This window comes from Hevea brasiliensis, chromosome 5, assembly GCF_030052815.1.
Source record: "Hevea brasiliensis isolate MT/VB/25A 57/8 chromosome 5, ASM3005281v1, whole genome shotgun sequence".
NCBI classification, from domain to species: domain Eukaryota; kingdom Viridiplantae; phylum Streptophyta; class Magnoliopsida; order Malpighiales; family Euphorbiaceae; genus Hevea; species Hevea brasiliensis.
In genome coordinates this window covers 30,250,342-30,322,430 of record NC_079497.1, presented here as the reverse complement: position 1 = coordinate 30,322,430, position 72,089 = coordinate 30,250,342, and the positions used below count along the sequence as shown (strand labels likewise).

Genomic DNA, 72,089 nt, shown 5'->3' with positions numbered 1-72,089 from the left:
AATTGAACTTTAATGATTTAATTCATTAAACCCTAATTAAAAGAGGGATAATTGAATTCTAACCTCTAAGGTGAAGAATCAAACTATCTTACTCCCTTAGGGTGCTCCTAGGGCTCTAAGAGTTGCCCCTCTAGCTTGTCCATCAAGAACTTCACCAAGTCTCACCAAAGATTGCCTAAGTCCTCTCTTTTGAAGATTCCCAACCACTAATGGTTAGGGTTTATTATTTGGTAAAGGTAATTGGATGTGGCTTTTTAGTAAAATTAATTCAAAGAAAATCAACAATTTCCTTTTGAATTGATGAAAAGAAATTGAGAAGGGAGAAGAACCCAATCTTGTCGGCCAAATGAGAGAGGAGGAAGAAGATGAACATTTCTTCTTCTTTCTTCATTTATATGCATAAAACAAAATTGACTAAAGATGTGCCACATGTCACTATAGGATTCAATCTTGCTTTCTTTGACTTAATCCTATCAAGCCAAGTGTCAAGATCCAATTATATCATAAAAAGGTAGTCTTCCATCATGGGAAGACAAATGGCACACTCATATAGGTGACACTTGTCACCATCTCATGGTGCCATGTGTCACCATGTGAAAAGACTATTTTACCCTTATTTGTAATTTTGAGTTCTCAATCCAAAATTATAATTTCTCCCATAAATTAATTTATATCAAATATAAATTAATTAATTAATTAATTTTCATTAATTAATCTCATAATTAAATTCATATTTAAACACTTTAAACATAAATTTAATTTATACTATATATCCAATAACCTAGATTTGGTTTCAAGTCATGCTAGGAACTTTGCAATCTTATTGCAAACCAAACCTAATTAATTAATTAATTAATCAATTAAATCATAAAATACTTAGTGAATTGCTTGTGTAAATGTGTGACTTACTAGGCTCACTACTAATTGACAATGAGAAATGATATTAACTCTTAATATCATTAGAACTATTTCTTCCCGTAAATGATTTCTCTAAATTATTTTAGGTATCTCATAGACCATGGTTGACACCTAGCATTGCATGCCATAGCCACTCAATCAGTAATAAGAAATACTTTAAATGAACCTTTTAATCATATGTTACAATGCACTAAAATCTCTCTGTTACAAAATCCCAATTCTAAATGGAGTCATGGTTAATGTCAAACTCTATATGCTATGAATATTATGTTCTCTTTTAATTCTAATTCTTAATTAATCAGACTTTCTTGTCAGAAACTCTTTTCCGACTAAGTCTATCTGTCCTGGCCAGGAACTTGAATCATCAAGAATAATTAAATAAACATAGGATTTTATCCCTATTTACTTAGGGTAACAGATTCCATCTTGATCAACACTTATCTCCATATATAACTAGTGGGAGCCAACACATGCCCATATACCCATACACAGTATGAATATGAAAGCAGTATCAAACTCAAACTACCTATATACAAGATAATTGTGTTATCTCAGGTCTAAAGATTATATGCACTCATATGATATATGATAATGCATTGACAAGAGTAAACTCCAAGTGCTTGTCATAAGCATCACTGGTTTGGCCTACTTATCATATATAAGTGCCTATCATGTTTGTTATGTGGCATGAAACTCACCACTCCAACTTATTTATATCTCATATTAATGCTTTGGAAACAAACATGATTATAATATTTCTGAATAAGTCATGTCCTTTTGTGAAGTATCCTCGATTGTGAACCAATTTATAATACTTTATGCTAGAAATATTGTCACTCAAATTCTTAACAACTTAAGAATAGAATTTCTAACAAAATATTAATAGACCTTTTCAATTACACATAAACAAATTACGTAAACAGAAAAATGCAATTGCCTTTTATTAATTAAATATATACAAGATACATACAAAATGATATGCTCTAGGGCATACTACTAACAATCTCCCACAAGCACTAGAGCCATTTATTACAGTATCTTAGACCCATCTTGTCAAGATGTCAGTCTAACTAAGCTTGTGATATAGCCTTCATGAATGGATCAGCTGGATTATCGGCTGATGTTATTTTCTGCATGGCTACATCGCCTTACCCAACTATCTCTTTGATAATGTGGTAGCGCCTTTTTATATGTTTGGATTTCTAGTGAGACCGGGGTTCCTTAGCCTGTATGACCGCTCCATTATTGTCACAGTAGAGAGGAACTGCTGACTCAATGGAAGGAACTACTGCAAGTTCTGTCACGAACTTTTTTATCCAAAAGGCCTCTTTTGCAGCATCTAATGCAGCAATATATTTGGCCTTTATAGTGGAATCAATAGTCGTACTCTGTTTGGAACTCTTCCAACTAATAACACCTCCATTACAAATGAACATAAAGCCAGAGATAGACTTTCTATCATCAATATCTGATTGAAAATCAGAATCAGTATAACCATCCAATTGCAGGTCGCTACCTCCATAGATCAAGAATAAATCCTTAGTTCTTCTCAAGTACTTAAGGATATTCTTGACAGCTATCCAGTGTTCCAAACCTGGATTGGATTGAAACCTGCTAGTCAAACTAACAGCATACGTGATATCCGGCCTAGTACACAACATTGTATACATTAAACTTCCAATAGCCAAAGCATATGGAATCTTAGCCATTTTGTCTCTTTTTTCAGGTATCTTTGGAGACATCTCCTTAGAAAGATGGATACCATGTCTTACTGGTAACAATCTTCTCTTGGAATCAAGCATGTTAAACCTTTTTAACACCTTTTCCAATTATAGACTTTGGGATAAACCAATTATTCTTTTCGCTCTATCTTTATAGATGCGAATTCCAAGAATATAAGTTGCTTCCTCTAAGTCTTTCATGAAGAATGTATTTGACAATCATACCTTAACAGTTGTTAGCATACGTATGTCATTGCCTATTAATAAAATGTCATCTATATATAAGACAAGGAAAGTGACAGCACTCCCACTAACCTTCTTATATACACATGGCTCATCCACATTTTTTATAAAACCAAATGATTTAATGGACTCATCAAAATGGATGTTCCAACTCCTCAAAGCTTGTTTTAACCCATAAATAGATCGTTTTAGCTTGCATACTTTGGAACTATCTTGGGATTCAAAACCCCTAGGTTGTTCCATGAAAATGTTTTCTTCAATGTTTCCATTGAGAGAAGCCGTTTTGACATCCATTTGCCAAATTTCATAATCATAGTATGTAGCTATTGCTAACAAAATCCTAATGGATTTACGCATGGCAACATGTGAGAAAGTCTCCTCATAGTCGATTCCTTGCCTTTGGCGAAACCCTTTCGCAACTAGCCTTGCTTTATAGGTCTCCACCTTTCTATCAGAACCAATTTTCCTCTTGAAAACCCATTTATTACCTATAGGTACAATACCTTTAGGTGGGTCAACAAGATCCCAAACTTCGTTCTTATGTCACACCTTACCCCTCTGTAAGGCATGACATGATCCCGTAGTATACCTAATGAATTACCGACTTCATCTACTGATAACCCATTAAATACACTACAAAGGATTTTAAAACAATTTTCTTACTTTTTAAAAGTGGTGAGCATTTTACAGCAAGTATTAAAAAACATTTAATTGAGTTTGAAAACTAGTTAAAATTTTTGTCCATTTTTATTTTTATGCAAATTTTGAAAAAATTTCGGTAGAGTGCCATCTATATTTGGGAAAAATAGTTCTTCAAATACCTATAAAAACACTTCCAATAATAATTTCATCAAAATCAACCATTACCATAATAAACATCAACATCATTTCTCCTAACTCCATAAGTTAAAACAATTCTCAATTCAATTGTATTAAAAAATAATACTAAATAACTTCATTCATATTTCATTAAAGAAAAATCAATTTACATTCATCATCCCAAAATTTACATTAGAAAATCCAAAATAATATTATTACAAAATCTATACAACTACTCATGACCGGTTTATACATGTACATACGGTTACATACACAAATATAAATATTACAATCAGGGTATAAAATTATACCCTACAAAATCTCAGGGATGTAGCTCCAAGATTCTCAGCAGCTCACTCTGCTGCTCCTCTAGTCTTTCTATCTGTGACAACAATAACAGCCATCGCTGAGTACTATGACTCAGTGGTGCACAACATACTAAAATAACAGTTTATGCATAATTCAAATCACATTTATTCAAATATTGAACTGAATATAGAAAACAGATACAAAACACAATTTACAATTTTAGTCAAATAGTCTCATTTCGGAAGTCTCAAAACAATTTCATAAAAATACACAGTTATATCATGCCATTCAGAATAATATTCATCTCAATAGCCAGAGGCTTATGAGAAATTACAATGCTAGATAGCTCAATCTATGAGTACCCATTCAATTTCTTCCTCTACTGGCACACACCTCAACACTTCAGCCAGAGAGGGAATCAAAATTCAAAACTAATTCCTCCCACTAGTCATGCTAGTGAGGCATTCAAATATATGGTCATGATACTGTGGTTTCAAAACTGTCTTAGCAATTTACTAAACATTTATTGCTAATTTAAACACATACAATTAAACTTTCAACAATTTAAGTCAAAAGCATAATATACATTTCAATCACCATTTTGCAATATAAGTAAATCACAATTCATTTCATGCACTTTGCAAATGAATTTTAAAGAATATTTATATTGTGCACAAACCTTGTGTGAGTCGCCTCTAGGCCTTGACTAGACGTCTCGGGTTCTTTCCCGGTATTCTTTTCAACTAAAACACACAGTTTTACAGTGTTTCAGTATCGTAATTTATCATAAGTCCAAAAATGAATTCAAATCTATTTATATCTAGCTTTAATGTGCTTAACTTGACGTTCGTTAAAATTTGTATTTTGGGGTTACTATTCACGATACTATTCAAGTTAAATTATTGACTTTCTCATGTTTAATAGGTATAAGGATTTCAATTTCACCCACATACCATATTTTGGTTACCTAATTTATGGTTTTGGTTTTTTTCTCAAACTTTAAGTCTCTTAGGTGAAATTTCCAAATTTCAAATTTGGTGTCCTGTTTTGCACTGTTCCATTGGTCATGTTGCTGTGGTAATTTGGCTAAGTTTTCTTCATAGAAGTTGTTCCTTATTATCTTAACTTTATTTTCCTTTTTGAATAACTCCATTTGGAGTTTTTAGCCCAAGTTATGACTATTTAAATGGGGCTGGCCAGATTTGGTGTTACCCAGAATTCTGGGCAATTTCTGGATATTGGCATTTTTTTTATGTTGACTGCAGGTGATTTTTCAGATAGGTTATGGTCAAAATTTGTTTTCTTCATGAAAGTTGTAGGGCTATGTCTCAGCTTGCCATCGATATAAACTTCAAGTCATTTGGACCTTCCTAGACCAAGTTATTGGTCATTTAAGTAACTACTGTTCATTTGGTCATTTTTGTACAGGGCAGTATACCCTAATCTAGATTTGGCCTAATTGTTCACTAAGTTATGGTCATTTTCTGGGCATGATTCCTAAATGAAAAATGGTCCATTTTGTGTCTATTTTCATTCCCAATTGGCCTCACACCAATTAGGTTGGTAAATTTTCAGTTTTGGTCCTTGAAAGGGACCTAGGTCAAGCTGTCTGCATATTGACCCTAACCAATCCGAATTGAAACTTGGTTCTATCAATTCACACACACCAAAAATGGTCCCATTTGACCATTTCTAACCCTCATTAAGATCATTTGCATCCATTGACCATTTTCTATCATTTTTCTTTTCCAAACCCTAAGTCAAGAACCCTAATTTTCTAAATTCCTCAATTCATGCAATTTAAACATACCAATCACCTATACAACATCAATTCACCAAGATTTCATGTTTAATCTAACTAAGCACCATCAAAACCCTAGGGTACCGTGGCTGTCGAAATTTCTTTATTCCCATACAAGCATGAATTCTTCACTTTTCTAAGTAATTTTCACTTGTTCAATGTTAATACTATAAGCATAAATCAATTTAAATTAGGAGATATATTTACCTCAATTTGAGTTCTTCCAAACTTTATATTCTTCTTCTCTTTCTTGTCTTTCTTCCTTCAATTCTCCAAATAAATGCTTAACTTAGAGTTTTCTACTAATTTAGGGAAGAGTTTATGAAGAAAAGATGAGAGTTCAAACTTGAAGTTTGAGTAACAATGGAGGATTGTTGAGAGAAAATGGTGAGAGAAAGAGTGTGAGAGAGGGACGGCTGATTATGGGGAAGAAGAAAGTGTATTTTCTTTTTGAATTTTTATCTTTATTAATGTGTAATTATCCTTATATTTCATAATTTAAAATTATAGTTTTAATGAGATCATGCTTATGTCATGCATGATGTAATAAACTTTTTTATTTTTTATTTTTCACTTCTTTTTCATTTCTTTTTCATTTACCTCTTCAATTTAAATCTATATTTCAAAATTTTCATTTCTCAAATTTTATTGGACAGTTAGGTCAGGAGTCAGCTCTAGGGGTAAATTGACCAAATTGCCCCTAGCTGGTTCAATCCGGTTTGCAACTTATTTGATATTTCTTCCGGATCCCTGACCTAATTATTTGACCTGCTTAACAACTCTTTTTCGTGATTTTTTCTTTTCCACTGTGTTCGCAATAGTCCTAAGGACCGCAGCATCACATTTTTTGGTTCAAAATTTGAGTTAAAACTGACCTCGCAGTTATTTCCTGGGAAGGTCACCCATCGCTGTGACTCCCGACTCATTTAACTTTTTATGCTTTGTTTTTCATCTTTATACTTAACTATTTGGCAATTACTAATTATTTGCGCTCAGGGCTTATCTAGTTGTCTTAGATGTGATTCTAATCCCTTTAATTGTCTGGACCGATACCAATCACCGGAACAGTAAAATATACCAAGCTATGCAAATAGGGGTGTTTCATCTTATGCATGGAATCCATTTCGGATTTCATAGCTTCAATCCATTTAGAAGAATCTATATCTGATATAGCTTCTTCATAGGTTAAAGGATCATTTCCATGATCTGTTTCATCATGAGCAAAAAACTCTTGTTCATCTTCATGAAGAAAACCATATCTCTCTGGTGAGTGAGATATTCTGGTTGATCTACGAGGAATTATTGTAGATGTTTCATCAACAGGCATAGGCTGACTAGATGGATCTATATCCATCTGATTTATTGGTTGGTCAGAATTCTCTAATTCTAACTCTATTTGCCTTCTTTTGCCATCTTCTTGAATAAACTGTTGTTCAAGAAATATGGCATCTTTGCTTACCACAACCTTTTGTGATGTAGGCAAATAAAAATAACATCCAAAACTTTCTTTTGGATATCCAATAAATTGACCCTTTTTTGATTTGGTTTCCAATTTATCAGTCTTTAGCTTTTTAATGTAAGCTGGACAACCCCAAATCTTTGAAAGAACGGAAGCGTGAAAAACACAAGTTTATACCATTGAATTCAAAAATTTTCACCTAGGGTCACATGCATCATGCAAGATTTATTTTTATCTATTTGATTTCAATGATAAACAACATATTAAAACTCTTTTAATATGTTTTTTGGATCTGTATTTGCCATTTAAGATTTTAAAATTAATCAGATTAATTTTAGAACCCTAGATTAAATCAAGAACGATTACACTAACCTCTTGATGCACTGCAGCGTGTCTGCGCCTTTGAGATTCATCTTCAGGACACCAGATTTTGTCCCTCTAGCTTGTCCACACCAAGAACACCTATGGCAGCCCTTGAACAGCTTCTAAAGCCTTTTCTATTAATTAGAAATTCAAGTTCTGCCTTTTAAGAGATTAGAGATGTAAACAGGACACTAGAAACAATTTCTAGTGTTCTTAATTCAACAGATTGATGGCTAATCTCTTTGAATTGATGAGAGATGAAGAAGAATAGATGAAAAACCTCAAAGTGGCGTGACAAAGGAGAGGAGTGGCTGCTGGTTATTTTTCTTTTCATAACCACACTTAAATAGCTAGGTTAACACATTAAACCCTTGCCACATGTCACCCTTTGATTAGCTCTAGGTTTAATGACCCAATCACATTGTGCCAAGTGTCAAACCTATATTTAATCTTGATTTTAATCATCTTACATGATTAAAAAACATTTGGCAAGTTTATGTGTAATCCCATGTGTCACCATCTCATGGTGCCACGTGTCACACTGTGAAATGACCAAAATGCCCCTGTGTCTTAATTTTGAGTTCTTAACCCAAAATAATTATTTTTCTTCTTCTAATTAATTTATATCAAATATAAATTAATTAATTAATCTCTATTAATTAATTTCTCATTAATTAAATTCATATTTAAACACTTTAAATATAAATTTAATTTATACTACACATCCAATAATCTAGATTTGGTTTCAAGTCATGCTAGGGACTTTGCAATTTAATTACAAACCAAACCTATTTAATTAATCAATTAAAAACTTTAATTAATTAATTAAATTATATTTAAATAGGTGATAACTTGTGTATGTGTGTGACTTACTAGGCTCATCACTAATTGACAATGAGACATGATATCAACTCTTAATATCATCAGAACTCTTTTTTACCATAAATGATTTCTCTAAATCATTTTATGAACCTCATAGACCATGGTTAACACCTATCATAGCATGCCATGGCCACCCAATTAGTAATAACGTTTACCTTAAATGAACCTATAATCATATGTTACCATGCACTAGAATCTCTCTATTACAAAATCCCAACTCAAGCTGGAGTCATGGTTTATGTCAAACTCCATTTGCTATGAATATTATGTCCTCTTTTAATTCTAGTTCTTGATTAAAAAGATTTTCTCATCAAAAAATCTTTTCTGAATAAATCTATCTGTCCTGGCCAGGAACTTGAAACATCAAGAACAATTAAATGAACATAGGATTTTATCTCTATTTACTTAGAGGAACAGATTCCATCTTGATCAACACCTACCTCCATATATAACTAGTAGGAGCCAACACATGCCCATATACCCATACATAGTACAAGTATGAAAGCAGTATCAAACTCAAACTACCTATATACAAGATAACTGTGCTATCTCAGGTCTAAAGATTATATGCACTGATATGATTTATGACAAAACATTGACAAGAGTAAACTCCATGTGCTTGTCATAAGTGTCACTGGTTCGGCCTACTTATCATTTATAAGTGCCTATCATGTTTGTTATATGGCATGAGACTCACCATTCCATCTTATTTATATCTCATATAAATAACTTGGGAACAAATATGAATACAATCTTTCTGGATAAGTCATGTCCTTATTATGAAGTATCCTCGATTGTGAACCTATTTATGATACTTTGTGCTAGAAATATTGTCACTCATATTCTTAACAACTTAAGAATAATATTTCTAACAAAATATCAATGGCCCTTTTCTATTACACATAAATATATTATGTAAACAGAAAAGTGGAAATGTCTTTTATTAATAAAAATATGTACAAGATACATACTAAATGATATGCTCTAGGGCATACTACTAACAATTTTAACATGCTTAAGACTTGGTTTTCTTCCATGCCATATCTCATAAGATGTGGAAGAGAGCGATTTAGATGAAGTCCTATTCAGAATATGCAAAGCCAATTCTAATGCAAATCCCCAAAAAGAGATTGGCATGTCAGTATAGCTCATCATACTACTTACCATATCTAATAGGGTATAATTTCTCCTTTCAGATACACCATTTAATTGTGGCGTTCTTGGAGGAGTCAGCTATGAAATAATGCCATGCACTTTCAGGTATTCATCAAATTCAGTACTTAAGTATTCACCTCCACAATCTGATCGAAGAGTTTTAATAGTTTTTCCCGTTTGATTTTCTACTTCAGATTTAAATTCTTTAAACTTTTCAAAGGATTCATGTTTGTATTTCATCAAATACAAATACCCAAACCTTGATTTATCATCAGTAAAGGTAATAAAGTAATGAAAACCGCCTCTAGCCATTTCCTTAAATGGACCACATATATCACTATGTATTAGTTCCAAAATATTTTCAGCTCTTAATCCTTGTCCAACAAAAGGTGATCTAGTCATTTTGCCTTGAAGGCATGATTCACAAGTTGGAGTAGATTCAGAACCCAATGAAGATAAAATCTCCATTTTCTCCAGCTTTGTAATCCTATCTTCTATAATGTGACCTAATGTTAAGTGCCAAAGATGTTTTAGACTGGAATTGATTTTCATTGTGGCATTACATTCATTTAGATTGCTTGCATTCAATTTGTATTTATCATTATTATTCAAATAATAAAGTCCATCATGCATATAACCCAAGCCAACATATTCATTTCCAAAATAAATATTACAAACATCATTTGTGAACTAAAATTCATAACCATTTCTAGTCAAACTAGATATAAAAATGATGTTCTTAAAAGCATCAGGTATATACAAAATAATATTTAAATACAAAACATGTCTATTCATGTACAAAGATTTAGATCCTATGGCTAAAGCTTTAGCAGTTGAGCCTTTGCCAATTCGGAGTCTAACATCTCGTGCTTACAAGCTGCTATTGCTTGCCAGTTCCTGCATATCAAAGGAAATGTGAGAACTTGTACCAGTATCTAAAACCCAAGCTGTAGATGAACTATGAGCATCATCAGAATCTAAATAACAAGATATAGACATACCTTCTGAAAGTTTATCTTTCTTGTCCTTCAGAGAAGCAAGATACTCTGGGCAATTCCTTTTCCAGTGCCCATCCTTCTGGCAGTGGAAACACTTTCCTTTGCCATTGTTAGCTTTGGTCTTGGCTTTCTATTTGGTTATTTTCTTGGAAGGTCTAGGAACTTGAGGTTTCTTTTTCTTATTGCTCTTCTTCTTCTTGGACTTTCTAACAGAAGAAAAAGATGCAACCAAAGCTACCTCTTTTCCTTTATTGCCCAACATATTCTTTTGGGCAATAACCAGCATGTTAAGCAAGCTAGCCAGAGTGCATTCTTGCTTAGTCATATAAAAATTTGTCACAAAATTCCCAAATGACGTTGGTAGGGACTGAAGGATCAAATCCATCTGCAGTTGGAAATCCATATGAAAATCAAGATGTTCCAGCTGCTCTATAAGCTGAATCATCTTGTGGACATGATCTTCTACATTCTGTCCCTCTGACATCCTCATTCGGAATAACTGTCTAGATATCTCATACCTAGCATTCCTACTATGTTCATCATATAACTATTGCAGGTGAAGAAGGATCTCATTTGCACTTTGCATGTTTTCATGCTGTTTATGTAACTCATTAGTCATAGAAGCAAGCATATAACATCTGGCTTTCATATCATGTTCCTTCCACTTGTCCAAAGTCTCTAATTCCTCTAGAGTAGCCCCTGGAGGTAAGGGACCAGGAATCTTTGAATCTAGAACATATCCAATATGCTCTAAATTCAAGACAAGTTTCAAATTTCTGAGCCAATCAGAAAGATTAGGTCCTGTCAACCTATTATGATCAAGTATGCCCGCAAGGATATTAGATGGTGGTGGTTGCTGTGTGCTCATTTTTATCAGAATATAAGCTGCAGAAAATAACAAGATTAATTAGTAAATGTATCAAGTAATTAACCAAAATGATTATGGTCTTTTAATCAAATTGGTCCTCCCACTAACTTGGCGAATCCTATACTTCCAAAGTAGGAAACAAAAATCCCAGTTGGATGGATTTCTAGTGGGTGATTGAATTCTTATAGTCTTATTGATCACCCTCAGGCACATCCATTATTGGAATCACAATAAACTATAAGTGAGTAACTCTTTGCCCATCACATCTCATGTGAGATTCAATCATTTATTTGGCCCCTAATGGTCAAAATCTCAGGCACATTCATTATTGATTTATCTTGTATTAGTTAAGTTGATCCCATTGAGCTAGCAAACATGCAAATAACTTTAATGACCTCAGACACATCCATTATTGGCCATCAAGCATTTACATACTTGCAACATCTTATGCTTAACAATTATTCTTAAGAAAATCTCTTAAACAAATGCATTATTCCCATGTTTTTCATAGCTAATAATGCACGTGTTTAAAATTTCTTAAATAATTACCTCAATAGAGAGCCATGATATAATTACCATAATTGTACCTTTACCAACTTAATTATTTATTTGGAAGATTTCATGGTCAACTTAATTACTATTATGGTCTCACTTTGTAAATTATCCAGTTGGCATGCATATATCTCATATTTGCATACATTTATACACATCTCATGCATACATGGATAAACAAATAATATGGTATGATCATGGACTTTCTAAGGGATTCAATTCTGAGCCACCAAGAATTGAATTAAGGACATTCTTAGGTGTATTTCATTTATTCATTTTACAAGAATTTTTGAAGGAGTACATAATCAACATCTTGATCTTGATCTCCTCCCTCTGATCCCACTAATGCTCTTAACCTTCTTGTTCTTCTTATTATCCAATTACATTGTAACCCTTGGCATACCAAGGTGAATATACAAGAATATGGACTTTAAAGTCCTTAAATAAATGAAAATATATCCTAACTTATCACAACATTTATGATACATGCCACTAAAATAAAATTAATTATTTTACATCCCAAAGAAAAATAAAAGAAATAAATCCAATCACATTGGTCTTTTATTATCTATGATCATCCATCATGCATATTAAAATTTAACAATTAAATAAAATATACATGTTAAAAAATTAAACTAAATATCATATATTCATTTAATATTAAATTTGAATCTTATTCAAATAGAGGATAAATTTAGAAAATTTTTCCAAATTTAATTTTATCAAAATAATTTTCAAAAATTATTTGTGTGATTGAAAATCCCAATTAAACCATTTAATTAGGTTTAAGCTTAATTATGGGTCCAAAATTATACAATAATTACATAAAATACCCAAAAACAAGCCAAACACGCCCTTAAGGAGAAAACATGGTTCGTGTAACTATTACACGGTCTGAGGCGTGCCCAAACACGGGCTAGGCTGTGTAAATGTTGTCAGCGACACGGGCTGAGGCGCAAGGAGGAACATGGGCCGTGTCGTTCAATGACATGCCCCTAGGCGTGTGTTAACATGACCATGCGCACATAAAACACACCCTGGGCCGTGTAAAAGCCCAGAACATGGTCCAGGCAGTGTTTCTTGCAATAGTTTGGTATTTCCTAGGGTTTTTTATCTCAACCAACTTCAAATCAACCCAAACTTGATCTAATCACACAATTAAGCCTCAAAATCAATCCTAATGGCATATATAGTGGCTCTGAAACCAATTGAAGGCATGGAAGCATGGATTAGAGGGCATTAGATCATTGAATTTTAATATTTTCTCTAAGGTTACATGCACCATACCAAGTGTGTTATGTGCCTAATCAGTTTAGCCCAAAAGCATACCAAAACACATTTTAGCATGCATTAAGGATTCATTTGCCATCAAGAATTAAACTTTACTGATTTAATTCATTAAACCCTAATTAAAAGAGGGATAATTGAATTCTAACCTCCAAGGTGAAGAATCAAACTATCTTACTCCCTTAGGGTTCTTCTAGGGCTCCAAGAGTTGCCTCTCTAGCTTGTCCACCAAGAACTTCACCAAGTCTCACCAAAGATTGCCTAAGTCCTCTCTTTTGAAGATTACCAACACTAATGCTTAGGGTTTATTCTTTGGTGAAGGTAATTGGATGTGGGTGCACTAGAAACCCTTTCTAGTAAAATTAATTCAAAGAAAATCAATAATTTCCTTTTGAATTAATGAAAAGAAATTGAGAAGGGAGAAGAACCCACTCTTGCCGTCCAAATGAGAGAGGAGGAAGAAGATGAACATTTCTTCTTCTTTCTTCATTTATATGCATAAGACAGAATTGACTAAAGATGTGCCACATGTCACCATAGAATTCAATCTTGCTTTCTTTGACTTAATCTTATCAAGCCAAGTGTTAAGGTCCAATTAAATCATAAAAAGGTAGTCTTCCATCATGGGAAGACAAATGGCACACTAATATAGTTGACACTTATCACCATCTCATGGTGCCATGTGTCACCATGTGAAAAGACTATTTTTCCCTTGTTTGTAATTTTGAGTTATCAAGCCAAAATTATAATTTATCCCTTAAATTAATTTATATCAAATATAAATTAATTAATTAATTAATTAATTTTCATTAATTAATCTCATAATTAAATTTATATTTAAACACTTTAAACATAAATTTAATTTATATTATACATCCATTAACCTAGATTTGGTTTCAAGTCATGCTAAGGACTTTGCAATCTTATTGTAAACCAAACCTATTTAATTAATTAATTAATTAATCTCTTTAATTAATCAATTAAATCATAAAATACTTTGTGAATTGCTTATGTAAATGTGTGAGTTACTAGGCTCACTACTAATTGACAATGAGAAATGATATTAACTCTTAATATCATTAGAACTATTTCTTCCTGTAAATGATTTCTCTAAATTATTTTAGGTATCTCATAGACCATGGTTGACACCTAGCATTGCATGCCATGGCTACTCAATCAGTAATAAGGAATACTTTAAATGGACCTTTTAATCATATGTTACAATGCATTAAAATCTCTCCGTTATAAAATCCCAATTCTAGCTAGAGTCATGGTTAATGTCAAACTCCATATGCTATGAATATTATGTTCTCTTTTAATTCTAATTCTTGATTAATTAGACTTTCTTGTCAGAAACTCTTTTCTGATTAAATCTATCTGTCCTGGCCAAGAACTTGAATCATCAAGAATAATTAAATGAACATAGGATTTTATCCCTATTTACTTAGGGTAACAGATCCCATCTTGATCAATACTTATCTCTATATATAACTATTGGGAGCCAACACATGCACATATACCCATACACAGTACTAGTATGAAAGCAACATCAAACTTAAACTACCTATATACAAGATAACTGTGTTATCTCAGGTTTAAAGATTATATGCACTGATATGATATATGACAATGCATTGACAAGAGTAAACTCCACGTGCTTGTCATAAGCATCACTGGTTCGGCCTACTTATCATATATAAGTGCCTATCATGTTTGTTATGTGGCATGAGACTCACCACTCCAACTTATTTATATGTCATATTAATGCTTTGGGAATAAACATGATTATAATATTTCTGGATAAGTCACGTCCTTTTTTTAAGTATCCTCGATTTTGAACCAATTTATAATACTTTGTGCTAGAAATACTGTCACTCATATTCTTAACAACTTAAGAATAGAATTTCTAACAAAATATTAATGGACCTTTTTAATTACACATAAACAGATTATGTAAACAGAAAAGTGTAATTGCCTTTTATAATTAAATATATACAAGATACATACAAAATGATATGCTTTAGGGCATACTACTAACACTAATATAGTCCGTAATAACCTTGACGATAGTGTTCAGCTGGATGGGTTTTCATGTGGTTAAAAAGTTTAAAACTATGCTCAAGCCTTAATGGTATGGAATCGAGAGTTTTTTTGGCAATGTACAGTGTCAAATTTGCTCATTGTCGAAGGAATTGGACCTTTTAAGTCAGATAGATCTGAGGCCAACATTATTAAATCTAAATGATTGCAATAAGTTATAGATGTGTTAATGGAACAAGAGGAGGTGATGTGGCATCAACACTCTAGAGTTGTTTGGTTAAAAGAAGGTGATCATAATACTAAGTTGGTTAAAAGAAGGTGATCATAATACTAAGTATTTTTCATGCATTTGCCTCAGAAAGAAGGAAATGAACCAGTTTGTTCAGTTAAGGGATACCGAGGGTGCTTAGCAGGAGGGGTGTGAAAATATTGGGAGGGTGGTTTTAAATTATTTTCCTGATCTTTTCACTATTACTACTCCATTGCATTATAATACTATGCTTCACTCGATTCATTCTTCTCTATCCAATGAGTTAAAAGAATATCTTGAGGTGCCTTTCTCATCAAATGAAGTTATGATGGCTTTGAAACAAATGAATTTGGTGAAGGCCCCTGGACCTAATGGAATGCCAGCTACATTTTATCAAAAATAATGGGATATTGTCAGTCCAAATGTTACCTAGTGTGTGCTTCAATTTCAATTTCTATATTCAGGTGAGATGCCTCCTAGAATCAATCACACTTTTGTTTAATTCCAAATGTTTGTAACCCAAAAGGGATGAAGGATCTCTGCCCCATAACTCTATGTAATGTTCTTTACAAATTAATGTCTAAGGTTTTAGGTAAGCATTTGAAAAAGGTCCTTCCTAGTGTGACTCAAGAGTTTAAAAGTGCTTTTTTGCCTAGAAGATTAATTATTAATAATGCTTTGGTGCCTTTGAGGTTTTCCATTCAATGAAGAATAGAATTAACGGAAGGAAGGGTAGATTCGTAATGAACTTGGATATGAGTAAAGCCTACAATTAGGTTGAATGGGCTTTTTTGGAGCAAGTTATGACTAAAATGAATTTTCCTTCTCTTTTATCCGATTGATTATGGTTTGTCCCTCTACAGTAACCATAGCTTTCCTAGTGAATGGTAAGCCTTTTGGGAATCTTTCGTTGTAGCATGGGCTTTGTAAAGGTGACCTTATCTCACCTAATCTCTTTTTATTATGTGCTAAAGGTTTCTCTTCTTTGATTGTTCAAGCAGTTCAGAATGGCTTGATGCATGGCACAAAAGTTTATGGAGGCAATCCTCAAGTTTCTCATTTGTTCTTTAAAAATGATAGTGTTTTGTTTGCCTGTCCTTTAAGAGTACAATGTATAGAGTTGAAGTGGATCTTAACACAATATGAGATGGCATTTGGTCAACATATAAATTATGATAAAAATCGAATTATTTTTTTAGTTGCAATGTTCCAGTTGTGATGCACAGCTGGATTTGAGATTTTTTTTTTTTTTTTTTTTTTTTGTGAGGACGGTGGATCATCATTCATAATATTTGGGTCTCCCTACTTTGATTGATAGATCTAAGCGAGCTATTTTTTCTTAACTTAAAGATCATGTTTGTAGGAGAGTGTAGAGTTGGAAGACAGTTTTTATCTTAAGCTGAAGGAGGTGTTGGTCAAATCGATTGCTCAATCAATCCTTACATATGCTATGAGCTATTTCGCTTTATCATCAACTTTCTATGATGAACTCCAAAGCATTATGAGGAATTTCTAGTGGAGTGCTATGGAGAAATCTTCAAAGATTCTATGGGTCAGATAGGATCAGATGTGTGGGGAAAAGGTGCAAGGTTGTATAGGATTTAAAGAGCTTAAATGTTTTAGTATTACTTTGTTGGCCAAAACAAGGGTGGCAGTTGGTTCATAATTTAAGCTCGTTATGTGCCACAATTTTCCAATCAAAGTATTACCCCAGTGGTAATTTTCTCGAGCTCTCAATGGTAATGTTCCTAGTTATTTGTGGCAGAGTCTCTTAAAGGGAAAAGACTTGATTTGGCTGGTGGTTGTTGGCAATTTGGGTTTGGTGTCATATAGGTATTTTAAGGCACTTTTGCATTGCATTTCATACTATTTAGGTAGTTAATTGCATACATTTTACTTAGATTTATTAGTTTTTGTTAGTTTTGTTAATATATGCTTAATTTTGCATTTTTTGTATCTTTTTAGGTGTTTTAATGAAGATCTAAGGCATAGAAGTTTATTGGACAAGTTTAGAATTCAGGAAATACAAAAAAGCCTACTGCAGAACATTACACGGGTCGTATAATTATGGACCAAGACCCATGTAAGCTTCTGGCCATCAAAACCTGAAGAACCAAGGAAGGATTTCAGTATACGGGCCATGTGAATTGCCTCGTGTAACTTGTTCACCCCCATGTAACTTGTTGTCCTCCCTCAAATGAGAAGTATAAAGTAGTTCAGAAAACCACATGGGCCATGTACCTTACACCAGACAAACTTCTATTTCAACCCGAATTTTCTTGCACTCATTTCGAACAGACTTTTAAGGCTTTTGGGACTCTAAAACATGACTTTTAGGCACTTGATATAAATACTAGAAGACCTAAACTTATAGAAGGGAGCACGAAGAGTTCGTTTTACTTCTAAACCCTCGTTTTCTAAATAATTGGGAGAAAATCTGCATCAAAGCTTAAGGAGAAGGACTCTCAACTGAAGTTCTACAAGTTCAAGGCTACAGATATTTATTCTGAGTTTTTTTTTTGTTTTATTTCTCCAGATTATCTTATTTTCTTTTATTTTAATTTTGTTATGTTTGTTAAACTCACTATGAATGAGTAATTTGTTTAATTCTAGGTAGGAGAGTAGCACTTTCAATTATTATGGATCTATACTAAAGTTATTTAATAGATTTCAGTTTTGTTCTTTGATTCAATATTTTGTGTTCTTAATGCATGCTCTGTGCTGGTACCCACTTAGTCATGATATAAGATATTAATTAAAGAACTGAAAGGTGAAGATTAGTATTAGAAATCAGGATTTTAAACCAAGGAAATCTGACCTAGAGATAGGCTGAAATCCTTTATGGAGTTCCATAATTAATTAAAAAGCTTAAAGGGTTTTAATTAAGTTTGATCGACATGAAAGTAGGGTTCAAGTTAATTAAAATACATCTTAAATGCCTTGAGAGAGGACTTAAGATATCTCAGGATTAATTTCCATTAAAGTAACAATTTCTCAATCTGTTAAATAGGTAAGGTTAAGTCCATAATAAGGTTGAAGTATGAACCCCTAACGCTAGAATATTCTCATCCATTTGTATTTCAGTTTAGTTAATGGTTTTAGATTTTATTTCTTTTAATTACCATCTCTCCATAACTAGGTCATCTAGATAATTAAAATTACTATAGTTTGGTACTCAACACTATCCTCGTGAGAATGATACTCTACTCACTATTATATTACTTGTTCACGATCCGTGCACTTGTGGGGTTGTAAACTAGTAAACAAGTTTTTGGCACCATTGCCATGGACCAGTGCTTGATATCAAACGATTAGTGATTTTATTAATCTAGACAATTTTTTTTATCTCTTTTATAGTTTATTTTTGGTTTTTACTTTTCTATATGTCTAATTTTGTTTTATGTGCTTTTCTTGTGAGGATCATTGAGATGTTTCATTAGCAAGTCTTCACAAGTTTTATTCAACAATACAATAAACCTTTTTATGATGCTTGGAGAAGATTTAATAAATTGGTAGAGCAATTTGCCCATCATAATCTTTCAAATCATGAACTCACTCTCAATTTCTATAATGGTTTAGATGAAGCGATAAGGAATTGGGTAGGTTATGGAGCTTGGGCTACTGGTGATCATGTTCTTTAAAGAAACTATGCAGATGCCATTCACTTGTTGAATGACATGGCAAATTTTAAGTGCCATTGGTATTGGGATCCTTCACTGCATGGTTGGAGTCATCAATACCCCCCACATATCTATTAACCTAACATTTCACACCAACCATTCGAGCTACGATTAGAGAAGAGAGTGGGACTTGAAGAGGCAGTACCTACATTGGAAGATTTTGACAACCTAATGGTGAATAATAAGCTACCACTTTATGAGGAGGAATTAAACAAGAAGGGATAATGAGTTGAATAGTGAAGAAGCTTCATTAGAATTTGAACCTATAAAAAAAGTTAAGCCTTAATTGGAAGAATAACATTCCTTTGAAGATGATTTACCAGTAGAGTTCCCACTAGAAAAGAAGTTAATTAAAGAAGAAGTGGTACCTAAAGTTGAAAGAAATAACTCTGTTATAGTTAAGGGGTCAATGGAAAGATGCTTACATGAAGATAAATTAGAGATGAAGGTGGTGGATGAAGAAATTGATAAGACTATCAATTTGAGTTCATTAATGATGTTTACACATACACCACCAGAAGACCCTTTTTTATCATTGACACCTCATGCATCATCATATGTCCTCCATGAGTTAAAGCTGCTCATTTCTCAAGCATATCATTCTAAGCCATGTGTTGTTCGTGCTACATGTAATCTTGTTTCAAATCTAGCCAATCTTGAGAGTACCATAAATCAAAACTCATATGTGTTATTATATGATAACTACTATGGGCAAAAGTAGCTTTTGACTAGCACTTCTGAAAGGGGACAAGCTAATGACCTTAAATTACTGCTTCTTGGGAGGCAACACAAGAATTTAGAATTTTTCTTTTAAAATTAATTTATATAAGCTCCCAAACTTTAACCCTGGATATTTTAGGCAAAAGCAAAGAGTAGAGAGTAAGTAACGGATAGAGACAAAAAGTTAAAACCACACAAGATGGGAAAAATTCAAAACTGGAGAAGTACATCTATTGCTAATCTCTGTTATGTATTTCATTCATACATTTAGAAACAAATTAGCATGAAAACTTGAAGGGATAGGAAAAAGTATGCATCTAAAGTGCCTTGATTTTAGATCTAGGAAGTTACATGGGTTACCCCATGCTTTGAAGCACGCACTATGTAACCTACTGAGCACAAAACACATACGCACTAAGCACTCCAAAAAATTACACGGGGTGTCCCGTGCAAAGACACATGGCTTGTGTAACAAAGTAAGGAGAAAAGAATGAGAATTTTAAAGAAATAGAAACTTACATGGGGTGCCCCGTGCAGTGGTACATGGCTCATGTAAGTTAGGAAAAGCAAAAAAAAAAAAAAAAAAGGAGAAAAAGGGACAGAAAGTTACATGGGTCACCCCCATATACTAGTACATGACTCGTGTAACTTGCCAGGCTTCGAAAAAAATAAGATAGAAGATTACACGGGGTGCCTTGTGTAGTGGAACATAGCCCCATGTAAATCTTCATTGACGCAATTTGAAGAGTTGCAAAAATTTTTCACAAAATGACATGAAGACCCTTCCAACTCCTATTTAAATTCAATACCCCATTCTATGACATAAAACCTCTTCATCTTCAAGAATCTCTTAAAAACCCTCCCTTTCTCTTGATCTTTCCCATCCAAGCCTTAACTCATTCTTGATTTTCTCTCTCTATGGCTCCCACAAAAAGAGCAGTAGGAATGATTTTCACTTCCTCCAGGGGAAGAAGTGACTCACCATCACTAACCCAAAGGCCAAGAATGAGGCGAGCAAGACAAGAAGCACCCCAACCCCAACCATAACCATAACAATAGCCAAAACCCCAACCCCAACCCCAACCAGAGTTTACTTTGGCCTGACATATCAAGAATGTCACACACCGTGATATCTACTCCAGGCTAAATAATAGGAAGATCATATTCATAAAGTATATGGACACAGAGTTGCTAGAGAAACTCAAACTTAAGGAAGAAGTGGATAGTTTCTTGGATAACATTGTGTGGACAAGAATCGCCTAATTGCACTACCTGACATACAGGGACACAATTCTGGAATTTCTATTCAGTTTTCAAATCACCTTATGGGCCATAAACAGGGGCGATAAGAGTAGGATCGAGTTCAGACTCTTAAAATTGGATAAGGTCATGAACATGGATGAGTTTAACTTTGTGTTTGGCTTTGACAGTGAGGGACTCCAGGAGATCCCTTAAAACAGACTAGAGTATGACAGCATTTTTTTCTGGAGGATCATAACCTCCAACACTGAGATATATAACTCCAACCATTTTAAATCATTGGGATTAGCAAACCCAGCATTGAGTACCTGCATCAACTTGTAGCCCACACCATTATAAGGGGGTAGTGACAGCCTTGGCATGGTAAACACGAATGAGTTATTCTTCTTAGTTGTGCACCACTGAGTCATTGTACTCAGCGATGGCTTTTTATTGGTATCGCAGGAAGAGAGACTAGTAAAGCAGCCAAGTGAGCTACTAAGGACTACTGTGCTACACTTTGAGATTCTGCCCGGTATTAAATTATACCCTTTGTACATATTTATTTTGATGAATATGACTGTATGTACATGTTATAAATTGGTCTTGAGCAGTTGTACAGAACTTGTAATAATATTATTTTGGATTTTCTGATGTAAATTTAGACCGATGAATGTAAATCAATTTTTCTTTAATGGAATGTGAATGAAATTTTTTAGTATTAGTTTTGAAAATAATTGAGTTGAGAATTGACTTGATTTGTGGAGTTGAGAAAAATTGTGTTAATTTGAGTTGTGATGGTGGTTGATTTTGATGAAGTGAATTATAGGAAGTGCTTTTCTACAAGTCAAAAATTTTGGTTTTTCTCAATTACAGCCGGCACTCTGTCGAAATTTTTACAAAATTTGTGAAAAAATAAAAATGGTCAAAAATTTTACCTAACTTTTAAACTTCAGTTAAACGTTTTTATTACCTGCTAGAAATGCTTACCACCTTCAAAAAATAAGAAAATTGTTTTAAAATCCCTTGTAGTGTATTTAATGGGTTATCGGTAGGTAAAGTTTGATAATTCATTAGGTATACTACGGGATCATGTTATGCCTTAAAAAGGGGTAAGGTGTGACAATTTATGACTCCTCACTCTAGTTTAAATATAGTTCCAGACATTCTGGCTGTCCAGACAGACATTGGTCATCGGAACAATAAAATGTACAAACTATCTAAAGTGAGTATGTCACACAACATGCTTGAACAGGCATGAAGATTAGAAACAATGTGCTTGAACAAGCATGAGGATTAAAATTAACATGCTTGAACAAGTGTGAAGATTATAAACAACATGCTTAAACAAGCTTGAGGATTAAAAGTAACATGATGGAAAAGGAACGAGAATTAAGAGCAACATGCTTGAATAGGCATGAAAATTAGGGAATAACATGCTTTAACATGCATGAAGATTAAGGAAAACATGCTTAAATAGGCATGAGAATTAGGAATAGCATACTTTAACAGCATGAGGATTAGGAGTAACATGTTTGAATGGGCATGAGGATTCGGAATAACATACTTGAATGGCCATGAGGATTAGAAGCAACATGTTTGAACAAGCATAAGGATTAGAATTGGGATAAAAATAAGATAGAAGAAGTTGAATAGGGGGAGGACTCGGGTGACATAAGAATGAAGAAAAATTTAGGGTTTGCATTGCATGCATTTTTTTCATTTTGGGCATCAAAAATACACTTCATTACTAAAAAGATGTAAAATTACATTTTTCATCCCTAAGGAAGTAGCAAATTACAAAATAATCCCTATATAAATTGAAAATTACAAAGAGGTATAAAATTTGAGTTCAAATGATTTTTTTCAATGATGAAAAATTATATTTTAGTCCTCAACGAAGTTATAAAATTGCAAAATAGTCCTCAAGTGGAGTAAAAGTTTTTTAAAAGCAATCATTTCCTTAGTAAAGATTTTCAAAAGCATAAGCACATCATTTTGGTGTTTGCGGACTCCAATATAACCTAAATTAGGAGATTTCAAGTAATCTTACAAAGTCTTTTTCAAATTAATTTTCAAAATTGCATTTGTAAAACAATGTTGGTTCTGATTCTCCCTCAAAAGGAGATACGTAGGCAATCTAAATGTCACTTAGAGGATTTTTTTAGAAATACGAGAGGATTTGATTCTCCCTCAAAAGGAGATACATAGGAAGACTGGAGGTTCTAAGTTTAAAGCCTCAAAACATTTTTAAAATACACATTTTTACTATAGCCTATGTAACCATCAGTCTCAGAAGGAGCAAGAAGAATAGTTAAAGTCCTGACCTAACTTAAGTAGCAAGTATATTACGGAATAAAGTGTACTCAAACCTCACTTATTTACATCATATGAGTCGATATGCTTTGATGAACTTTAGCAGTACCTTTGACACTATTTCCAAACTCCACCAAAGTGGGGGACAAATTGTAGACACTTTTTTTTTAACCCTTTGGAGCATTTCATATGTAGAGGTAGTGAGGAGCCGATGATGATAAATGCTAGAGAATTTTAGAAGTTCTGAAGCACCCTATGGATATTTGGAATGGATGGAAAGCACAAAACAAGTAATAAAAATATAAATAAAAAATAAAAGTAAAAAAATATAAAATTTGAGCTTAGAATAAAAAATTAGGTTTAAGGCTTAACTAGTGGCTAATTGGACCTATAATTAAGCCAAAGCATTAGTCATTTGATTAGGCCAAAGAGGTTTGATTTAGACTTGATTGAAGTGACAAGCTCACTATGTTAATAGTAAGGCCTATTAAGCCATATTAAATAAATAAGGCTTTGGGCTTTAAAGTTACAACTAGGACTATTAAGTTAACTAATAAATAAATAATTAATTACAAGATAAAAGATTAAAAAAAGGGAAAAATAATACTTGGCAGCCAAATTTGCAATGATAAGGGTGGGGAGATGAGGTTTAGATAAGTTTAAACTCCTAAGCTTGATCTAATCTAACCTCTCCAACCTTGCACTATATAAGCTCCCTTAATTTTTAATATTGAGGGGGGATTTTTGAGGCCAGGAAGTAGCAATTAAACACTCGAAAGACATCAGATTGGGAGAGGTTTAGAGAGGTTCTAAGCTAATTAGAAAAGCTTTCTAACCTTTAATGCCATAAAGGCCATTTTATACATGCACACATACACCACTTGTTTGATTTAGGTTTAGTTTCAGGTTTTAATTTTATTCTATAATTAATCAAGTTTTTCTATAGCTTACCATCCATATTAAGGTCTGAAAGGAGTCTCTAGACCTCCTTTTCAAAGGAATCAATCTCTAAATAAGGTAAGATCTAAAAGGGTCCTTGATAACTCCATATGCTTGCATGTTCTTTTTCTACCCAAAATTGTTCTTATTATTTCTCTATGTAAATGTGTTAATCTGCATGTGGGACTATTTTTAATGAATTCATTAGGGAGTCTCCGTGTAATTTTGTTTTTCGAATCATCCCAAAATCATTTTTCTTTAATTAGTTATGATTTTTTAAAATTTGGACCTGTATGAACCTAAATTTGCTCACACCTGAATTTGCATAAATTGTTTTAGGGTTCTTTTATCAATTTAACTATTTCTTTTTTTTTTGTTTTGTACCATAAGATTTCATCTTTCTTTTCATATTTTTAGAATTGCAATATTCTGAATATTTTAGTGTGCAAAATTAATTTAATAATAAAAGGTCATATTTGTTTATTTGCACAATTAGTATCTTGTTTAGTGATTGTAGACCAATCCATGTAGTTTTGGTTAGTTTCTCTTTATCAAATTTTAATATGACATGTTAACTAGTTTTTCACAAAATTTCATAATTTTTCACATAGGTTTACCATTTTTAATGTATTTTACAATCCTGTTGTCCAGAACTGACTTATATGTAGTAAGGTCAATAATTTCTATTTTATGCATGTTCCATATGAACTCAAATTGCAATTTTCTTTTTCCTATTTTTTAGATTGACATGTTAGAGTCATGTGGTTTTTTTTATGGAATTTTAGTGATTTATTTTCTATTTTTCCTGAATTTGTTTATTATTCCTATCCATTTTCTAGATTTATGCAAGTTTTAGTTGAATTAGGTCTCTTTTATTTTTTATCCATTAACCACATTTTTTCTTTATTTTTGGTTATTATGTTGTTTAGACCCACTAAGATTAGATTTTAAAATTGGAGATAGGTTGGACATTTACTTAGGCCAAAATTCCTAGTTAAAATCTTAATTTGAGTAAGTTTCTTTAATTATTTTTATGCTTATTTAATTATTTATGTTTCATATTATTTTGAGTAAATGCATGAAAAATAAAAAAAATAAAAAAAAAAGCTCAAGCCTAAAAGGAAAAGCCCATCTAGCTCAATAAGTCAATCCATGCACAATACAAGGAGCAAAATGGACCCATTTGTGGTTCAAGCCCAATCTAAAATTTAGATTGAACTCCAAGGCATCTTGCATGAGGTTAATAGGCCTAAGTCCTTGTAATAATTTTAAGATTAATTTTATTTTTTATTGTGAGTTGTAAAGGCCATTTTAAGGTTTTTAATTTCTATTTTCCTCCCTCTTTCTTTAGTTTAAAACTTTAATTTTATTTTGATTATTTTGAATATTTTCAAATGGACCTTTGGCATGTAATTGGGCTTAGTAAAGACGCATATAGGGAAACATAGTAATTAATAGGTTTAAGTACATAACCTATAAACTTTGATATGTTAGGACCCTCCTCTTATGCATGTGCTTCAAATTGAAATGTTATAACTCTTTTCTCTATATGCTATGTATTACATGTAATTAGATATTGTACATAATTAACTTAGTTAAATATAAATGTAGAGAAAGATGGTAAATAAGGTGTTTCTTCTAACTTAAATGCATCACATGATAAGACTTTCTATGCGCATGTACCTATTTGTTATTTTCTGGAATGGTTGAATTTTAAATGTGTGTGTAACCTTTGTTTGCATAAATATTTGATTGGGAATTTATTAAAAGATATCATAAGACAGACTTTAGGAATCAATAGTAGAGGCTAGCCCTTGTTCTAAGATAAGCTCAGGTAGAAAGGGTACCTAACACCTTCCCTCTCTTGTACCCACTATCCTAAACCTAGGCCATTGGGTTCATGATAAAAGAAGAGTAGTGGACTTCTACAAGGGGCAAGTTGCCACTCACATCTCTTTTCACAAACTTGTCTCGGTTATTACCTGGGTGGCAACTCCTTTCTTCCACCTTTTGTGGTGTTAATACCTAAGTATTGTGGTAGTGTTATGGAAAGACGATGCTAAACCAGGTTCGAGGATCCCACACATGTACATTAGTATATTCATTTTCATTTGGTTGTCAGAAATTTTGTAAATTTTGTTTTTGATAATGTTAGACCCATGAGCTATAATGAGGATGATTTGATAATTCCAGTGTTAGTAGTATGCCCTAGAGCATATCATTTAGTATGTATCTTGTACATATTTTATTAATAAATGGCATTTCCACTTTTCTGTTTATATAATATATTTATGTGTAATAGAAAAGGTCCATTGATATTTTGTTAGAAATATTATTCTTAAGTTGTTAAGAATATGAGTGACAATATTTCTAGCACAAAGTATCATAAATAGGTTCACAATCGAGGATACTTCATAATAAGGACATGACTTATCTAGAAAGATTGTATTCATGTTTGTTCCCAAGTTATTTATATGAGATATAAATAAGATGGAATGGTGAGTCTCATGCCATATAACAAACATGATAGGCACTTATAAATGATAAGTAGGCCGAACCAGTGACACTTATGACAAGCACATGGAGTTTACTCTTGTCAATGTTTTGTCATAAATCATATCAGTGCATATAATCTTTAGACCTGAGATAGCACAGTTATCTTGTTTATAGGTAGTTTGAGTTTGATACTGCTTTCATACTTGTACTGTGTATGGGTATATGGGCATGTGTTGGCTCCTACTAGTTATATATGGAGGTAGGTGTTGATCAAGATGGAATCTTTTCCTCTAAGTAAATAGAGATAAAATCCTATGTTCATTTAATTGTTCTTGATGTTTCAAGTTCCTGGCCAGGACAGATAGATTTATTCAGAAAAGAGTTTCTGATGAGAAAATCTTTTAATCAAGAACTGGAATTAAAAGAGAACATAATATTCATAGCAAATGGAGTTTGACATAAACCATGACTCCAGCTTGAGTTGGGATTTTGTAACAGAGAGATTCTAGTGCATGGTAACATATGATTATAGGTTCATTTAAGGTAAACTTTATTACTAATTGGGTGGCCATGGCATGCTATGCTAGGTGTTAACCATGGTCTATGAGGTTCATAAAATGATTTAGAGAAATCATTTATGGTAAGAAAGAGTTCTGATGATATTAAGAGTTGATATCATGTCTCATTGCCAATTAGTGATGAGCCTAGTAAGTCACACACATACACAAGTTATCACCTAACATTGATATGATTTAATTAATTAATTAAAGAGTTTAAATTGATTAATTAAATAGGTTTGGTTTGCAATTAGATTGCAAAGTCCCTAGCATGACTTGAAACCAAATCTAGATTATTGGATGTATAATATAAGTTAAATTTATATTTAAAGTGTTTAAATATGAATTTAATTAATGAGAAATTAATTAATAGAGATTAATTAATTAATTTATATTTGATATAAATTAATTAGAAGAAGAAAATAATTATTTTGGGTTAAGAACTCAAAATTAAGACACAGGGGCATTTTGGTCATTTTGCAGTGTGACACGTGGCACCATGAGATGGTGACACATGGCATAACACATAAGCTTGCCAAATGTTTTTTTAATCATGTAAGATGATTAAAATCAAGATTAAATATAGGTTTGACACTTGGCACAATGTGATTGGGTCACTTAAACCTAGAGCTAATCAAAGGGTGACATGTGGCAAGGGTTTAATGTGTTAACCTAGCTATTTAAGTGTTGTTATGAGAAAATAAAACACAACTAGCAGCCACACTCCTTTGTCACGCCACTTTGAGGGTTTTTATCTCTTCTTCTTCATCTCTTATCAATTCAAAGAGATTAGCCATCAATCTCTTGAATTAAGAACACTAGAAATTGTTTCTAGTGTCCTGTTTACATCTTTAATCTCTTAAAAGGCAGAACTTGATTTTCTAATTAATAGAAAAAGCTTTAGAAGCTATTCAAGGGCTGCCATAGGTGTTCTTGGTGTGGACAAGCTAGAGGGACAACATCTGGTGTCCTGAAGACAAATCTCAAATGCGCAGATATCGAGTGTATCAAGAGGTTAGTGTAATCGTTCTTGATTTAATCTAGGGTTCTAAAATTAATCTGATTAATTTTAAAATCTTAAATGGCAAATACAGATCCAAAAACATATTAAAAGATTTTTAATATGTTGTTTATCATTGAAATCAAATAGATAAAAATAAATCTTGCATGATGCATGTGACCCTAGGTGAAAATTTTTGAATTCAATGGTATAAACTTGTGTTTTTCACGCTTCCGTTCCTTCATCCAGAACTTAAGGACATCTAAATTAATTAGTCTTTTAAGTGTATTGAGTCCCTTGTAGGCAATCTTGAATAAAAAACTTTGATAGAAGGAGATAAGTATGAAAGTGCTCCAACAAAGATATCAAATTGACAATTAAAATATGAATCAAAGTCAAAGCTATAAAGGGGATCTACTTTAAGAAAATGAAGTTTTAAAATAACTGGTTGAGTGATTAACTTGGTTAGGACTTATAATATGAGATTTGAGAGATTTATTTGCCAATATTTGAACTATAGAATATTTCTTTTTGAAAACCAAGAGTTTGGTTTGTTTTTATAAAGTATTCTTGAAGTTATTGGTATCTCAAAATAATTTTTCTACGTGCTTTATGAAAAAAAAAATGTTAAAGAGGCAAATTTAACTAGGTTTATTTCAAAACTAACTAAGATACTTTTAAAACTATTTCAAAATTAGTTCAGCTAACTTCAAAAGTAGCCAGTTATTTTTAATTTGCTTTAGCAAAGTTTTGCAACAAGACAAAATAATGGCTTTTTTTTTCCTTAAAAACTAGTTGTTAGCCTTTTAAATGACCCTCAAACAGTCTGAAATGTTTAAGACTCTTTATAAATCATTATTATAACCATTTATAAGGTGATGAGAGCCGTTATTATGCTAAGAAAACCTTGACTTTTTAAGTGCTTTCATTCCTTAAGCTTTAAAAGTCATTTATTATTCATTCATTGGCAAATCAACTCCCACTCTTTTTTATAACAAATCTGAAATTGTAATTGAGTGTGAGAGTTATTTCTTTTCATCTACCATAACCTATTTAAGGTGGTTCAAGCTTGGGAATAGCTTGGGTATTTTGTGTTAGGAAGACACTTATGGAGCATAAAGGCTCGTCTCTTGCCATCCAAAAGAGTTAAATAGTGGAGTTGGAAATCTCAAAGAGGTTCTTTAAAGAAGGCTAAGTGAGAGGTGAACCACTATAAATTGATAGTGTTTGATTTTCTCTCCCTACTCTCTTTAATTTTTAGAAATTTACTTATTGTTTGAAGTTTATTTATGCTAAAATTTTATTTGTAGATGTTTGATTGAGAATTTGAGTTGATCTATATGCAAGTATTGTACTCTTGGAGGTTGCTTTTAATGTGTATTGAGCTAAACACTTAAAATCACTATTCAGCTTCACTTTAAATATCGAAATCAAGTTATTTTCTTAATTAAGGTGGTTGCACATGTTCGATTTCATTTTAGAATCATTTTGGCACTTGATTTCACTTTTCAAACACACACATTTGAGTAGCTAGCCACAAATTTTTACTTAGCCCAAGGGCTGAAATTTTTTTTAAAAAAAGAAAGGTCTAATTCACCCCCCTTTTAACTTATACTTGGGACTACATATATTTTTAAGTTTGTTAGGTTGCAATTTGAATGACAAATCATCTCATGTTTGCAATTGAGAAATGCTTATACCCTTCAAATACATTGATTGAAATTATATTTCATCATATTTCATAAGCAATTTAAGGTAGAATTTATAAAGGAGACTTTGCCAAACCTATGGTAGGGTCGAATCACTTAAAGTGAGTAAATTTGAGTAACTATATGATAAGGATAAATGATCAACTTAAGTACAATGTTTAGATAATTAAAATATAAGAGTTACAATGCAAACAATAAGCGATATGAATTGCATTATTTAGAATATGGGTGTTACAATGTCACGCTTAAAGGCCCAACTTGTGTGCAAGGCCTAACACAGCACATTAGACCCTTAACCCAAGCCTAGTCAACTCCTTTCGCATATGACGCATATGAGGGGGCACTCTATGCGCTGATAGCAACACCTACATGTCACATGCTGCTCTTCTATCATTAATAAGTCTCCTTTTTTTTCATTTAGTAAAGGTTTACGGATATTGCAAGATTTTTTATGAGGTCAATTCTTAAAAATAGGGTCTCTATGGTGGTGATTGCACTTAGCCTCACTACCATTGAAATTAGGATTGGATAGTAAGATTATCTTTAATCTCTGATTAAGGTAAGGGTGAACCCAATTTATGTGATCTTTTAAACTTTGGGAGGTCATAACTTTCTTATGACTATATCAAGCAAATAATATACGTACCAAAAGCTTGTCATTTCTATATAAGGAGATACAAGGTCCCAAAATAGGCCTCATAGCCATTTTTTCAATATTTTCAAAATTGCTTAAATTACTAGAACCAATTTTAATCTATCTACAAGTTTATAACATGCAAAAGATCATATTTAGGTTAGAAAAAACAATGCTCTAGACTCTAATATCAATGTTGGAATATTAAACTCAAAAGTCAAACATAACATGCATAAACCCAATCCATATCTCTTGCCATATAGCCTTTAATATTATCAAAATACATTTGCATGAACCATGTAACAATTTCACAATCTAAATGTTACCACTAACTGTAGTGAGTCCTAAGAATTACGAAAGAGAAACTCTACCACTTGCACCACCTCTTGGATGCTCTAACACCTCTCCTAACCTTCACACAAAAGATGTCAGCTTGCTTTTTTTCCTCTCAGAATGTTTTTCATACATAAAACTCTCTTCCTCTTCTTTGATTAGAAGTCCACTTTCAAACAGAAAACTCTTTCCTCTTCTTTGATTACAAGTCTACTTTGAGACTCACTGCCTGTTGATTTTTCTAGTTAACATGTCTCTCATTATGCCATAATTAATGGTAAAATAATAATTGATTATTGCCTTGATTAAGATATTAAATTTGTTGGAAAATGCCTTTTCTATTTGCTGCATAAAAGGGTGATCAATTGCGATAAGATATTCATGCAAGATGGACTTAGAGCTTGTTATTGATGCAAGATGGACTTAGAGCTTGTTAGATTCAATTCCAAAACATAAAATTTTGTGGAATTCAATTGAATTTCATGTTTTGTATATTTGGTTTAAAAAAAAAAGAATTTAATTTTAGAAATTGATTATAACTAAAACCAAATTTTATCAAAATTGATGAAATTTGAAATGAATTCCACAAAACTTATATAATATCATTTTTTGGATTAAAATGCCTTTATCAAAGAACTTCCTCCCAATTAAACTCCATTGACTAAAGAATGGAACTATAAACTAGCTTTTTATCAATACGTTATGACAAGTAGAAAAGATATTTTATATTTTTCCTTATATTTTTAATATTTAAGTTTATTATGCACTTAGTAATACACTATTTATATTATTATATAAATCTCCTATATCATGATACGTGAATTTAGTTTATATTTATTATTATATTATTAGTTGATTTATAATTTTGTTAATTGTTATAAATTTATTGTATTTTTTTTAATTTTGTAAAAAATTATATTTTTTTAATTTTTTTTAGGATTGTTTAGGAGATGAGAATAAATAAATTTTAATTTTAAAATTACCTAAATTATATGGAATTCAATTCAATTATGTATTTTAAGTTGTGTTATAATAAATAAGAAAATTTATTTCAAATGAATTCTCGCCTAGGGGTAGTAATTTTGGACACAACCTACGAACACGATACAAACACGATACAAAAATATAGGGTTTGCATTAGGTTTATTCGTGCTTTTGTCGATTTCGTGTCAATCCATTTATGACACGATTATAGTTGTATCGTGTCACGGATTAACCCGCTAACCTGACTTCACATGTTTATGATACAATTTAATATTCACGTCTATAACCTACTAACTCATTTGACCCATTATTACTTATGAACTCACTTATATAGCGTGTTAAATGGATTAAATCGTGTCAAACTGTATTAAATAGATTATTTCGTATTAAAAGGGTCATATCATATTAAATACACCTAATACAATTTAATATTAATCATGTCCTGTCATATAACCCATATAATAGAAAAGTCACATTCATGCTTAAATTTTTGACACGATTTGTTAATAGTATCATGTTAGTATCGATCTTAATCGTGTTCGTGTCACGTGTTAACATGACACGAATACGACCTATCAACTTGAATTAATACCCTTGTTCTCGCCTTAATTATTCAACTAATAAAAATAACTTTTAATTAATAAAATTAAAAATAATATTTTTTAATCAAAAATATAATTTATCTTAATTGAAAATCCAAAAACTTGAAGAGCGGAGAGCGGAAGGGAGAGGTGTTGACTTCGTTCCATTTCTGTTATGCTTCCAAACGCAGCTCCAAAGCAAGGAATAATAAACACTCGCTACTTTTATCAATTGTTTAGCAATCAAAGTGGATAAGAAGAGATGTCAGAGAAGTTCTCGCCGACGTTGAGGATTGGAGATCTCAGCTATTTCATAGCACCGTCTCAGGCTTGTGTCGTCTCTTTAAAGGGATTGAAATCAAACACAATGAAACCTGATAAATAGGATGTAAGATTCTTCAATTTCTTTTTATTTATTATTGTATTCTAAACTGAAGACTGTAGATGTTTATTCTTTTAAATTTCTTGTTTGAATTTTCCCTCAAGCTGTTTGATGTAATTAGTTTGATTATTTTCTGGGTTGTTTGGAATTTTATTGGAGGTTTCAATTGCTAAGAATCAGCAAACTGAACCCGTTAAAATCTCGCTCAAGGACTGTTTGGCATGCAGGTAAATTCCTTTCTCTGTGTGTTCAGTAGGCAAAAGCACTGACGGGCAACTAATTAGGGAGAATTTGATAAAATTAATTGATGTTTTCATTGCGCTTTTTTTTTTTTGGTTGATTCTTCAGTTGAGGTTTAAGCTTGTAACCTCAAGATGTCTCCATGGAGTCAAAACTCATTGCTTTAGAAACAACATGACAATAGGAAATGAAATTTAGTGCAATTTTGCTAGTGCTCGAGTAACTTATAGACAACTTGTTTGTGATTTTTTGGAAATGGATACCGAGATACAAAGCAGCCTATTATTATTATTTTTTTTTTTTCTCTTACTTTTGAAGGAACAAGAAAATCATCAAATTGTTATCTCCTGTATTGATATGTTGTGTGCAACCATCCCCATGATAAAGGCATAGAATTTACTATTTCTTGTGACAAAGCTGTGGGTGCATAACATCAGCAGAAACCATCGTGCTGTTATTGATAAAGGAAAAGCCATTATTGTCTCCAAGTCTCCACAGTCTAGAGCTTCTCTTGCAGTTCATTTTGGCATCTCCGCCCTTCAGGTGGAGCTCACTTTCATACCCATGCTAAACTTTAATTCACTAGTCTGCATGTGTGAAGAGAATATTTTTAGTGTGAAGAAGTGCATATTTGCTTTTTAAGAAACTTGCATCATTTTTGAAGTCCTTGGGAGTAAAAGCTGTATTCGATACAAGTTGTAGTAGAGATTTAACTCTTGTCCTTACACGCTACAAATAGAGCCAATCAAATGATGACAACAGATCTGCATTAGCTTTACCTATGCTTTCATCAGCGTGTCCAGGTTTATTTCTTAGCCTTTGGTTGTTGAGCAATTGTATAACATCCTCCCTGTCTCTGTTCCTTTCCCCTAAGCCTGCTAACAAACAGGCTACATTTCATTCACTTGTGATGTATGTTTTACATGATACATAGAACTCCAAATCTATAATGGAAGATATATGATATACGTGGAATGTTATCAATCATAAATCACTCCTAAGATTTTGCTAATCAATCTCTTGATTTTCTCATAATCAAGAGATTATTCAATGGGACATATCTCATGCGTTAAAGAAAATTCTCATTAATTCCAACATGCATAATGAATCATATTTTAGCAGGAACCTTGTATCTTGAAGTAATTTGTATTGTTTATACTGAAATAAGAATTTTACTATATCTTGAAGTAATTTGCATTGTTTATACTGAAATAAGTATTTTATGAGTATTTGTAATCATACTAATTATTACATGTTATTGGCTGCCTTTTGTGTGTGACGGGCACTGTTTGGTGAGGGCTCTTTATCAATTAGAGAAATGATGCCCATGGAGTTTTTTTACCCGACTATATTAGAGGATCAATACTCTTGCCTACCTTAAAAACCAAATTCTCTCCTTCCAGTGCTAATAAAAAAAATCATTAAAGAAGAAGACAAGATATGAGACTTGAAATCCTGCAATGCATACCACTTAATGGAGTTTCTTAAGTTATGCTCCTTCTATTTCCCCGTCATCCAACCTAAGCTCCTCTTCCACATTAAAATTTTAAGTCCAGGACCAGGATTATTCTTTTGATAGATTTTGTCTTCATAGCTCATATTGTGTCATAGTGTGGTGTCGGTATTTCTATGCAGATGCAATTTAAGATACATTTTTGGTCTTCATATATACTTGAATGATTTAAATTAATTGGTGAAAACTTGTTTAATAGGCCGGACAAGGTTTACCATGTCACTGTGATGCCTTGTTATGATAAGAAGCTTGAGGTTGCAAGGGATGACTTTGTTTTTGAAGTGGGCCGGACAAGATTGAAATTCTCCTTCTTTTTGGACTAATGCATAGGGCTATTGACCTATAGTGCTATTCACCTACTCTTTTAAAATCTAGAAGCAATCGTAAGCTTGTTTAGTTTCGTATGCAATGAAACAGGTTATCATTTTTTAACTGATTTATTGTGAATAAGTGATACCTAAGCTTCAGTTTAGTCTATATACAATGACTACCCTTGTGCGTTTGCCTTTTATATTATTTCCTTTTTAAGTAACCCATATGTAATTTGAAATTTTCTTATGCATGCATATATTAGAATTTATACCATTCAGGATTTGCCTGTTAACTTTTGTGGGCTGGTCCATTTCTAGGCTTGTGTACTGGATTTGGGATTAGTTCTTAGCATATCATGTGCATTAGTTTCCACTGTTTACTAAGTAGGAGTGACAGGATCATTTGAATAATCAAGTCTCATGTCTTCCACCATTAATTTTATGAACTGTTGGGATCACCTAAATTGATCAGAACCATTGGAAATGGATGTCCTATGCTAATCAATGTCCCCATCTCTCCAAAAGCATTTGATGTGCAACACCTTCTTTGGGTAAATTGATTGTATTTCAATAAATGGAATAACTACCCCAAGGGAAAACAGATATGTAACTAGATTATGTTTGCTTGTTCAATCATTCAAATAAAAAGGCTATACTTAAAATGGTGAGTTGTTTGAATGAAATTATATAGGCAGCATATAAACTCTAATGACTACTTGTAACTGCTAAAAAAGGACTTGCGGATATGCATGTGTGCATTTTTTTATGTTTGTTTTTGCTTTCATTTATCTTGTCCTAGTTTTGCATATATGTTTTAACTGATCATATTTCATATCAATTTATAGGTTTTAGTAGCAGATCCCTTTGAGAATCCTCTTGTTAAAAGCTTTTATGATGAGTGGCTTGAAGTACCTGGCTCAGAGACGGCTAAGAAATTCTTGCACACAGCATATCATCCTGTGGTTAAGAGCGTAACTGCTCGGTTACATAACTGGTAACACTGGTCCCTATGTCTGATCCCACACAAAATATCAGAACTTCCCTATGCTGTCAGTCCTTGGGCTTGTTTTCTCTAAGGTATTTTTGCAGTCTCACGGATAATCTATCATCACTGGTTCATTGCTTGCTCATGGGATTGCATTTTGCAGTGGAGTTCAGTTTTGGTAGTGTTAACAGATTTATTATTGTACCATGTTCTACTAATATATATGCTCTATGCTAGAGGCCTTTTAGATAGGAGGAAAAATTGGTTATATGACAAATGTAACCCATCATTATTTTTTTTTTCCTTTCCTTCTGGGTTAAAGGGTCGAAATAGTTTTTCCTCAATTCTTGTATGTGCCTTTTTGTCTCATTTTTGTGTAATTGAACAGGTCCTCCGGAATATGACCACCAGTTATTGAAACAAAATAATGTCAGCTTATCAATTGCCCAATGAATGAATCAATCAGAATTTTGAGATTGGAGTATTATGATGGATGATAATTTTCCAGTTTGTTTGCTTTTGATCAAGAGCATTGCCTTTTTTCTCTTAGATATAATAAATGTTTCACAAGTTTTTCCACTTGTGTTTATAAATTCTTTATACCGAATGGGTGAAGCCAAGCGCTTTGCTAAAATTGTATATAAAATTTAGCTGTTTTGGATGATAGATTCAATTGAAAAATTATTTAAGGAATTTGTAATTATTTGAACTGTGACAGTTTTTTCAGATTGAATCTTTCAGCTGGTTGTAGATAGGGAAAGGCTTAGTACTGCCTACTGTGAACGCTTCAGGGATAATTTGCCGCAAGTTTGTAGTGTATTAGCTTTAATTTCAGTTACATGAAGTATTTGAAGATACAGGTCTTGTTAGGAGCAGGATTTTGAGTTTTCAAGCATATAGGCGTTACTATTAGGGTTATGATATGAAGACTTTTAAATGTCCAATCACATCTTGTTGCTTATGTTACGCCAACATGAAAGGTTAAACATGTTTAATTCCTTGACATTAACAAACAAGTAAAATATCAAAAATTTTTGCTTCGTCTTCGAACTCAACACTGTAACTAAGTGGCGAGGCAAACAATCAAACGAAACAATATGCACATCTCTTCAAGCTATACAACTATGAAAGGAATGTTTTAGCAAACCAACTCATATGAAATGACACTTGATTAATAGCATAATACAAGGCACACATACAGCTCCTTTTACGACTTATCCTCTAGCTTTTCATCCCTTATTCTTCAAGTGCACCATGTACAACAAGGAGCTTCTACCTCAAGTATGATGTCTGTTCTGACCATAACTGTAATCCATAAAAGGCAAAAAGGTTAACAAAAAGCAATGGGAGACAAAAGATGTGTTTCATGAAAGCCAGTAAAGGCATAAAAAAGGTCATAGGTGCATTTGCTTTCCATATGTGCATTTGCTTTCATCTGATCTTCGAGCTGCTCTTGCCACTATGCTGGCTGTGTTGTTGTTCTGGCAGCAATCCGAGCTTTTTGACAGCTGATTGAGACTGGAGTTGAAACTAAGTTCATCGTATTCATACATTTGCATATTTTTCTTAGAAAAGCTGTTATGGGGTGGAGAATCATAGCCGATTGCATCAAATTCCTGCAAGATATCCATTCCATCATTATTTTTATTCATCTTCATGACAAACTTAGTTGATGACAAGAGCAGATGCAAAGGATGCATGCACATGAGAGGCACTGTCAGAGCAGGATAGTTTTAGAACTCGAAGGAAGAGGTGTCCAAACCTTGGATTTTGTCTTGGCATAATTGGGTGTTAAACACGGATTCAAATCCCTAAGAAACATGTCATCTGGACTACCCGGGCTCGCAGCATCACAGGAGCTGAACTCCTGAAAGTGGTAAACACATTAGAGGAAAGATAAAAGGAAAGAGAATTTAAACTACACATGCTTTCTATAGTTTGTCAAAAGGATGAAGCCTGCTCTTTTATTTTTTTATTTTTCCCTCAATTCGTGTCTCAAGTGGACCTAAAATAATTCTTCTCCACCTCCATGCTTTTTTTGTCTATTTTGTTGCTTCTTTGTTGTTGTTGTTGACAAGTCCATTAGGTGATGCCCACGCTATCTATATGTATCAATCACAATCATGACAAAGGCATGCAACCTTGTATTTTCTTAACAAAAAAATAATATCTATAATAATTCAGTTTTATTTTATTTGGACTGCAAAATATTTTATGTATTTTTCTATGTGCTTATTAATTAATGCTTTGTAAATTAATAATTTTGATAAATTTAGTTAAATAGAGTTATATCTATCGATTATTTGATTTTTAATTTTTTTATTAACTTTTATTTTTTTGCCACACACATCATTTTGGTGTGGGCTAGCACTTTGCGCCTAGGCCTTAAGACCTTCAGGTTTTACACCTATCGTTGTCTTCTGTAATCTGATTTCTGCTGCAAACATCAACATATGTGAGCAAGTATAAATAACTATTATAGCCCATTTATGCAATACTATCCCATAGCACACTTACTAAAGAATTAGCAGCTTCTTCATGATCATAAGTTGGTGTCCTCGGTGAGCTGCCATGACGTTGCATATATGGCCTTGAATATTTCACCTGCTCACAGCAAAACATGTGTAATTGTAACATAAAATTCAAAATTTCTGGATAAGAGATACAAGATGGAGAACCATGGCGACAATTTGTTGACAGTTTGCTTAAGCATATAACATATGTTTATGATACAATGTCGTATATTAAGTTCCCAATCATCTTGGGGAGAAACTTTACAGAACCCTAAATGTAGATGCTTATATCAGGAAAAATTCAGCTTAAATGCATATGAAGGATAGTTACACAATGATCACTTTGTATGATTTTCTTACATAAACCTAATACTCATTGTGTAACTTGAATTTGCAGGTAGTATCTATAGAACTATTTATGAAGACTTGAATGAAATGGAGAAACTTTATTTTCTGTAATCATTGAATCTACTCTCATTGAATAAGTTATAAAAACAAGTTTCTCTCTTTTGCAAAGATCCACTCACAGTGGTGAATTGAATGAGAAGAACCAAAACTCAATAATAAGATACTTGGTAAACTCAATAGAAATACGCACATGAATCCACATATGATGGCTCAACCAGAAGAGGAAATGATACCTCTGCAAGATCTTCGGCGAGGCACTGTAGCTGGTCTGTAAGAGAACCGACCTGCCTTTGGAGAGTTGGGATAAGTTGTTTTGCTTGTTTCAATTCTGATCCCTGCTTCTCTAAAAGCTCTTGAAGCTGAGAATTCATTACATCAGGAAAAAGAATTGCACTTTTCAGTGACTTGATCTCTTCCCTTTGCTTCAAGCACAAATCCTTCAACTTCTCAACCTATACATGCCATATAAATCAGTTAGCAATTAATACAATCCCCATTTCTTCCTAGACAAAAAGCATAGCTATTAAATAATTCCAAAATTTGTCAAGAAAAACTCCATTTACTAGCAAAGAATTCAATTAATTTATCTAAGTTATTATAGCTAATCCATATGACTTTAGTGTAACAGCAAAGTTCCTCCATTTGTGATCTGGAGGTCACGGATTCGAGTCATGAATGCAAAACTAGGACAAGGTTGTGTACATGAACCCTCCTCAAAGCTCACAAGTGTAGAATGCTTTGTGCACTAGATGGCCCTTTTATTATAGCTAATCCATACATGTAGAAGGCACTACTGATCGAGAATTGGATATGCTAATACACCCAAACGTTAGATTTTTAAACCCTAAGCAAGAAATCAAAATCCAATGAGCCGATAAAGAATAAGGCAGCAAGATTATCATGTCATCTACTATACTCATTTCCAAAAATCAGATAAATCTAAAACCCCTCAACCAGTAACATCAAGAAGGAAAAATAAAATGTTGACACACTACTCACTTCTGTGTTCTTGGCCTCAAGCATCAACTTGAGCTTAGCAATCTCCAGCTCCTGCTCCTTATTAGCACCCAAAACCTCTCTCTCACTCCTCAAAACCATGGCCAATGTTCTTGTATTGCCATTATTACCAGCACCTTTCACCTCTGTCAACGCCTTCACAGTCTTCTTCTCCTTGTCTTTCACCTTCCCGAACAATTTCTTCTGCAACCCAATAAAGCCGGTCCCATTCCTAGCAGTCTTCTTCAAGTCCTCCACTATTAAATCCGATGGAATCACCAGCCCTGCTGCTACTCCCTTATTAGTAGAACCCTTTCCAGCAGATTTCTTCTCCATAAATTTCTTGACCATTGCGGATAAGTTGTGATCATTGCTCTTGCTTTTGATCTTGGTTTGAGAAAGATCCGATGATGTAGCTTTCACAAGTGCTCGTGAGGCAGTTCTTGATGATGGTTTGCATATAAACTCGGTGGAGGAATATGGGTCTGAGAAATGAGAAGTAGTTGAGGATCTTGAATCGTAGGAGTTGTAGCGAGAAGCCATTTACTGGATTTTGAATTAAGAGGTCGTTGAGTTGAGGCAGAGAAGATATAAGGTAAGAAGAGGATTTTGGGTTTTGAATGGTTAAGGACACTTAGCCGCTGTTTCTGGATTCAAATTTTTCAAGGCGCGGGGTGATGGATTGTTGCGTGCGCTTTCATATCATTTCGTGGAAATGATTGGGTTTTGGTTTGGTTAGCTCCGAGCGTATATATGCGTATGGGCTGTCGCATGTGTGCGCAAAATTGGCATTTCAGTCCCAAAATGATTTCACTTATTTATTTATTCATTCGTTAGGTAATTTTTAGTTATTTATTTATTTATTTATTATCTGTTCTGTTATTTTTATTGTTTTAAAAACTTTTTTAAACCAATTGAATGCTATATGTGTTATTTATTTTGTTAAACTTAATAAAATTAATAGATTGAAAGAGTTATGAAAGATTGAATTTCAATCTGTATAAGGATACTAATTTCCGTGAAAATTTCACCGTAGAAATTACTGTGTTAATTGCAAGGGCAATTTTGTAATATCAGATATTAGAGGATGATTTAGCAGCTTTTGATTTGTTGGCCTGCAGAGAAAAGAATTGGCTGCCAGCTGTGTAAACCCTTCGGCCTGCTACGGGTTCTCCCTTGTTCACCCGTCCTGGAGGTAAAACGGCGTTGTTTCTTCCCCTGCTTCATCGTTTTCAGCCATCCTCAACGCTTTGCCATGGAGATTGTGCATGTTTGAGGGCATTCCTCCTTTTCACGAATTATTATAATTTTGAGTAGCTTGAAAGTTACAGAACTAGGCCTATATTATAAATATTTAGATATTATTTTAAATTAATTATCATTTTGTTAATTTAATATTAAAAAAAAAAAGTGAACTGCTTTTTTTGAGAAAGCACCTCCTTTTGTTTTTGGTTTCTCGAGAAGGAACCCATTTATCCCTTTTTTTCTCTGACAGAGTAATTCAGACACTGATGAACCAATCTCCTAAAGTGATTATGCAAGCGAAAGACGAGAGAAGAATAAAGAGACTCACTGGAGAGAGCTCGTGACGCAGACGAGAGAACAATAAAGAGACGCACTGGCGAGAGCTCGTGATGCTACCATCTTCTTTGGCCGTCCTGGCAGCCAATTAGCCTACTTCAACGAGGTTGAACTCCTTCGCCACACCAGATTAGAAATGGAAATTATCGCCACACCTCTTGCCACGTTCAAGGCATTTTGGCCAAATAATGACCGGCCTAAACGATCATACTTGGAGATATCATCCTTTTCCCTCAAGTTTCAATTTGGTACCACCATGCCTTGATCAAACATCGGAAGGCCAAAAATACCATAGATGATTAAGATTAAATCGACTTATTTCTGGTTATTGAACTTTAAGGATAATTAGAGTAAAATTACTCAACTTTTATTTTTTTTTTTTATTTAAAAGTCACTCAATTTTAATTTGAGTATTATCACGGTCACTGTTACAGAATATTGCAAATTGGTTAATATGTTGACCTGCCATTTTTTTACAAAATGAAATTATCTAACAATCCTTTATTAGATGAGGGCGTTGCTTGCTTACTCTTTTCTTCCTCATTTTTCTCATCGCCCAAACACCACCTCAAGCTTTCCTCCTTCTTCAAGCCTTACTCTCACTCCCTGCCTCATGGATATAGATGGGTATAATTTTTTGTGGCCATGGCAAGACCCTTTCTTGCGCCCAAAATCCCAATTTGGCTATTGATTATCACTTTTCCGCTACCGTGCCTCTTCCCCATATGCATACAAAAGCATTTCAGCTTGTTTTTGCCTTGGTAATTTCATATTGATCATGAAATTGAAGGAGCAGAAGCATGAAAAACATAAGTTTAGATCATTGAATTCAAAAATTTTTCATCTAAAGTCACATACATCATGCAATATTCATTTTTATCTATTTGATTTCAATGATAAACAGCATATTAAAACTTTTTTAATATGTTTTTTTATCTATATTTGCCATTTAAGATTTTAGAATTAACAGATTAATTCATTAGAACCCTAAATTAGATGAAAAACAAGTGCACTAACCTTTTTGATACACTGCAGTGAGTTTGGCACCTTTGGGATGCGTCTAGGACATCAGATGTTATCCCTCTAACTTGTCCACACTAAGATCACCAGTGGCAGCCCCTTGAAAAGCTTCTAAAGCTTTTCCAATCAATTAGAAAATCAAGTTTTGCTTTTTGAGATATTACAGATGTAAACAGGACACTAGAAATAATTTTTAGTATTTTTAATTCAAGAGATTATTGACAAATCTCTTTGAATTGATAAGAGATGAAGAAAATGAGAAGAAGAACACTCTAAGGGTGACAGCACCAAGAGAATACAGCAGCTTGTGAATTTTCTTTTTATAACAACACATTATATAGCTAGGTCACCGCTTAAAACCCTTGCCACATGTCACCTTCTAATTGACTCTAGGTTTAATTGACCCAATCACATTGTGTCAAGTGTCAAACCTATATTTAATCTTGACTTTGATCATCTTACATGATTAAAAGACATATGGCAAGCTTATGTGTAGTGTCATGTGTCACCATGAGATGGTGCCACATGTCACCCTGTGAAATGATCAAAATACCCATGTGTTTTAATTTTGAGTTTTCAACCCAAAATAATTATTTCTCTTCTTCTAATCAATTTATATCAAATATAAATTAATTAATTAATCTCTATTACTTAATTTCTCATTAATTAAATTCATATTTAAATACTTTAAATATAAATTTAACTTATACAATACATCCAATAACCTAGATTTGGTTTCAAGCCATGCTAGGGACTTTGCATTCTAATTGCAAACCAAACCTATTTAATTAATCAATTAAACTCTTTAATTAAATAATTAAATCATGTTTAATTTGGTGATTACTTGTTTAATTAGGCTCATCACTAATTGGCAATGAGACATGATATCAACTCTTAATATCATCAAAACTCTTTCTTACCATAAATAATTTCTCTAAATCATTTTATGTATCTCATAGACTATGGTTAACACTTAGCATAGCATGCCATAGCCACCCAATCAGTAATAAGGTTTATCTTAAATGAACCTATAATGATATGTTACTATGTACTAGAATCTCTCTGTTACAAAATCTTAATTCGAGTTGGAGTTATGGTTTATGTCAAATCTCATTTGCTATGAATATTATGTTCTCTTTTAATTCCAGTTCTTGACTAAAAGATTTTCTCATCAGAAAATTCTTTTCTGATTAAATCTTTCTATCCTGGCCAAGAACTTGAAACATCAAGAATAATTAAATGAACATAGGATCTAAAAGATTATATGTACTGATATGATTTATGACAATGCATTGACAAGAGTAAACTCTATGTGCTTGTCATAAATGTCATTGGTTCGACCTACTTATCATGCATAAGTGCCTATCATATTTGTTATATGGCATGAGACTTACCATTTCATCTTATTTATATCTCATATAAATACTTTGTGAACAAACATGAATACAATCTTTTCTGGATAAGTCATGTCCTGTGTGAAGTATCCTCAATTGTGAACCTATTTATGATACTTTGTGCTAGAAATACTGTCACTCATATTTTTAACAACTTAAGAATAGAATTTCTAACAAAATATCAATGGACCTTTTCTATTATACATAAATATATTATGTAAACGGAAAAGTAAAAATACATTTTATTAATAAAAATATGTACAAGATACATACTAAATGATATGCTTTAGGGCATACTACTAACAGAAATCAGGTCATTGGTAATTGTTATTCAATTCTCACTAGCTTAGTCACTATACTTTCGTTATCCTCCCTCCTCATACTGGTAACGGAGAAGCTCAAGCTTCTCTCCTCCTTTATGAAGTTGCATTCTGCTGCTGTGCCCATCGCAAGGTCCACATCAATGACTTTCTTTACTAATTGGACCTTTGAAGCTTAGATTGGGTTTTGTTGCATTCTGAGATTGATTATATCTCATTTTGGGCTAATTTTGAAGATTGGATTCATGCAATTTTTAAGACAAACTTAGGGCTAGTAGAGGGGTTGTTATTTCAAGGTTATTTTAGGATTGAGATTAGGAATGAGCAAAGTATAAATCTTGTTGCATGGGAATACTAAAAATGGGATCTCAATGTGATGGTAGCATCGATGGATTACAAAGCTTAATTTTATTAATTTTGTTTGGAGTTAAATGGATTTAAGTCTTGTAAATTCAATGGCATTTTCTACTCTTTGGCTTTACTCCAACACAAGGTATTTTATTATGCTTTATTGGTTTTGTCATATGAATGGATCCTGTTATCTCATGTTGTGGGTATGCAGTGATGAGGTTCCATAGCATTTTCTTACCATTTGATTTTTTATGTTTTTTTTCATTATATAGTAACTCTTGCTCTGTTGATTTTGTGTAATAAATGAATTTTATCATCTCATTTGTAAGTACACAATGATAAGATTCGATAGTTTTTTCATACTTTATTCAGCTGTGTCATTTGGTGGCATTGCTATGGTATTCTCTTTTTTTTTTTTATAAATATTTTTACTGTATTTTGAAAATGGCGCGCGCGCGCACACATACACATATATATATATATTGTGATAGTCCCATCTTTTCTTGAAATTGCATTTTGTTGTTTCTTTTATCTTACTTAAAATGACATTATAATGGTGGTTTATATTCATTTGTTTGTTATTGAAAATTCATTGTCCATGAATATTCATGATGGGGTGCCCCGAGAGTATTTGTCAGTAGAGGGAGGGAGTGCAAGAGAGGCTTTAAGAGAAGAAAAAAGAAGGAAAAAAAAAAGAAGAAATTTTAATGTAAAAGAAGGGTAATTAAGTAGTTTCATTTTATAAAAAGGATGTCAAGTCAACAAGTAACCTGAAGATTTGCAATATTCAATATTAATAATTTTAATGATACTCAAATTGAAGTTAAGTGATTTTAAAAAAGAAATTAAAGTTGAGTAATTATACCATAATTATCTTTAAAGTTTAGTGACCGCCAGTAAAATTTATGCTATGCTATCATATCATATTATCACTTAATGAATAAAATAAATAGTCTATTAAATATGAAAATTCACAAAATTATAGCATTTTAAAATATTAAATTTATAAAATTTTAATATAAAAAATTAAAAATAACTTTTAGCTAAAAAAATTGTAATTTATAATAATAACAAGAATAATTATTATTTTTGCATTATTCTTTGGAAAAAAATATTGTAAATTTGTAGATGATGATCAAAATCTTTTATATTTAGCATACTAATTATAATAAATTCCAATCATTTTTTAATTTATAATTTTTTTAATTCATAATATTTTAATTCATTTAGTTCTATTATAAAATTATAAAAATTTTAATAATATTTAAACTCTATTATAAAATTAAATTATATTAAAATGCCATTAAAATATAACTTTTCTAAATTATTGAAAAATCTACATATATATATATATATATATATATATATATATATATATATATATATATATATATATATATATATATATATGTATATAGTTTCTACTCCTAATAAGTTTTGACACTAAATGAATTTTTCTGATTTTATCATTTTTTTTATTTATTCACACTTAGATTTTAACACTTAAACACTTACATTCACACATATATTTTAAGAGGCTTATTTTTCCTTGCAACATTTTTATGATATATTTTTATTTTACGTAATTTTTCTCTCCATATTATTTTTCTTCAAATATATTTATATTATTTGTCAAATTACAATAAAATAATAATAGAAACATAATTTCTTCCATTTTTTTCAAATATTATAAATAATATAAAAACTTAAAAATAATTTTGTACATTCATAAATTTTTTGCTCCATATATATGCTTAATTAAACTTGAAAATAAACTGAAACAATGGAGGTTAATAAATATGATAAATACTTATATTACATATATATTTTTTTTATTAACACTCATTAAAAATGTCAAAACAAATCATTAAGCCAACACAATAGTAATAATGGACACTAAAATTTGTAAAAGAGAAAAAAGAAGAGAATACGGGACCTTAGTGTGGGTACTCGGTAATAATACTGTGAAATTTTTCAAGTTTTTACTCACAATATAGGGTGTACATCAATTGGTTCGATTCGATTTGAAAATATACAAACTGAATAAATAAAATTAAATGTTTTTCAAAATTAAATCTAACTAAATAAAGAGAAAAATTAAACTGAATTGAATCGAATTGATTAGTTTAATTTGGTTTGATTCGATTCATCAGTTATCAAAATAGAGAAAAGATGAATAAAAATTTCTTCTTTAGAATTTCAAATGAATGCTCAATAAATCTCAATATTTCCAGTACACAATATTCATTCAAAACACAAGAAACACAATATTCATTCAATCTAACTAATTCTATAAGAAAAACAATAAAAATGAGAAGAAAATGACAAAAGGAGGTAAGCCAACGAAAACGAAAAAGAGAAATAGAGATTGTAAAGTGAGAATCTACAGAAAAATCCCTTTTAAATCGCCACTATCCTTAATTGTCGTCCACCTTTGTCTTCGATATCTCCACATTTGCAGTTAGAGTTTCCTCTCAACTTATGGTTTTATGGCATTTGGATTTGTTTACATGGTTTTGGCAGTGATAATATTAGAAAAGAGGAAAAAAAAGGTTGAATAAGTGATATTCAAGAATTCACAAAGAGAAGAAAATGAGGCAGCTTGCTGCTAGCCAAGGTTACAAAATAAGGCACACACAAACAGATTGGTTAGGATTAGATGTAATGGATGGTTGGGATTTAATGAGTGAACTCTGTAAAAAATAAGATAACAATGTGGAGAATTGATCACTTCACTTTAATCTGCTGAAGGTACAGCTTCACCACTATGCCATGCTAAACTTTTGTGTCATGTATATCTCATAATTAACTTAAAAAAAAAAAAACATTTTTAATACCAAACTAAAATTGTAAAAAAAAAATAACTATAATAGTAAAAATTGAAAAAAATAATATTTTACCGTTAAGTCTTTAAAATACATAATGCTATTCATTTTTAATAAAATTATTTATGAGTTAAGATATGTATAAGTATTTTTTTTTTTAAACATGATTTACAATAAGATTAAGATTTCAATATATTAACTACTATTTATTGTAAATTAAAAATTATAAAAATAATTTGATTTATTCATAAATACTCACATTCATACTTTTTTATTTACTAGTTTTTTTTTTAAATGTGCGCTATACGTTTTTATAGTTGTTATAAAATTCATGATTTAATTTTTTTTACATAATTTTTTATTAATTTTTTATACATTATATAATATTATCATAATATTATAAATACTATATTCAATTATTTAATTTTAAATAATAATTTTACTGTCATTTTAATTAATTATATAAATAAAAATATTTATTAGTTTAAATTTTGTTATTCAATTATATTTTTACAAAAGTTATATATTATATTATTAAAATATAATATTAAATTAATTGTAAACCTAAATGCAATATAATAAAAAATATAATAATAAGTGTTAAAATATAAATAGGGGAAAATATTTAAAAATTAAAATAAAATAATAATAAATATAAACTAGCTCATTGAATTTGATTCATTTAAATTCTATTATTTTATTTTTTTTTAAAAAAAAGTTTAGTTTGCATACATTTTATTTTAATTTTTCATAATTTAAAATAATATTAACTTACATCTACATCAATGTGAAAGAAAATTATTTATAAAATTAAAAAATAGAATAATTTTTCCAATAAATTTTTGTTAGCTTAGTATATTATTATTATAAAATTTATATTTTTATTATATTGATATCTTGAAATTTTATACTGTCATTTTGTTTAATATAAAAAATTTTAAAACCTATTTAATATATTAATTATTTATTATATGTTTAATAAGTATTTTTTTTTAAATTATAGATTATATTATATATGTTATAAATATATTATTGACTAAAATATAAATTTAATCATGTATGTCCTAATTAATATATATATATATATATATATGAAAGAGAGAGACAGAGTTTAAGTTTCTAATTTTAAATTAAAAATTATAACAAAATTTTTGTATAAAAATTTTAAAAAATAAAATTAATAAAATAAAAAATAATTTTATAATATTAATATTTATAATAATATTTTTATTGGTTTAAAAAGTCGACCCTTATTCATACATGTATATATATTGTTTCACCATGTGAATATTATAATGTATCCAAATATTTGAATTACTTTTATCAATTAAGTAATTCAATTACACTAATTATTAAAATTAAAACTAATGTCAAAATTGGAGATTAAATTGATAAAATTAAAAGGTTTGACTAGTTATTTAGTCATTAAATAATAATATAAAATTTATATAAATAGATAAAAATTTGAAATGAATAAGTATTTAAATTTGATATTATGATTTTTTTATATTATATTTTAATATAAAATTAAAATTTATTTTTATTTTAAATAATTAATCATCCAAATAAAATTTAAATAATTTTTATAAAAAATATTTTATTTAAAATTTTTGATATATTTAAAAAATATAATATTTTATTGGTGTAAAGAATAAAATTAATTTGAAAATATGACTAATTATTAAAAAAATTTCTAAGCATTTTTTAATTTTATTTAAAGTTTTAGTTGATTTTATTAAAATATTAAAATTAGTGTTAGTTTTATTTTATTTACCTAAATTAATCAAAATTGAAATGCAATTATATTAATTTCATTAAAGTTTTCAATAAAAATTATTTTTTAATTATTATACTAAACAATAATTTGAGAATATAAAATTATTTATTTTTATTCTTAATAAAAATGAAATAAATAAAATCTGTTTATATATAAAAAGAATTTTTAAGTTTGGTTAAAGCTATATTTTTATCAATATATATAATTAAAGAAAAATGCAATAAATTTATGACCAATATTGTGGTTCATATACTTGAATTGGATTAGAAATTAAAATTCTTGATTTTAATATGTAGTTAATGCTAAATCTTTATTTAATTAAATATTTAGTTTTTTAATATTTTTTTATAATTATAATAATTAAATAATTAATTTTTTTAATAATAATTTTATAATAATATGAGGGATCCAATTATTCCCATCCTTTCCAATTATATATATATATATATATATATATATATATATATATATATATATATATTACTAAAATGAATTAAATAATTTTTAATTAATTAATAATATTTATAGGATTATAATTATAAAATTACTATATTAAGAATGATAATATATTTTAAATAATATTAAACTTTTAATTTATATTAATTATTGTAATATTAAAAATGAAATCATTAGGTATTGAGTGACAAATATTTCTTCGCTAAATGTTATTAGTGATAATATAGTATAGAATCGTAAAAGATTTAGCGACATATCTTTTGTCGCCAAAAGATTAGTGACAAAAATATTTTATGGGCATTAATTATTAAAATTATTAACGACGTATCTTTTTGTCACTAAATAGTATTAATGGCAAATTTACTTGATTAACAATATATTATTATCTTTAATATGAATTATTAGTGATATATTATTTATCTGTCGTTATAAATATATATATATATTTTTTATATTTTTGTAAATAATAGATAGATTAATAGTATTTTTTTTTATTTTTAATTTCTCATTTTAGTTAATTATTTCTTATAAAATTTTATATTTAATTAAGTTAAGTATATTTGAATTAAAAATTTTAAATTTATTTAAACTCTAAAATTAAGAATTTTGAATTTATATAAACCTTAAAATTAATTTAAATAATAAAAATATAATTTACTTGTTTTAAAATTTTATAATTAATTAAAGTTAAGTATAAATAGGATTAAAAATTTTAAATTTATATAAACTCTAAAATTAAGATTTTTAAATTTATAATTGCAATTAATTTTAAGAATTAAGGGCAATTTGGGCAAAATTAATGTTTCCCCTTCATATATTTACATAAAATAATATAGATAATTATTTTTATATACAATTTTATATAATATAAATAAAAAATTAAATTGAACTATTTATAACAAAAAATTATATCTCATAAATATGTTGATGAAAATTTAAATTATATAATTTTAAAATTTAATGTTATAATTTATATTGTCTATTAATTTTATTCCTTACTATAACTTTAAATACTTATATATTTGAATATTTAAATAATAATATTTAAATAATAAAAAATTTAAAGCGAATGAGTATTTAAATTTGAGTTTATGATATTTTATTATTTTAGTGCAAAATAAAATTTATTTTTATTTTAAATGATTAATTATCGAAATAAAGTCTAAATGATTTTTTAATAATATTATTTAATTTTTTTTTATAAATTTATGAATTAAAATATTCTATTGACACAAAAAATAAAATTTGTTTGAAAATAGGACTTGTATTATTTGATTAATTTATTTTTAATAAATTTTCAATTTTACTTAAATTTTTAAGTTGGATAATTTTATCAAGTTTGTAAAATTAGTATTAATTTTATGCAATTTAAATATATTTACTCAAAATTCAAATGATATTATAATAATTTTATTATTTTTTTAATAAAAATTAATTTTAATTCATAATAGCTGAAAATAATTTGAGGATATAAAAATATTTTATTTTAATAAAATTAAAGTAAATAAAAATTATTATATTTAAAGATAAATTCTAAGTTTGGTTAAAATTATATTTTTGTCAATATCAATAAATTGTTGACCAAAAAAGTAATCGTTACATTTGAATTTGATTAAAAATTTAAATTCTCAATTTTAATATTTAGTTAAAGCTTGCTTGTTCCTAATATTTTAAAAAAATGCTATAAATTTATAACAAATAAAATAGTTATTAAGGAATAGAATTAGAATTTCATTTTTATTTATATAAATGCAAATTTTAATTTAATTAAACAGTTCATCTGTTAATAATAATTTTATAATTATGTTAAGGATATTTTTTTTCCTATTATTCCCTCTCCTTCCAATATTTATATGATTAAATAAATTTTACTTATTTTATATTATAAGTTTGTAAATATTTAGAACAATTAAAAAAATAAATTAGCAGAAATGAGATTTAGTGTTTAAAGTTTTTATTAATTTTATTATACTAAATTAAATAATTATAATGAATTGTTAGTGTTAAGATTATAGAATTACTATATTAGAAATTATAATAAGATTTTTGGTATAAGTAGAATTATTAGTAAAAATAATATTAAAATGTTAATTTATATTAAATATACATATTTGAAATTAGGCCTATTGGCCAAATAAATCCAAACTTTTACCTTGACTACTGATTATATCTAAAACTTTTAATTTTGGACAATTTAATTATAACTTTCAAAATTGAAGAAATTTTATCCAAATCCCAAAAGCTACTTTGGAAATTTTAACTTTTGCCACCTGAATAGCCAAGTGGAAATGTCACATCATATTTTTTAACATATTTAATCCACCTCATCTCTCTCTTGTGCGTGCGCCCTTTCTTTCTCTCCCTTGTTCTTTATCTCTCTCCATATGCAAAATTTAAAGATGAATAAAGCACATACATGTGGAAGGGAATCATAAAAGGATGCTCATCCAGCAAAATTTTGGCTGGTCAATGTTATAAAAGACATCCTGAGAGATAGCCCGCATAACAATCCTAAAGACATTGCTAGTTGTATTTTTTCAAGAGTTTGGGAGTAGGCTAATCTATACACAAGTGTAGTGTGGAATTGAAGAAGCAAGCGAGCAACTTCAAGGTTCGTATAAAGAGGCTTACACCCAATTGCCTTGGTTCTATGATTAGATGGTGGAGGTTCTATGATTAGATGGTAGAGGCAAATCCTAGTAGTTTTGTGAATCTTTCATTGACGATGATAGCAAATTTCAATATCTCTTTGTATCATTTCATGCATCAATATATGGTTTCAAGAATGGTTGTTGCCTACTTCTATTTCTTAATTTTACAAGTTTTTATTAAAAATATTATGAGATTTTATTGGCAACTACAACATTAGATAGGGACGATGGTGCTTTTCCAGTTGCATTTGCTATAGTAGATATTGCGTCACACCCTACCCCTTTGTAAGGCATAACATGATCCCGTAGTATACCTAAAGAATTATCGAACTTCGCCTACCAATAACTCATTAAATATATTACAAGGGATTTTATACAAATCCATTTCTTATTTAAGTAAAGATAAGGATGAAAGAGTTATTAAAATGCCTTTAGATTAGGTACATACCATACAATTCATTTAGAATTTATTTAGCAGTTTTAAAATTTTTACAAAAATTTCGGCAGAGTGATGGCTACATATTAAGAAAACAATTCTTCTAAATCTGTGAAAAACAATTTATAACAATATATAATACATAATTCAACTCAACCCAACACTGAAACATCTCATTCCAGTCTCGACAATTTCATCATAAAATATGATTCATCAATTTGCAGAATTCTCAAAAGAAATTTAAATGTCTGCATTCATTGATATATCAAAGTTTATATTACAAAATTTACATTGATTGAAGTGACCAAAATCACATTAAAAAGATTTTTATAGAACTACTCAATTTTTATACATAAATATATACAGATATATGTACATCAAAATAAATATACAAGGTCATACCTAAAATGTATACCCAAAATTATGTCCTATCCTACTCAATGCTGCTCACTCTGCAGCTCTTTTCTTCTCTTTACCTGTGACAACATAAAGTAGCTATCGCTGAGCAAAGACTCAGTGGTGCGCAACTACAATTTAAATCTTAATATAAACACAATTTATCAAAAGAGTAAACAAGGGTTTACAACATTCACATTTTTATATATCATGAAATTAACATCCACATTTTCAATAACATTTTATCAAAATAATTTCGAACACTAGTGTTGCCACAATTCACATAATGTAACATCCTCACTTTAGCTAGTTCGTATATTCTACTGTTTCGGTGACCAATGTTGGTCTGGACAGCTAGAATATTTGGAATCATAATTAGACTAGAGTGATGAGTTATAAATAAACCAAATAATGATAAAAAAAATTAAGGAAAATTTTTAAAAATAAAATGCACTAAGGTTAAATGAGCTGTAACCACAGTGATGAGTAACCCGAAGGGGAAGTGATAGTGAAGGCCGTTAGCAACCCTAGACCGGGGGAAAACTTCATGAAATAATTTTTGGAACCTCAGGGAAAGATTATTGGGGTTTTAATGACAATAAAATGTTAACAAAATACAAGGAAAATTTAATCAATCGGTACACACAATTTTAGCTCATTAAGCCAAAAGGAGGGCATTTTGGTCATTTCGTCTTCAGAGATGATTTTTGACCAACTTGTCCATTTATGTAAGTGAATTATACGAAATAAAATATGAACAAATATTGATGAAAAATTTATTAAAAATGAATAGAAAGGGAAAGAAAAGAAAATGAAAGTAAATTAGATTTATTACATAAGCCTTAAGTAAGCATGAGGTCATTAAAATTTTTTGCCAATCAAATGCAATAAAAATCATTCAAAATACATTAAAAGGAAAAGAAAGAAGTCAGAAATCTAGAATAAACCAGCAGCCATCCCTCTCTTCTCCAAGCCGCATCATAGCTCTTCCATTGCCAAGCTTACCAAAGCTTGAGTTCTTTGGTTTTTCATTAATTAAAGCCCAAGTTCCCAACACAAAACCTTACCCTTTTATCTTAGTGAAGCTTTTGGGAGCAAAAAGCAGTAAAAAGGAAGAGTTCTTACAAGCTTGGAAGTGACTCCATTAGAGGTTAGTGACCAAACTTACTTTTTCTCTTTCAATTTATGTTGAAGGAGTAGAATTGAGTGCAAATTTACAAGGAAACTTAATAAACATCATGTGTATGCCCTTCCAAAATTTTCGGCAGCCTTGGACTTGGTAGGGTTTTGAAGATTTCTTACAACTAAAATGGTAGTATGGCTGCCCTTAGCATTAATCTCTTGAGTAGGATAATGAAGTGTAAATAAATGCAGAATTTGAAATGGAGAAGTTAGGGTTTGGACACAAACTTGAGACTTTGTTCATGTAATGGTGAAAGTCAGTTTTAAGGACCAATTAGTGACCATTTGGTTATGTGTGATTAAGAAATGAAGTGGTTTGTTCCATGGGAATTGAAGTTAGGTATGCTGCCCTTGGTGACCTGCAAGACTGGGTGTGAGTCCAGCAGGTTTAGGCAGCTATAACTGGAGTTGTGTAGGTTCAATTGATGCAAGGCCAATTGGACATGAAACTAGACATATAATGGCACAACATAGGTGAAGAAACCCTTCTTAGAAAACCAAACCAAGTTGACTTAAAAATTGCCATAATTCGAGTGACTTGCATTCTGCCTGGGCAAAATGACCAAATGAATAATATTTATTCATTTTTGTCATAACTCAATGTAGAAAGGTCCAATTGACCTGAAATTTTACCAGCAGAAAGCTGAGACATAAACCTACAACTTTCATGAATAAAAAAAAACTAAATTTTGACCATAAAATGTTCAAAAATTGACTTGCAGTCAGTGTATAAAACACTATAGAATTGGTTCTGTCCAGAAAATCTGGAAAATTTACAATCCGGCCAGTTATGGTTTTTAGGCCATAACTTGAGTTACAAAACTCTAAATGGAGTGATTCAAAAAAAGAAATGTAACTAGACACAATAAGGAATAACTTTCATGAAGACAATTTTGCCAAATTCCTACTGTACAAATGACCAATGGAACAGTAAACTTAGTGCTTGAAATCTGAAAATTGTGAATAACTAACACTAAGCTTTAAAATGGTATTGGCAACCAATACCAACAACTTTAGAATGAAAAATGTGGTATGTTGAGAATATTAGAACCAATGTACCTATTGTCTATGCAAAAGTCAATATTTTAGTTGACTAATGAAATGAATAGTGACACTTAAACTTCAATTTCAAGAATTGTAAAATTTAAAAGTGTAACATGCCCTAGTACACCTAGTAAGATTGGTTTGGATAGGTTGTCATGCCAATAGGGTTCAGTTAGTAGTACTGCACATGGCATTATGCCATTATGTGATTTTATGGCTTTTAGCCATTCTCATATCAGTGTGATACTTAGCCTTGTGCCCAATGTTTATTACAGCTTATTAGCTGTTCTGTTGTACACCGGGAGACACAATGTGACTAATGGTGTGGTGGCCCTAGGTACTTGGTACCCGTGCCAGTTTACTCATTTATCCAGTCCAGTCGACTAGTATAGGTTACTCAGGCAATTAAAATAAATCTTACCAAATTTTAATTAAATAATACTGTAATAAATGCTAGAAATTAAGTCTACATAAAATGTCAACATACATTCTGCATACCTATTTTATTTTTAGTTATTTTATTTTATATTGGCACCACTAAGCAGAATTGCTTAGCGCGTCGCTTTTGCCACACGCAGGTACTAGAGATATAGCTGGGGAGTCCAGCAGACCTCAGACCAGGTGATTGTCAGATCTGCACAGAGTCCATAATCACCTCATATCTACAGTGCACTTGGTAGGACATTAGGATTTTGGATTGTATTTTATATTTTGCATTTTGGTATTAGTTTTTTTATTATAATTACAAACTCATGAAATTATATGATAATGTAAATAGATGAAGTTCATGTTACTGAAATTATCTGTATATTATGTTGAAAAATAAAATGTTGGGAAATACTCATGAATGTGATACAAATTGTGATGTGAACAAAATTTTGAAAATTGTGTTGAGATTGAGTTGATATGTATGTATATTGAAGTTCTGGATTTGAAAATTATATTGGAAGTGTCTTTTAAACAGGTTCAGAAACTGTTTTCCAATTTACAGCCGGCACTCTGCTGGATTTTCTATAAAAAATTTATGAAAATTCAGATTAATCTAATTTGTAAATAAATGATATAATTGTTAAATCTTGTACTTGGTGAATAATAAATAAATAAATTATGGAGGGTAAATTGTTATGAAATAAGTTATGGTGCTCCGCACACTGTGTGACATATCTTGCTCGACTATACTGTAGACGGGTAGGGGGTGTCACACATAACTTAGGTCATGACACAAAATTTTCAATCAATGCCGTGTTGTACACCACGACAAAGCAATCTATAACCTCACTAACTGAAATTAAAGAGGGAGGTGGCTAGCTAGCTATATGAGTACTCATCCGAACTCAATCTCAACTGGCAAGCTAGAGAGGGAGGAAATATAATCAAACTCAACTCCATAGATAGAGAAGGAACACAATAAAAATTATCATGCCAAGTGTGGTTCCAAAAACCAATTCAAACCATTTCATTCAAATAATTTCATTGCAAATCCATAGCCATATTTCATTCAAAATTTTTACTTATAGAGTAGGTGACACACTATTTCTCAAATTGATTTCTCAATGCCATAACAATAAAAAATCATTCATACACACTTATTCAAATCAATTTTCAAATGAAAAACAAAGAACTTAGATTAGTTGTGCACAAACCTTTATTGTATCCCTTCTTTTCTTAGCTCACTTCTCCTTGTCTTTTGAGGTTTCTTTCTTCACTGAAAATACACAATGGAGATGTCTCAATACTTAATTCAACTACCACTAATAATTAATTAATTTACTGCCTAATGAATGGCTAGGTTACTTGAGTAATTTCAAGAAATTTTGGTTCTGGATAGTACTGGACTCTGAGGTTTGAATCCAAATTCAACCTAGTTCCTGTCCAAATTTGGTGAAGTGATCTAAATGAAATTTGTTCCTTTATGTGTTAAGTTTAGTTTCCAATTTGAATCACATAATTTTTAGTTTTTTAGCTCTAGTTATGGTCAATTTACCAAGTGCTGGTCTAGTGGCAAATACTGTTCCAGAACAGGGCAGATTCTGGAACTCAACCTGGTCAAGCTAATTGAACTAGTTATGGTCATAATTTGGCTTGGTGTTCTTCATATGAGTTGTTTTCCTATGTCTCATGGTTACACAGGTTCAAGAATTTTTAAATTTGAGGTTGTATAGGGTGAGTTATGGTAATTAAATCTACATGGACTCATAATCTTACAACTCCAAAATTCCAGGTTCCAAATCAGGTTTTGCAATTCACATTTGAGGTCCTTACTCTCAGAATTTGAGTAAGCTTTCTAAACCAAAGTTGTAGCCCTAAGTCTTAAGTTTTCAGATCATTTTGGCTCATCCCATTTGGAATTTGTTAGTGAAAGTTATCATCTAATTACTGTTCTGGGGTCAAATAGCTAAATTGGTTCCAATACAGGAATTCCAGATTGGGAAGTCCTAAATTTTCCTAAAAATTTCCCTAAGTTCTTTTAGGATCTAGGTTCTTTCCAAAACAACAAAGTTGTAGTTCTAGATCTTATAAAGATTTTGGCTTTTGAATCACTGCATTTGCAGTTTTGTAGCCCAAGTTATGGCAGTTTTGCCAAAACTGGTCGGATGGCTAGTTGTCCAAGATTTCTAGGTTATGTTTGGTTATGGCATATTTGTCAAACTAATTTTGCTTAGCAATTTGATTGGGTTAGGGTCAGAATTAGGATTTATGATCTCATAATAAGTGTTCTACTATGTCTAAGCTTTTCATAGGTTCAAGAATCAGGTCATTTGGAGCTGTCTACAATGAATTAGGTCTATTTGAACATTTACTGTTCATTTGGTCAATTTTGGTCAGGTTTAGAACACTAATTTCGAATTCAAGCAAATTTTAGGCCCACTTATGGTCAATTTTTGGGCAAGGTTTCTTCATAAAATTTGTGGCTTTAGGTCTTAGGTTTCATCTACAATTGGCCTCACACCAATTGGAGCTATATAATTCAACTTCTAACCATCTAATTGTACTGGACTCAAGCTGACAAGATTTCCAGCATAAGGCACACCATCAATTCATCAATTCTATTCCTCAATTCAACATCAATTCTTACTCAAAACATGCCAAATGGCCATAATTAGGTCTTATAACCATCAATTGGTCAACACATCACAAAACCCTAATTTTTCATCATGCCAAACTCATGCAATCCTCATGCAATTCACTTCACTAATCATGCACATAGCTTCATTTAAGCTAGAATTCCACTTAAATTCAACTAAAAAAACATCAAACCCTCAAGCTCTTATGTTGGGCGAATTTCCCTTTCCCCCCATACAAGCAAGATTTTTCAATTTCTTCAAGTAATTCAAACTTATTTCTATAAGTATACAATAAATTAAATTGAAAGAGTGGCCTACCTCTATTGGGGTTCTTCCAACTCTCCTAATCTTCAAGTTTTCTTCCAATCTTTTGCTCCCAATCTTCTTATCAAGGTCTACTTAGAAGTTTTCAAGTGGTAGACTATGAGAATTATGGGCGGAAAGGTGGGTATGTCAAGCTTAAGTAGCTTAACAATGGTGGAAATGGTGAGGAATGGGAAAGAGAGAGTGGCCGGCTCTAACCAAGGAAGAAGACAATGATTTCATTTTTATTTTTGGTATTATTTATTAATAATTATCTCCACAATTTTAATATTTTAAAATTATAATTTTTAATTGTGTCATTCCTATGTCATGATAATGTCATAATTCAATTTAATATTTGGATTTCCATTTCTTTCTCTTCTCTTTCCCTACACATCTCTATATTTTTAATTATTTCTTATTATTTTAATCTCACACAATTTAATGGACATTTAGGTCAAAAGTCACCTCTATGGGTGAATTGACCAAAATGCCCCTCATCGGTTCTAATTCATCTTTCAATAACCCCCGATAACTCCTTGAGTTCTGATTCCCTTGTTTGAGCTTGTTTTCTTTTTATTTCCATGATTTTCTTGTCACGACCCAGGGATGGGGTTGGGACGTGCTTGTTCAACCAGCTACGCACTGGGGTGGATTCGTGTCCCACATCGGAAACGGGAAGGAAAAATTTGGGCCATATATGTGGGAGCCTTCCTCACCTGGTCAGCGCGCTTTTGGGAATGAAACCTCCCAAGGGACAAATCCGTGAGGCCCACGGGCCAAAGCAGACAATACTGACTGGAGATGGATTGGGCTGTTACATTGTGGTATCAGAGCTGGACTCCCTCTAGTACGGTGTGTGGTGCGAGGACGCACCAGGCGGAAGCTGGTGGGCTTGTCACGACCCAGGGATGGGGTTGGGACGTGCTTGTTCAACCAGCTACGCACTGGGGTGGATTCGTGTCCCATATCGGAAATGGGAAGGAAAAATTTGGGCCATATATGTGGGAGCCTTCCTCACCTGGTCAGCGCGCTTTTGGGAATGAAACCTCCGAGTTATGAATAGTGCCATTTTTTGTCCGTGAATAATACTATTCAAAGACACTTTGAGGACCAAAAATAAATAGAAAATTAATTGAGATAGACACAATAAAAATTCTAGTGAACAAAAAAAACTAAGGACTCATCGGGTATTATAAAAAGAAGGATTATGACCCGATGAGGGGCATTTTGGTCAATTCACCTCAAGAGTTGACTTTTGACCAAAATGTCAATTAAATTAAATGAAATTAATGAATTGAATTATGGGATAAAAATTGAAGAAAAATTCAAGTAAAAATATGTAAGGGAAAATTTAAGAAATGAAAACTTAAATTTTCATTTCCATTATGACAAAATTAAAATGAAAGACTTATGGGCTTTTGATAGTTAAATTTAATTATTTAATTAAAAGGAAAAATTAAGTGTAAATGTAAAAAAAAAAAGGGAATAAAAATTTAAGTTTAATTATCCTTATGACACAATTAAAATTTATAATTTTAATAAGATAATTTTGGGGATATATATATATATATATATATATAGAGACAAATGCCTTCTTCATTTCTTTTTTTCATAAGAGGCCACCACCCTCTCCTCTCTCTTTCTCTCTCTCTCTCTCTCTCTCTCTCTCTCTCTCTCTCTCTCTCTCTCTCTTTCTCTTCTTCTTCCACTTCTTCCCCTCATTGATTTCCCCTCCCAAGTTTTAATTCCCTTAAATTCCCTTCATAAATTCATAGCCCACTAAAAGAAAACATCAAAGAGATATTTGATTGAGAGATTAAAAGCAAGGAGAACAAGAATTGGAAGAAAAGTGAAGTTGGAAAGAAATCAATAAGAGGTAATTTTCTTTTCATGTTAGATTAGTTGTATAAGCTTAGAATAAAGTTAATTTATGATGAAATTTCATAAGAAAATGAAAGAAAATATATATGGAACCTAAACTAGGGTTTTGGCCAAATGGGAGAAAAATTAGGGTTTTGAACATTAGGGTTTAGAGACCAAAAATGTGAAGAAGTGCTAAATGATGTCTTTGACATAGTTTAAGGAAAGAAATGGCCATTTGTGACCTAATTAAGTGTGTTAGAAGTGTTTAAATCAAAGCCAAATTCGGATTGGGTATGAAGCATGACCAAAAGTCAACTTTGAGAGACCAAAAATGAAATTTTACAAGTCCAATTGGTATGGGACCAATTGGAACTGAAAATAGGCACTTAATGACACAATTTTTATTTAGGAAGTATGCCCAAAAAGTGACCAAAACCTAGTGAACAAACTGACCAAACTTGAAAAACTGCAGTATGAACAGTGCACATGAACAGTAATCGTGTTTGGGTCATAACTCGAGCTAGGCGGGTCAAAATCACCTGAAATTTTACCAGTAGTTAGATGAGATATAGATCTAAAACTTTCATGAAGAACACAAACCCAAATTATGCCATGAACCCAATCAAATTATTGAGCAAAATTGAGTTACTGAATCTGCAAAACTGCAGAATTGCCATATGAGCAGTAAAGTTTCCATGGCTATAACTCTCTCCAGAAAACTCCGATTTAGGTGATTCTTGAACCGATGGAAACCTAAGACATAGCAGAGTATTTCATATGAAGAATGTTAGGCCAAATTATGAACTTAACTCAATCAAATTGCGAAACAAATTCGGGTCACCGAATCTGCCAGAATCTGGGCACCTAAAATTGACAAAATAAACAGTAAATTTTGCAAGGCTATAACTCTCTCTAGAAAACTCCGATTTAGGCGATTCTTAAACCGATGGAAACCTAAGACATAGTAGAATATTTCATATGAAGAACATTAGGCCAAATTATGAACTTAACTCAATCAAATTGCAAAACAAATTCGGGTCACCGAATCTGCCAGAATCTGGGCACCTAAAATTGACCAAATGAACAGTAAATTTTGCAAGGCTATAACTCTCTCTAGAAAACTCCGATTTAGGCGATTCTTAAACTGATGGAAACCTAAGACATAGTAGAACATTTCATATGAAGAACATTAGACCAAATTATGGACTTAACTTGGTCAAATTGCTGAACGAAGTTGGATCGATAAATCTGCCAGAACAAAATCTACAGCATGAACAGTAATGGTGTTTTGGGTATAACTTGAGCTACACAGCTCTGAATTAGGCGATTCAAAAAGGAAAATAAAGTTAAGACCTAAATGAAAAATTTTCATGAAGAATACCTCATCAAATTATGATCGAAACTAGGTACAAATTGGGTTCAAAGATTGGGGCACCAAGCTGTCCCAAAACCAAAATATTCTAAAATTTTCAAAGCTAACTTGGGATGCATTAGACATGCATGTAATGAGTTCTTGGCAGCAATTGAGATTGGTATTGAGGTATTCTATTTGTGTATTTTCAGTAGAAAAAGAAGTTGGAACGGACAAGGAGAAGTAGGTAACAAGGAAGGAGAATTATTGAAGGTTTGTGCACAACCAACATTTTCTTCGTTTTTAAACTTGTAAATTGCTTGGAATGTGTTAAATTGAATGAGTTTGCTTTGAACAAGTTTACTTTGACTGAAATATGGTTTTTCTCTTGCATTTAAGAAATTTAGGTGTTGCCACCTTTATTTGGATATTATGATGCATTTAAATGTGTTTATTAGTTTATAAATGTGATTGTTGAATGGAAAATTTTGAAAACTGTTTTGAAACCACAGTTAGCATGACAGTCCCTTTCGGAACTCCCCAGTAGTAATGGCTACTTGGGGTTTTATAATTGATATTGATTATGTCTCCCATTAATAATGGATAGTGGGGTAAGACTACATGAGTACTCATTAGCTAGCTAGCCCTTCCCTCATTAATAACAGTTAGTGAGGTTGAGATTGCTTTGTCGTGGTGTACAACACGGCACTGATCATGAAATTTTGTGTCATGGCCTAAAATGTGTGTTGATGTTGGCAACACTAATGCTTTGTGAATTGTGATTTATGAAATATGATTTCTCATTGGAAATGTTATTCCAATAAATGGTTCTTATGAACTTAGAACTATTGTGATGTTTTCATGCTTAAGAAGGATGTGATTTGTTATGCTCTGACAAATTGTGTTTTTACCTTAAGTTTTGAAATTTTAGTTGTTCACCACTAAGTGATATACTCAGCGATAGCTTCTTTATGCTGTCGCAGGTAAGGAAAAGGAAAAGGCTGCCAAGTGAGAGACTTGAAAGTAGCATTTTGGTATTGTTTGTGGGTATTTACGTTAGGTATACCCTTGTGATTCCTTTTGGATGTATTTTGTACCTATATGTATGGATGTTCGGATATTGAGCAGTTTGTATTTAAAAGCACTGCACTGCTATCACATTTTGAGTTTGTAACTATTTTGTATTTCACTTTGAGACTTATGAAAATGTAACTTTTGCAATATTTATTCTATTACTATTTCCAATGAATGTTTAGATGGAATTTTAACTATTCTCATGCAATTTTCCACAACAGAATTGATAAGACAAAAAGCTATGATTTGTTTTAAAATCCCTTGTAGCATAACTAATGGGTTATTGGTAGGTGTAGTTCAGTAATTCATTAGGTATGCTACGGGAACATGTCATGCCTTACCAGGGATAAGGTGTGGCATTTTTAGTTCTCATTAGTTTCACAATTATTTCTTGACCTAGGGTGTCATGGGGTCTCACACGAATTTAGGGTTACAACTAAGCTCGCAGTCACTTCTTGGCTCGGTCACCCATCGCTGAGACCCCAACTCATTTAACCGATTTAGGCTTTATTCTTCTTATTTTCATTCATCCTCATGTGATCTTTATCCATTTTATTTATAACTTTTTCTTTGTGGCTTAGGTATGGCTCTAGACCTTCTAGCTGTCTAAACAGACTGTGACACCCCTTACCCGTCTACAATATAGCTGAGTAAGATATGTCACACAGTGTACCGGAACACCCTATTTTATTTCAATCATTTTTATCCTTCCTTATTTATTTTTATCATAGTTATGAAGTACAATTTAGTGAAGTATAATTTATTTAAGTCATTTATGGAAAACATCATTTTATTTGAGGTTCCGCAAATTTTATAGAAAATTCGGCAGAATACCGGCTAAAAATGGAGAAAACAGTTCTTCGGAACCTGTGAAAAATACTTTCAAAATTTTCAATCAATCCCAAACTCCATTTCATCAACAAAATCTCAATATTTCTCAAATACACTCCCATTTCTCATTCATTCATTTCATATGAGATTCATATAAGAGTTATAAATAAATATTCACTTTTTCATTCATAAACACAATTTCTATTATTTACATCAATACCCAAAATACATTACATAAGTCTTAATTACACATGAGAAAATAGAAGTTAATTATAAAATACCAAAATAAAACCTAGTGTCCTACCAATGCACTGATGATGGTGAGGTGACACGGACACTATGCAGCGCTGCAGAAGGTCTCACCCAGTCTGTGGTCTAGTGGGCTCTCGATCGGTCTCTCCAGAACCTACGCATGGTAAAAAGTAACGCGCTAAGCAATAATGCTTAGTGGTGCCAATAATAAAATAAAAAGAAATAACAAAAAATAAATATGCAGTGCATGTTCTGATGTCTTATGCAGACAATTTTTCGATCATTATTGGTAATCTTATTTATTTTATACTTGTTATATTCATAATTTCATTAAATTTATCCACTTCTATTTTTAGTTGTCTAAGTAACCTATACTGGATGACTGGACAGGATAAACGGGTCAATTGGCACTGGGTATCAAGTACCTTGGGCCGTCACACTATCGGTCACATATGTATCTCCCGGTGTGTAACAGAACAGCTAACAAGCTGTAATAAATATTAGGCACAAGGCCAAGTATCATCACAATGTTAGAATGGCTAAAAGCCATAAAATCACAGAATGGCATAATGCCATGTGCAGTACTGCTAACTGAACCCTATTGGCATGTCAACCTATCCAAACCAATCTTGTTAGGTGTACTAGGGCATGTTATACTTTTAAATTTTACAATTCTTGAAATTTAAGTTTAGGTGTTACTATTCATTTCATTAGTCAACTAAAATGTTGACTTTTGCATAGACAATAGGTACATTGGTTCTAATACTCCCAACATACCACATTTTGCATTCTAAAATTGTTGGTATTGTTTGCCAATACTATTTCTAAGCTTAGTGTTAGTTATTAAAAATTTTCAGATTTCAAGCCTCATATTTTCTGTTTCATTGATCATTTGTACAATAGGAATTTGGCAAAATTATCTTCATGAAAGTTGTTCCTTATTTTGTCTAGTTACATTTCCTTTTTTGAATCACTCCATTTAGAGTTTTGTAGCTCAAGTTATGGCCTAAACACTATAACTGGCCGGATTGGACAGAATCCAAAATTCTGGGCAAAACTAGTTCTGCCAGATTTGGTAACCTAAGTTTGGTTGGCAATTTAACTAGGTTATATTCAGAATTTGGATTTTTGTTCTTCATGAAAGTTGTAGTTCTATGTCTCAACTTTCTGCTGGTAAAATTTCAGGTCAATTGGACCTTTCTACACTGAGTTATGGCTAAATGAATAAATACTATTCATTTGGTCATTTTGCCCAGGCAGAATGCAAGTCAGTCGGATTAGGGCAATTTTTAGGTCAATATGGTTTGGTTTTCTGGAAAGGTTTCTATACCAAAGTTGTGCCATTATGTGTCTAGTTTCATATCCAATTATCCTTGCACCAATTGAACCTCTACAATTCCATTTATAACTGTCCAAACCTGTTGGACTCATGCTCAGTCCTGTAGGTTAGCCAAGGTAGCTCACCCATACTCAAATGCCAAGCTGCAACTCACTTCATTTCCTCGTCATGCACATTCAAATGGCTACTAATTGATCATTACAAGGTTAATGAACCATCACATGAGCAAGCCCTATAATTGTTCAAATGTCCAATTTTTTTCATTTTCCACATGCACAATTCTTGCATTTCATTTACTCAATTATGTTCAATCCCTCATCCACTACCAAAGGCTGCTCATAACCATTTTTCTACCAAGCAAAATCATCAAACCCTAGCTAACCCTAGCTGCCAAAATTGTAGGGTGCACACACACACTTGTTTATTTTATTTTCTTACCTTTCTTACACAATTCATGCCCTTAAACATGAATTAAAGCAAAAGGAACTAAGATTGGACACTAACTTTTGTTGGAAAGTTTTCTTACACTTGCAAATCCTCTTTGTTTCCTTTCTTTCTTTGCTGCCTCAAATCACTCAAGGTATAGGAGTAGTTTTTGTGAAGAAGGCAAGGGATTTTATGGAGTAAGTAAGTGGTAAATGGAACTTTGGGTGAAGGAAAATGGTGGGAGGGAGCTCTAGTGGTGGAATCTCGGCAAAATGAAGGGAAGAAGAAGAAAGATCAGATTTCTAATTGTATTTATCTCTTTTTAATTGTTTTGTAATGGCTTGTTTAAATGTGATTGGTGGGAGCACTTTTAATGACATCATATGATGTCATAATTCCCTATTTCTTTCATTTTTCTTTCCTTTTCTTTTCTACTCATTTTCAATTAAATTTTTAGCAATATTTATTCATATTTTATATCATTATAATTATTTACTTAATTGGACAAGTCGGTTAAAAATCATCTCTGAAGACGAAATGACCAAAATACCCTCCGTTTGGCTTATTGAGCCAAAATCGTCTGGACTGATCGAAAATTTTTTTTAAGCCTTTTCTTGGCATTATAATGCCATAAAACCTCTATGACTCTTCTCTGGAGTCCCAAAAATTATTTTATGAATTTTTCCTCGGGTCTAGGGCTCCTAGTTGCTAGATCCGCAACTTCCCACTGGGTTACCCATCGCTAGGGCACCGGCTCGTTTAACTTGGTTGTATTTTATTTCCAAAATTTTTCCTAAATTTTTCTTATTAATATTTGAGTTAATTATGATTCCTCACTTTAGTTTAAACATTTTTCCGGACATTCTAGCTGTCCGGACCGACACCGGTCATCAAAACAATAGAATGTATGGAGTTGCTACAGGGAAGGTGTTACAGAGACACTAGTCGCCAGAACAGTAGAATGTATAGATTACTTAGTATGGGGGTGTTACAATTCTCCTCCCTTAAAAGAAATTTCATCTCGAAATTTTACCGGGTATCAATCTCTGAATAGCTATGGGTGTTGTCTTCTCATGCCTTCCTCACGCTCCCAAGTAGGCTTCTGGCTTGAATGATGATTCTATAGTACCTTGACCAGTGGCATTTGCTTATTTCTTAGCTACTTCACCTCATGTGCCAAGATCTCTATGGGCTCTTCATCATAAGTAAGGTCTGGATTCACCTCAATCTCTTCTACTGGCAAAATGTGAGAGGGGTCTGATCGATACCTCCTTAACAAGGAGACATGAAAAACATTGTGAATCTTCTTCAACTCTGGAGGCAATGCCAATTTATATGCCAACGGAGCCACTCTTTTTAGAACCTCATATGACCCATTGAAGCGAGGAATCAGCTTTCCCTTTCTGCCAAACCTCATAATCTTCTTCCAAGGGAAAACTTTAAGGAATACCTTATCACCCACTGCATACTCAATATCTCTTCTTTTCAAATCGATTTAGGACTTCTGACAGTTTAATGCAGCCTTGAGTCTATCTCGAATAAGCTTAATCTTTTGCTCAGTCAGCTGTATAATTTCTAGGCCAATCAATTTCCTTTCACCCACTTCATCCCAACACGAGGGAGTTCTACACTTCCTTCCATACAAAGATTCATATGGAGACATCTTAATACTTGACTGATAGCTATTGTTGTAGGCAAATTCAATTAAAGGCAAGTGTGTGTCCCAACTACCTTCAAACTCAATCACACAAGCCCGAAGCATATCCTCCAATATCTGGATTACTCTCTCAAACTGGCCATCTGTCTGTGGATGGAATGCAATGATGAAGTTCAATCTAGTTCCTAGGGCTTTTGGAGACTACCCTAAAATCTAGATGTGAACCTTGGATCTCTATCTGATATAATGGACACTGGCACTCCATGTAGTCTTACTATCTCATTAATGTACAATTTAGCCAATCTGTCTAGGCTATAGTCCATTTTCACTGGCAGAAAGTGTGCAGACTTGGTTAATCTATCCATAATGACCAAACTGCATCATGATTCTTCTGTGTTCTAAGAAGTTCCATAACAAAATCCATCGTAATTCGTTCCCATTCCCACTCGAGAATTGGAAGTAGCTATAACAAACTAGCTAGCACTTGGTGTTCTGCCTTTACTTGCTGACAAGTTAGGCATTTAGCCATATACTCTACAATAGCTTTCTTCACACCCATCCACCAATAGTGGCTACCCTGCAAGGTAGCCACAATGCGTCCATCATCATCTATCTCCAATTTAGCATGTAATGCCCTTAATTCATGCACCATAAACAAAGGGGAAACTTTCAAACTAGCTATGGCCTTATGGCTTAAGGCATCAGCCACAATATTTGCTTTCCTAGGCTAGTAATCTATCAGGCAATCATAATCTTTTATCAGCTCTAACCACTTTCTCTGCCTCAAATTCAACTCCTTCTGTGTGCCAAAATATTTCAAGCTCTTGTGATCTGTGTAGATATAACGCTTCTCCCTATACAAATACTGTCTCCAGATCTTTAGGGCAAATACTATGGCTACTAGCTCCAAGTCATGTGTAGGGTAGTTTCTCTCATGTGGTTTCAATTGATGTGATGCATAAACAATGACATTTTGATCTTGTATCAGTACACAGCCTAACCCATTGTGATAAGCATCACTATAGATGGTTTATTCTTTACCCGAAGTAGGTAAAGTCAGGACTGGAGCTTCAGTTAAACATCTCTTTAATTCATCAAAACTCTTCTGACATTGATCAGTCCACTAAAATTTTACATCTTTTTGAAGTAACTTGGTTAGTAGAGATGCTAACATGGATAATCCCTTCACAAAATGGCGATAGTAACCGGCTAAACCAAGGAAACTTTGAACTTTTTTAACATTTCTAGGCGACTTCCAATTTATAATAGCCTCTACCTTATTGGGATCTACCTTGATACCCTCAGCTAATACAATATGCCCCAAAAATGCAATTTCTTTCAGCCAAAATTCACATTTCGACAGTTTGGCATATAACTGTTTCTCCTTCAAAGTGTATAATACTATCCTCAGGTGCTTGTCGTGCTCTTCTGCATTCTTCAAGTACACCAAAATGTCATCAATGAACACCACAATAAATTGGTCAAGATATGGCTTGAAGATAGTATTGATCAAGTTCATAAAAGTAGCTGGAGCATTAGTCAATCCGAATGGCATCACCAAGAACTCATTGTGGCCATACTGAGTCCTGAAGGCAGTTTTTGGAATGCTCTGCTCTTACACTCTAAACTGATAATAACCCGATCTCAAGTCAATTTTGGAAAACACAGCTACATCTTTCAACTGATCAAAAAAATCATCTATTCGTGGCAGAGGATATCTATTCTTTATGGTCACTTTATTCAACTGTCTGTAGTCAATACACAGACGGAGAGTACCATCCTTCTTTTTAGCAAACAAAACTGGTACTCTCCAAGGTGATACACTAAGGCGGACGAAACCCTTATCAAGTAATTCTTGCAACTGCACCTTCAACTCCTTTAACTCAGCTGGTGCCATTCTATATGGAGTGATGGAAATTGGGTCCACACTAGGCATAACCTTTATTTCAAACTACACTTCTCTTTTCGGATGTAATCCTGGTAATTCTTCAGGAAATACATTCGAAAAGTCACATACAATAGGGATGTTCTTCAGTTCTGGACTAGGCTAAATATGCTTCACACCCCCTTCCGAATCATTTTTCTAGCAAGTGCACCTGAAATGAGATTTGATGGCAATAATTGCCTCTCCCCGTGTATTACTACATCAAAATATTGAGGGAGACCAAAAGTGACTATCTTCAGTCTACAATCAATCATGGCATGATGCCTGGCTAACCAATCTATACCCAAGATGATATCGTAATCTCTAAAGGGCATTTCAATCAGACCAGATAGGAAAGTATGTCCTTGGATCACCAAAGGACAATCCTTATATAATCGGTTCACCCTAACCTCCTGGCCTAATGGACTAGTCACTAGCACATCAAAGTCTATTTTTAAGCAGGGAATAGTAGCAGAACAAACAATTCTATCACTAATGTATGAGTGTGTGGAGCTAGGATCAAATAACACATACACATATCTTCCAAAGATAGAGAATTTACTAGTAACCACATTAGAAGTTTTAGCCTCTTCTCTCTGGCACATGGTATAGATCCTAGCTAGAGCACCACCCTGCTCTGGCTGATTAACTGTGCCCTGACTGCTCGGGGTACTACCCTTGCCTCTGCCTCTGCCTCTGCCTCTGCTTCTGCCTCTGCTGGCTAATTATGAACCTCTCTGTGGTAGAACCTTGAATTGACCCTTCAGTGGTGGTAGGTGGCCCATATCTATGGGCACTGGTACAATCCTTAGCAAAATGCCCTATACCACTACAGTTATAATAGGCACCAATAACCTTATAGCATACCCCTCTATGGGTCTTACCACATGTCTCACAGAGACGGACTGACAGTGCACTCCTGGGTATTTGTTGGATAGACTTGGGTGGCCTCTGTCCTGAGGATCTCCCTCTACCAGACTTGTGAGAGCTAGATCCTCCAAAATATTTCCTCTTTCCTGATCCACTACCAGAAGCTTGGCCCAAAGTCTTCCCACTCTTCTCTTTTTCCTCTGTTCCCTTTTTAACTATCCCTTCAATTTCAATTCTTTCTAGCTCTAGGGCTTGTAAAATCAACTCTGAGAAATTTTCATGTCTAAACCCAAACACTTGCTGTCTCAGACTCGGTCTCAATCCAACCTCAAACCGTTTACATCTGTACCTGCTGGTGGTGAGTAAACTCCCAGTATAGTGACTTAGCCAGGAAAAATCTCTCTCATATTCTACCACTGTTCTATCCCCTTGCTTCAGACTTAAGAACTCTTGTAATTTCATATTAATATATGTATCTGGGATGTACTTCTGCCTGAATTCTCTGAGGAAGTCATCGAAGGTCAAAATAGGAAGTTCCAACAAACTGTTGGGGATGGTCTTCCACCATCAAAGAAACCGAATACTCAAAATTTAACACCTCCGTATAGTGTAGTTTCTTGAAAACTCTCTCCATTCGTTTCAACCACTGTTCAGCTTCCAGTGGATCTACTGTTCCCTTGAATTCAGTTGCCCCATATTTTATTAGTTTGTCATACTGCAGTGCTGGGGGTTCAGGTTGCACAGCTGGTGCTTGCATTGAGGCTTGAACTGGTATATTTCCAGCCATTTGTTGGAAGAATACGGCCATTTGTTGTGTAAATTGAGCAGGGAACTGCTGCATGGGTGGGGCTAGTGCAGTATACCCATCGACATTCTGAGGAATTGGGGCCTCCCCCTATGCCTCAGCCGCAACTCACTGCTCTACTGAGTGATCTCCTTCTTCCATTTCAGTTTACAGAGGTTTCTACTTCCTGACAACCAACAAAAAGGATATTTCTCCCCAATAGTCTAAATTAGAGATGTAAATGCACTGCATGTATCAATCAAGGATAATTGAGCAATTGTACTAACAAAAAATATTTAGAAATCACAATTCAAAACATACTTAAAAACTAGCTCTGATACCACTTAAACATGTCACACCTTACTGAAGGAGCGGAAGCATGAAAAACATAAGTTTATATCATTGAATTCAAAAATTTTTCACCTAGGGTCACACGCATCATGCAAGATTTATTTTTATCTATTTGATTTCAATGATAAACAACATATTAAAACTCTTTTAATATGTTTTTGGATCTGTATGTGCCATTTAAGATTTTAGAATTAATCAGATTAATTTTAGAACCTTAGATTAGATCAAGAACAAGTGCACTAACCTTTTGATACACTGCAGTTTGTTTAGCACCTTTGGGATGCGTCTTTAGGACACCAGATGTTGTTCCTCTAGCTTTTCCACACCAAGATCACCTATGGTAACCCTTGAACAGCTTCTAA

General features: G+C 32.0%; 2 protein-coding genes across 9 annotated transcripts; one reads left to right on the top strand and one right to left on the bottom strand.

Annotated features, from left to right (window-relative positions):
- Window positions 1-33,008: 33,008 nt before the first annotated feature.
- On the top strand, window positions 33,009-36,758 carry LOC110661844 (uncharacterized). 6 transcript variants are annotated; one of them, XM_021820664.2, is made up of 5 exons: window positions 33,009-33,241; window positions 33,395-33,462; window positions 33,913-34,018; window positions 35,188-35,283; window positions 36,145-36,758. In XM_021820664.2, coding segments are annotated over exons 1-5 (279 nt in total). In that variant the 5' UTR covers window positions 33,009-33,239; the 3' UTR covers window positions 36,152-36,758. The 6 variants fall into 6 exon arrangements, 2 of the variants coding, with proteins under 2 accessions (XP_021676356.2, XP_021676435.2); XM_021820743.2 differs by having other exon boundaries at window positions 33,010-33,241; window positions 33,916-34,018; XR_009148905.1 differs by lacking the exon at window positions 35,188-35,283 and having other exon boundaries at window positions 33,794-34,018.
- LOC110661699 (uncharacterized) lies at window positions 33,659-41,520 on the bottom strand. Of its 3 annotated transcripts, XR_009148903.1 has the most exons (8): window positions 40,205-41,520; window positions 39,439-39,657; window positions 38,802-38,888; window positions 38,047-38,151; window positions 37,700-37,900; window positions 37,491-37,590; window positions 34,255-34,352; window positions 33,659-34,062 (listed from the first exon to the last, which is right to left on the bottom strand). XR_009148903.1 is itself a non-coding variant. In XM_058147164.1 (7 exons), exons 1-6 carry the CDS (start codon window positions 40,742-40,744, stop codon window positions 37,528-37,530), a joined length of 1,215 nt encoding a protein of 404 aa, XP_058003147.1. In that variant the 5' UTR covers window positions 40,745-41,520; the 3' UTR covers window positions 34,106-34,352; window positions 37,491-37,527. The 3 variants fall into 3 exon arrangements, 2 of the variants coding, with proteins under 2 accessions (XP_058003147.1, XP_058003148.1); XM_058147164.1 differs by lacking the exon at window positions 33,659-34,062 and having other exon boundaries at window positions 34,106-34,352; XM_058147165.1 differs by lacking the exons at window positions 33,659-34,062; window positions 34,255-34,352 and having other exon boundaries at window positions 37,302-37,900; window positions 40,205-41,217.
- Between the last annotated feature and the right edge of the window lie 30,569 nt (window positions 41,521-72,089).

Bases quoted from the DNA above. Each gene is read 5' to 3' on its own strand.
- LOC110661844 (XM_021820664.2), top strand. The intron at 33,463-33,912 runs GTAAATTCCTTT...GCATAACATCAG, and splicing joins AAGGACTGTTTGGCATGCAG to CAGAAACCATCGTGCTGTTA. The intron at 34,019-35,187 runs GTGGAGCTCACT...CTTGTTTAATAG, and splicing joins TTGGCATCTCCGCCCTTCAG to GCCGGACAAGGTTTACCATG.
- LOC110661699 (XM_058147164.1), bottom strand. From the start codon at position 40,744: ATGGCTTCTCGCTACAACTCCTACGATTCAAGATCCTCAACTACTTCT. The intron at 38,152-38,801 runs GTAAGTGTGCTA...TACCACTTTCAG, and splicing joins AAGAAGCTGCTAATTCTTTA to GAGTTCAGCTCCTGTGATGC. The intron at 37,901-38,046 runs GTTTGGACACCT...GATATCTTGCAG, and splicing joins ATGCCAAGACAAAATCCAAG to GAATTTGATGCAATCGGCTA.